Below are 70,159 nucleotides of genomic sequence, written 5' to 3' on the forward strand. Positions count from 1 at the left end.
CCAAAACCGAAACTGCTTGGTTATCAACATTTCTAAAAATACCTTTAATGTTCCACAGAAGGGAAAAAAAGTCATAAGGGTTTGGAATGAGTTAATTGTGATTGAATTTTCATTTTTGAGTAAAGTACGCTTTTAATGGAACATGCTCATATTTAATGTGATGAACAGAATAAATGTAGAAAATTTTTATATCTACAATAGTACATTAAAATTCAGACTTACATGTCCAAGAAGAAAACATGTCCAGGGCCACCATATATGTACATGAAGAAAATTCATTTATAAATGTCTTTTATAACAACAAACCCACTTAAGGTCTTTGAGATTTAATGAAAATAAGTCGATGCAAAATGCACATATATCAATGCAAATATATTTCACTTTTTCCCTCCATCTTCTAAAACTACCAACAATCACTTGTTTAAAATGATCACTTTAAATGTAAACTAAATTGTTGGTGCAGTAAGTAATTTTTAATGCATAATGATACCTGTCGAACTGGATACTGCATTAAGCTAAAGTCCTCAATTAATGATGCCACTTAAAAAATATTCATACCAGTTATTCTGCAACTATAAGTGTACTATAAAAGAGGGTTATGTGAGGGAAGACCTTGTCCACTGATTTGGTTGGGGTCTTCATGTCTGTGCACATCATTATAAAAATATTTGTGAAATTAACTATGAATTTCATAGAAAAAAAAAAAATTACTGCACCTTTAAAATGATTTTATACATGCTTGCCCTGTAAACGTGCTAAAAGTTAAAAACTATAATATTATTACAGCCTTTGCATTACAAAAATACAATATGTAAGACAGTACAGTTTAATTGCTGTTGATATAAATTAACTCAACATTAAATTAGAAAAAAAACAACAACGTATGGCCCTAAAATGAAACTGCACATAACTGTATACAAAACATAAAATGTTTCGGACATCATGAAAGCATGTGAACTAGATCACACTCACAAACACATCTTAAAACAGACATCGAAACTAAACACAAACACAAAAGTGTAACTTCAAAAGTGTTCTCTAAAAATTGGATATCTTTTTTACAACAATAAAAAATGACTAACATTTTAAATACTATTTTTAAAAACACGTCAGAGGCTAAGAATGTCCACTGATCAGAAAAAGTTTTGAAAAAAAGGAAACTGGTCCTCTGTTTGGTGCTTCTGGGAATGCGTCCAAATGTAACCCAGTCTCTCGTAAGTGCCTTTTAGGAGATTCATAGTCCAGGCATTATGTAAGCAATGTTGTCCAAAGTATTTGACTGCAAAAAAGTGGGTGAAGTGTTGAAATCATACACTTTGCATATCAACTGCAAATAGGAAACTTTTGTAAAGGTTTTGGATAAAAAACAGTTAATTTTTGGGGATTAAAAAAACTGTAGTGTGTGAATGTGTCTCACCAGGATGTTGCGTGGACAGCCGTTGAGCTGAGGAACTTGTGCCGTCAAGCAGGTTAATGGACCAAGAGCACACAAAATAGAGTCTAAAAGCACCGAAAGACTGCCAGACACCGCCACCATCCCCTACAGAATGAACAGAGAGGCTTAAGGACATGATCTATATGTGGACACTGACAGGACATGTCTGCAGCACAAACCTCAGTCTCCTGAAGTCGGTGTCCAATCAGAGACAGCGATTCGCCCAGCAGCTGCAGGTGAGCTGCTGCATCTATGGGATCCACATCAGGTACCCGCGCCGGAGACAACGACAAAGACGAGCGGCCCTGAGGGGCCAATCCCGCCCCTAAACTGACAGCTTTACTCGAGCCTGAGATACAAACATATTCAAGAAATGATTCAAGAAAAATGTTGATGCATGAGTAAAAATGAAATTTGTAAGATAGGTAGCTTGGAATTCTGTAATGACAACTGTTGGAGAGTTTAGCATGGTAATATACGTGACAATGTATATGAGTTTGGTCTTGGTGGAATAGATATTCTATGCTGCTGCTGCTGCCAGTACATCCACAACATGCTGCTGTGAGCATGTAGAAAACACTGCTGCTGCACACATAACATTTATGAATTAATCCCCATGTATAGCATACATGATCACCCCATAGCAGATCTAGACAGGTGGAGCTGGGGAAGGTGGAGGGTTTCTGAAGTGTGCTGCAACTGCTACAGCAAGAACTAGCGAAGTATCTGAATGTTGAGCAGCATCTTATTGGCTGCTGATATGAAAAGAACAAATCAGCTGCGCCACGTGAGTAATGATGTGATTATTTCAGATTGAGTTAGAACCTGCGCCATCTAGAGATTCATGACAGAACTTTGTATAAACTGATCAGCTTTGGTCTCACCTTTACTTTTACTGTCTGGGGTTGTTAAAGTTTTCCGCTTGACCGACATAGCTTCAGCTTTATTCTGCTTGTGCTGGAGATATTGAGCTTTCTGTCTCCAAACCTTTGGTGCGAGAAAGAGGACAAAGAGAGGATTTGCATCACTGTCCCACCACTGACTGAAATCACAAAACACTGCTCAAGCACATACACATGAAACAACCCATTTTACTTGTTATTTACAGCAATTGACAGAAAATTAAAAATTAAATAATTAGTCAAAAAACTTAAAGTTGAAAAATGTTAGATTAGAAAATTAGGGGGAAAAAGCGATTAAAAAAATTATAAAGGCAAAAGCACATTACAAAATTACTTAATCTTTAAAAACAAATGAAAACCAAAAAAATGAATTTTAATTCAAAATATAAAAAGATAATTCATATTATTAATAAATACTTCAGTAATAAATAACAGTAAAATAACACTAGCTACTTTATTAGCATTAACTAGCATTAAATTACTATTATTAAATGGATAGTTCACCCAGAAATCTAAATTCTGTTTTGATTTACTAAAAATTAAAATTAAAAATAATAATAATTATATATATATATATATATATATATTATGGAAGTCAGTGGCTACCAGCAACTGTTTGGTTACCAACATTCTTCAAAATATCATCTTTGTTTTCAAAAGAAGACAGAAATTCATCCAGGTTTGGAACAACTTGAGGGTGACTAAGTGAAAGTTAAATATTCATACCCTTCTCAACTACCCCTCTAAGTCACTGTTTATCTGAAATCTGAAAGCAACGGTAAAAGGTGTTTACCAGTTTGTCTTTTTCAGGCAGCTGTTTCCACACCTCTGCGAGTTTCTTACTCAGCTCCCCGAAGACTGAGGCGGAAAAAGAGCAACATTTCAACCAATCGTGAAGCAGCACAGATGATTGACAGGTGTGCACAGAACAACAGCACTCACCTAATCCAGGCTGCTCCGCGTTGATATTGACCCTGTACTCCTTACAGAACACCTGATAGGCTGTCGTGTTCTTCTTCTTCGGCTGAAGAGACGTACAGAACATTAATAAATAATAAATTCAAACCAGTCAAGGCATTTCCACTGGTGTAGGGAAGTGATTTAATTTACCTTGTCTTTGTCATGTCTGTCTCTGTCCTTTTCCTCCTTCTTTTTCTTCTTCTCGCCCACCAGTTCAATGCTTTGATGGTGATGGGATGAGGTGGGAGGAGCCATAGCGTACATGCCACCAGAAGAGCTGTGATTGGATGAGCTGTGAGAGTGGGAGTGGCTTCTAGGCTGGTCACCTGTTTTGCAAAGAAAGAGAAATTTAAATTCAGTTAAATTCAATTTTATGTAACAATGACAAAATGACAACACCAACCAATCAGTATTAGCTTTAAAGTAAGTGAAACATGTCTCACCTGGACAGCTTTTCTTCCCTCCACTTCCTCCTTTGCTGTGTTTCTTCTCCCTGGATCCTTTCTCTCTGTCTCGCTCTTTATCTTTTTTCTTTTTGCTCTTCTTGCTCTTTTTCTTCTTTTTAGACAGATGTGTGTAGGAGTCATCAATCACCAGCTCGCCGGCCTCTAGTTCTCCTCCTGAAGATGAGCTGTCTCCTCCCATGCCGCTGTAATGCCCTGATCAACACAAACACACACATTTAATGCTGCAATACATTCATGTTAGGGCTTAGATGATGATTTTAATACAGTGTGCCTCATTCGTGCAGAAAATCAACAACTTCAGTGCAAACAGAAGCAGAACGTGTACATTTAGTTGTCAATTAGTGGTGTCTGTGAGGGTTTTATTTGCTTTTTTAGACCGTTTGAACAAATGGTGTTGAATGTTTGTCATTATACAGACTCCATAAGTAAAGACTGGTCAATATTAATGTTTTATGACTGATACAGATAATGTTTGGTTCAGCTAAGCAAAAATAGATTTGGATTCTGATCGATTTTCTCTCAAAAACAGATTATTTTTGGGTAGGTTTTTATGCAGACACAATTTTTTTTTTTTTTTTTTTTGATCCATTTCTGCTTTTTAACAAAAATAATTAGAGTATCATTTAGACTACAAAAATAAAATAAAAAAACATTTTTTTTTAGTCAAATTATCACTTTATAAAAGGTATTACTTTTATTGATTTATGCCATTATATTTCTGCAGAGTTGTTGTTAATGTTCTAAACTGATGTATATTTAATGTATATTTTTATGTTTTTAAAGAAGCCTTTAATGTTCACCAAGGCTGCGTTTATACAATCAAAAATACAATAATAACAGTAATATAGTGAAATATTATTACAATTTTAAATAACTGTTTTCTATTTGAATATATTTTAAAATGTATTTTATTTCTTTGATGTAAAGCAGAATTTTCATCATCATTACTCCACGTCACATGATCCTTCAGAAATCATTCTGATATGCTGATTTGATGCTCAAGAAACATTATGATTAGTATCAACGCTAAAAACAGTTGTACTGATTAATATTTTTGTGGAAAGCAATACTTTTTTTCAGGATTCTTTGATCAAGTAAAAGTTTAAAAGAAAAACTTTTTAATGGAAATATTTCGCAAAATTTGACATCTCTTTGTTACATTTGATCAGTGTATCCTTGCTGAAAAAAAGCATTAAGTTCTTTAAAAAAGGTCTTACTGACCCCAGACTTTTGATCCGTACTGTACGCATTTTTTTAATTTGTTTTTTCCATTTAAAAACAAATTACTATTATTTAATTATTATTATTAAATAGTGTAATTTTACTACATTACATTTGAATACAGCTTTTCTTGAAAGATTTCACAGTAGACCTGATATTAAAGAACAGATTAAACCAAAACATAAAATATAGGTATATCTTTAATCATAAAAAGCACTTCAAGCATTAAACATGAAAAAAAAAACATTTTACATGTTATTTCCTTCAGATCGTGCCATGATTTTCCAAATTATTTGCTATGATTGCCTCTTTTGACTTTGTTATTGTGCACTTAAACTAAACCTAAAATTATTAAAAAGCATTTTCCTTAACCGAAATAAAGCTGAAAAAATATTAATATCAAAAAAAAAAAAACTTACGTAAATAATTTTTTAGTTGACACACTAGAATTACTAAAACCAAAATGAAAATAAATGAATGCTAAACATAAATCACAAAAATGGCAAACGCACATTACTAAAATTTAAAATAAAAAACAGATTAAATTCTGAAAATATAAAAATGTATTCCAAATATGAAATGATATGATATGAAATAGATAAATCATATGTAAGGCAATGGCTACCAACAATTGTTTGGTTATTAACATTCTTCAAAATATCTTCTTTGTGTTAAACAGAATTAAGAAACTCTTTAATTTTTCTTTTTTTTTAAGAGACTGATAAATCCAGTTCTTACTCACCCACAACCTCCACCTCTTTCCCCACAACAGGCAACGGCTCTCGGCTGTGCTGCTTTTTCTTTGGTGTCTTCGACACAATTTTATCTTTGTCTTTCTCCTTCTTTATCCCTCCTTTCTTGGAGCTGGAGGATGAATGATGGCCTACGACACCTGAAGAGGAAGAAGAATGTACCGGAAAGGAGAATCCCTCGTTCATCCCCACACCTTCATTCTTCTCTTTTGAGGAAAGGATGAGCTTCATCTTGAGGCCTTCTGCTTCACAGAGCGTCAGCGGCTCTCCTTTCCCAGCTCCTCCGTGGAACAGCAGTGACTTTGAGGAGGAGGAATGCTTTTTAGATGAAGATGAGCCAGGCGGACGAGAGTGCGAGTAGGAGTGGCTGCTCTTGGAGCTGCTGTCACGTTTGCGGTCTTTGGAGGAGTGTGAGGAGGCTTGGGGAGGGTAGGAGGGTTTTTTGTGGAGGTGAGGAGTGGGGTCGGAGCCCGTGGCCAGTGGGGAGGTGATGGCCTCTAGGAGGCCCATGGCCGTGTCTGTGGAGTGGGACGGGTGAGAGGAGGACGAGGAGGAGAGGGAAGGGGAGCGATCTGAAGACTTGCGCTTCTTCTTGTGGGGCGGCTGACCGGAGCTGTGATGGTCTGCGAGGAGAGTTTAGAAATCCAAAATCATATTTGATTCAGTGAAGGTTGCATTTTTTTAATTTTCAAAAAGAAAAAAAAGTGCAAAATGATACAACTTACATATATTAACTTAAAAAGCAGCTGTGCTAAATATAAATTACATAGATACAATAATATAGAAACTGAAATAGATAATGCAATGTGAAGATCTGCATTCACTGCAGACAGAGTGATTTATGTGTTGCATTTAATCACAAAATTGATTATAAAAATTATATGCTTACACATTAAAGGGTTAGTTCACCTAGAAATGAAAATTCTGTCATTAATTACTCACCCTCATGTCGTTCCAAACCCGTAAGTCCTTCTTTCATCTTCAGAACACAAATTAAGATATTTTTGATGAAATCCGAGAGATTTCTGACCCTTCATAGAAAGCAATGCAGCTGACACAATCAACGTCCAGAAAGGTAGTAAGGACATTGTTAAAATAGTCCATGTGACATCAGTGCTTCAACCATAATTTTATGAAGCTACGAGAATACTTTTTGTGTGCAAAGAAAACAAAAATAATGACATTATACAACAATTCTTCTCTTCTGTGTCACCATCCTCCGCCACTATTGAGAGTACCATGACATGAATACAGTCATTATTTTTGTTTTCTTTAAGCACAAAATCCATTCTCGTAGCTTCATAAGATTAAGGTTGAACCACTGATGTCACATGGACTATTTTAACAATGTCTTTACTACCTTTCTGGGTCTTGAACGTGTCAGTTGTGTTGCTGTCTATGGAGGGTCAGAAAGCTCTCGGATTTCATCAAAAATATCTTAATTTGTGTTCCTAATAGATCAGGAGATAAGGCAGCCCTAAAGCAGCCCTCAAAACAGCAAGAGCCAGTCTGTCCTGTGGCATCAAAAATGCAAAACGGTCATATGCTCAAAAAATCAACAATCACTTCACAGACAGCAGAGACACACGGAGCCTGTGGCAAGCCATTCAAACCATCACAGACTACAAGCCCCCGCCACAGGCCTGTGATGACAACACATCCCTCCCGGCTGCACTCAACCAGTTTTAGTCACGGTTTGAAATGCAGAATGACACACCTGCATAAAAACTGCCCATACCTCCCAACGACCATAAAAATCACCTGTGTCCTGTTTAAACCTCTTAAACAATGTGTGACTTTCTGTAAGGACAATACCAGGCAGACTAGGTCATCAGTTAAAGGTGGCTGTTCAACTAAATTTAAGAAAACTGTTTTTGGACAATCAGCTTTTTAAGTTAGATCAGCAGAAAGATGGAATTGAATACCTGGTTATATTAGAGAGTGTACAAAACTTTGTATTTTTAAAACTACGCTTAAAGTATGGCTTAAGGAAAATCAGATATTTGATCATTGACTTGGATTTGTAATTTAATGTAGTATGATGTGATATGATGTGTTATATGTATTGTATTGTTTGTCACTAAATATTGTAATTTTGTAACAACATCCTGCCCAGGGACTGCAGATGCAAATTAGCTGTTGTTGTGCGTTGTCCCTGTACAAATAAACTAAATAAATAAATATTTAATAAAAAATATAAATAAACGACTAGCGTTCCATAGCGCTGACTCCAATCATGATGAAGTGCTATGAGAGATTAGTTATGCACAACATCAAAACCAGCCTCCCCAACACACTCGATCTGCTCCAGTTTGCATACCGTCTAAACTGCTCTACAGACGATGCAATTTCCTCCACCCTCCACCTGACCCTTAACCACCTAGAAAATAAAGACTCCTATGTCAGAATGCTGTTCATCGACTTCAGCGCAGCATTCAGGGCAATAATCCCACAACAGCTCATTAAGAAACTAAATCTGCTGGGCCTTAACAATTCCCTCTGTAACTGGATCCTGGACTTTTTAACTGGAAGACCTCAGTCAGTCCATGTTGACCACAGCACCTCAAGCACTACCACACTGAGCACAGGTGCCCCACAAGGCTGTGTGCTCAGCCCGCTGCTCTTCACGCTGCTGACCCACGACTGCACTGCCAAGTTCAGCTCTAACCACATCATCAAGTTTGCGGATGACACAACGGTGGTAGGTCTCATCAGCAACAGCGATGAAACACACAACAGAGAGGAAGTGGCAAAGCTGGCTGAATGGTGTGGCACTAACAACCTGTCCCTCAATGTGAGTAAGACAAAGGAGGTTGTGATGGACTTCAGGAGAAACTCCATTGACCACCCCCCACTGACCATCGACAGTTCGACTGTGGAGAGAGTCAGCAGCACTAAATTCCTGGGGGTGCACATCACAGAGGATCTCACCTGGAGCACCAACACCATGTCACTCTCCAAGAAGGCACAATGTTTATGTGTAGCATTCGTATAGTCTGTATTTTTAAGCTTATGTATAGGTAAACATTTATAAATATTATATTTATAGTCAAAATCTGTCAGTAGGTCAGTTGTGTATATGCTTATACTGTTTTACTTCATTGTTGTATGTCTGTATTTATGTAGCACCGTGGTCCTGTGAGGCACGACATTTCGTTCCACTGTGTGTCCACACATTTAGCAGACTTGAACTTGAACTAAGATGAACGAAGGTATTGTTGTTTTGGAACGACATGAGGGTGAGTAATTAATGACTGAATTTCCATTTTTGGTTGAGCTATCAAATAAACTAATTCATATAATATCTAATAATGGACTACTGTGCCCAGTTTTTGAAGAAGAAAAACCTTCTCACCTCTGTGATAGTAGTCTTCACTTAAGTGCTTCTTTTTTTTCTTGTGAGAATCTCCTCCTAATAAGAAAAGGTCAGAATCCTAAAAAGACAACAGTGCATGTTGAAACAGGCATGTACCAGAAAGATAATGTTAGTGAGGAAACAATCCACATATGGTTATTGATCTAATGCTCTACAACTACATCTACAATGGGAAGAGTAGGGATGCTCTGATCAGGCTTTTTACAGACTAATAAAAGGCTTTTTACTTCATCTGAACAGAACATTTTAATAGGCCTTATAAAAACAAGCAGGCTTACACGAAAGTTTATCAGCACTAAAATGCATACACCTATAAAGAAAAGCCTTATTCTACAAGGCTAATAAAAATAATGTATGGGTATAATTAAACATAATGAGCTTTTGCATCTATTCAATATTTCATTTGTGAAATTATTTTTTACTCATTTATAATTTATTTACTAAATATATCATTATGACATTTACTGCATTATAATATCTAAATATTGCACACTGGGTTTATTTATAATTACACTACCATTTGGGTTCAGTATGATTTAGATTTTTTTTTTAAAGCAATTAATATTTCTGAAGGATCATGTGACCCTGAAGACTGTAGTAATGATGCCGAAAATTCAGCTTTGCATAACAGAAATACATTACATTTTTAAATATTAAAATAGAAAAGACTAATATTACATTCTAATAATATTTTTTTGCTATATATCAAATAAATGCAGCTATGGTGAACAAAAGAGAATACTTTCAAAAACACAAAAAATGTACTGACTCCAAACCTTTAAAAGGAAGTGTACTTTCCCCGCCTTTTCATTTTGTTGGATGCCAGTAATATTTGTTCAACAGCTGTTAATGCACTTTAATCTGGAGTTATTTTTAATACAGATGTCTAAAGTGTATTCCACTTTGTAACACACATTCATTTTGTACTTACACTTTACGGAGACTGAGAAGCACCATGCATTTTTTCATCTTTCCTCAACACTTATTACACTGGTGATGGCATGAAAGTAATGCTAAAGTCTTAAAGTAGATGACGTTTTGTTGATTTAGGTGACCGAGCAGTTCGGGGATTTCCAGTTGAGTCACAGGAAGTGATTATCAGCCCACTGATCGCAGCATCCCTAAGCACGAGTCAATGACAAGTGGCCTGAGAGGGAAAAACACAGGTCCAAACCCTTCTCAGACCAGAAGTCATATCTACCTAGGTAACAAAACATCAAGTTGCGTGTTTATTAATGTCATTAGAGTCTACGGACAGCTTTTGTGATTATTACTGGCATTATTTCTCACATAACACAGTTATGAAATATATATATGCATACTGATAAATCAATGGATTCTTGTCAGACACTTGTTGATATGATGCAACTTGATGTTAGATGTTACCGTAACTCCCTGCTGTTACCTTTCGGTGTTTCTTGGAGGTTTTGCGCACCTGCGCTGCGATTTCTTCTTCCTCTCTCAACAGATCTTTATACGAGCGCCTCTTCTCTCTTTGGCTGCGACCCGCAACAAGACCGACCTCTCCTTCCATCCCTGAAATATCTACAAGGAAAACCATGTTTCACTGTAGGTTTTGATTGGTTTGTCTGAGTGTGTCATGGTGCTTCAGTCTGACAATCATTACCCATCATTCCTTTCTTCTTTATCTCCTCAAAAGCCATGGCCAGTTCCAGTCCTTCAGGAGGGATTGGTCAGTCTTGGGACTCTAATGCACAAGAACACATTCAATTCAACAAGTTCAGTCTAAAAACACTTAATTTGAAACAAACTACCTACAATGACCTTTCCTGCTTAGATAACTGATAATTTGGTTTCAATTTAACTTGCACTTCTGTATGTACTACTTTGTTGCAGACTAAATGTCAGACTGTAAAATTGTGCTGCATTAAATATGATTATTTATCATTGTTTATATTGTAGTGTTTTCTCTTCCGGATTAGTTTAATACTTGTATTCTTTTCTACCTCAGAAAAATCTGCATCTTTTTATACATATATTTTTTTTATGCAATAAAAGTGTATATATACATAAAAGTTCACCCAAAAATTGAAAATGTACTCACTCTCAGGCCATCCAAAATGTAGATGAGTTTGTTTCTTTGTTGGAATAGAATTGTTGAAATGTAGCATTACATCACTTGCTCATCAATGGATCCTCTGCAATGAATGGGTGCCGTCAGAATGAGAGTTAAAAACATCACAATAATCCACACCACTCCATCATTTAACATTTTGTGAAGTGAGAAGTGTTTGTAAGAAACAAATCTATCATAAAGGCGTTTTAACTTGAAATTATAGGCCATGATCCATAATAATGCTTCATCCAGCAAAAAAGGCCATCAACATATTTGTTTAGCTCTGTTTTAGATTGTGATCGGTGCTTGATTTGTGTATATTTCTCTCATGACTCATGACTTTTTCACTGGAGAAAGCAATATTATTGACAGATGATTCATATTTTAATTGGAAGCTGGTTTAAAGTCAAAAACATCTTGATGAAGTTTGTTTTTTCATTTCACAAGACATCAGTTTATGGACTGGAGTGGTGTGTATTATTGTGATGTTTTTATCAGCTGTCTGGACTTTCATTCTGACGGCACCCATTCACTGCAGGGGATCCACTGATGAGCAAATGATGTAATGCTACATTTCATTTCATTTCATTTCATAACATTTCTCCAAACTCATCCACAGCTTGGGTGGCTTGACAGTGAGTACATTTTCATTTTTAGGTGAAGTCAAATTCTCATTCAAAAGTGCATTTTACTAGACAATCAAATGTAGATAGGCACCTGTATAAAAATGTATAAAATGTAATTTTCTCTGGAAGAGAATGAAATATGCAAATATTCTAAAAGGTATTTCGATCATGGACTAAAAGTGTCAAGTTTCCTTCAGAACGACGTTTTGTAAAAAACTGCTATACAAAATTTAAGTTTTCAACTGTATGCCATATAATATAATCATCAACAAAAAAAAAAAAAAAACAAAAAAATAAAAACAAAACTAAAAAAAAAAAACGTCTCACCCAGAAACCATAAAAAAAAACAAAATTAAGTCGCCTCATCTTCCAATTCTAATAAAAGCTTTCTTCTGTAATAACGTTGCACCCAGAAGCTCTGAACAACTCTGAAGATGTGCAACAGAATGCACACACACTCATTAGTCACAGATCAGGATCAGCAGCACACATCAGCTTTCCTCCAGCTGCAGCTTTAGTCAAGCTGCCAATGACATTTGCAGGAATCCCAACAACAAGATCAGCATCAACACTCATTATTGCACATTTCCCGCCTACTTTCGAAGAAATGCACACTCACACACCCACTTCCCCTCTCTTCATCAGGCTCCAGCGCGTCCCTGGTTCAGCTCAAGAGGATTTGAGAAGCCGCGGACGTGTCGCGCGTCTCTGCCGGATCGTCCAGCGCGCGCAGTCCCGCGGCTGCGGTGCACATAGGCCGGTATCGGGTTACAACTCGATTAACTGTGCGTTCCCACCATGCAATTTTATGGGTTTCTACAGTATTGCACATATGGCACGGAATGCATGCGATTTGTGTGGAGATATCAGAAGCATTGTGCAATAATGAGTGAAATATTACCTCGGGTTGGATGTGGGTTTAGTTGGCGCGCGACGCCATCTTTGATGGGAGTCAACAACAAAAGCAGCCAGAGATGAGGAGGAGGGACTTTGAGACCACAGAGTGTATCACAACAATGAAAGCCCCCATTTTTACAACCAAAACCTCACATTAAACATTAGCATTAGTGATATTTACCAAATAAAAGCGATTTGTAAACGCACAGCTTATACTTCAGTGTGAATTTTGCTACATCGTCGATTCAAAGACAGAGTCCACATATTGCACAGTTGGCATTGTGTAATTTATTTGGCTGTCTTTCAGTCACTTACAAAAATGTGACATAACAGGCTACAATAAAGGCATAACAGAAAGGAATGAGAATGGTTTCAGGAACAAAAACAAAACGAAGGCCATTTCTATTTTTTCTTAGTCAAAGTTGGATTTAAATAATTGTTATTACACAGTTGTATATGTAGGCATGTCATATATAAATAGTTAATCCTGTTCTCCCAATAAAACCCACAGCTGTCTCATCTTCTCACTTCTTTTCTTCAGTCCATCTCTACCTGTCTCCCATATTCTGCATCTGAATACTGAGAGACGTGAAGCTGGCCAGTAAATCCGTCACCTCGTCCACCTGTGGATCACATGAAAGAATTACTGTCCAAAAGCTACAGTGATATCAAACACACAAAACTGTAGAATTAACCCCATAAAGCCTACTGTATCATATCTGATAACAAATTTCTATAGGCTCTAAATCATCAACATGATCTTGATGAAAAACCTACTGTACACAGTTTACTACATTCCTTCTGTCATCTGAATGATAGTTAATACTTTTTTTTTAGCAAGAAAAGGACTTTTAGTTTCATTTTAAATGCCCCCTTCAGTGGTAGATTTTCCATTATACAGTATTTTGAAAATGAAAACGTACTGGACTGAAGCAACTCAGGTTTAATTGATTATCCATACATCATCTTTTAGAAAAATCATGTTAAAATGGGAGTATGAATATGCCACATCATACTTGAGGAATTTGTATTTGCATGTTCCTCATCATATTTTGCATCCACAATAAAAACTACAGAGCCTTAAACGTAAAACTAAGCATTTAAATATAATCTTACTAAGACACATTATTAGGAGATATAGTGACAACTAATATTTTTACGCATGTTATGTAGTCTGTTATACTGTTGTAAAGATCTCATTGATTTACATTACAAGCTATTAGAATTCCATCTTAATTTTGGCTGTATAAATATTAGCAACTGCACAGAATTACATATTTTTGCTCATTTTGGGCCTCTGAATGAGGTTTTTTTTTCCCCCCTCTGTGACTATATCATTCTATATGAGCCATAAAAGCCTGATGTATCCCATACGATGCTCAAAAATAAAATAAACACAAAAGCTTTTCTGTTTTTAGATTATTTTTTTAATGTCTAAAGGTATAATAAATGGTTCCATTTTTAAAAAATTAATTGTATATATTTTTACACCAGGCTTAACAGGGTGCATTTGCAAAATGAAACAGTCCTCTTTAAAATATCAAAGGGAAAGAGTACATGAACTCAGCAGCTGTTTTACCTGTTCTCTGGTGCAAGTGTTCTGCAGCTGGTTTGAGATGTGCTCCAGTTTCTCTCTCTCTTCACTCTGTCCCATTATATTCAGATACTCCCGCAGCATTTGAATGATCTACAGACATATTCAAAGATCAACGGTTCATTTTTGCATTACAGCACATGTACAACAGTAGCATAGGAAAAGTGTGGGCAGGGCACATTATATCAACCTTATCAACCTGTCTCATGTTTACCCAGTAGTCATTATGTTACAGTACATCATGCATTTGGCAGATGCTTTACCCCAAGTAAACTTCACAGTAGAAATATTCACAAGAAGCATGAACATTTGTTATGTGCATGAAGTTAATCACCTGTGTGACCTCTCCTCTGAGGGTTTCTAGGCTACGTGAGTCTCCCTCTTGTAAGATGTTGAGTTTTGAACGGGCAAGATGAAGAGGAGTCCTTCCAGCACGGTCCAGAGCGTCAACTCGGGCACCTGAGGGGACGTTTATAATGCATGAACTGGTACTAAATTACATTTGTGAATGGTGTTAGAAGTACTGCTTTTCTTAAGAAATAGCAGAAATATCTCGGATTAATAAGATTTAGATGAATAATCAATCATACCTCCCCGCAGTAAAGTTGTGATGACAGGCACGTGGTTGGTGCAGGCAGCTGCAGAAGGCAATTTAACTCACCATAAGCTTTGAACATAGATTTAATTTTACATAATTATGCTAATTATGCACATTCTCACCCAGATGCAGTGGAGTGTTTCCGAGGCTGTCTCTCTGGTTTGGGTCAGCACCATAACTTAGCAACAACTGAACTGCATTGTTTAAAGTAAAGATGGAAAGAGAAAGTGGAAAACGTTTAAATACAGCGGTGAAAGGTGAAATATAGTGGACTCAAAAAGTATTTGGATAATTAAGCCACACTTAAAGGAATAGTTCAACTGAAAATGGAAAATATTTAATGAAAAAGCCCCAAAATTAAAATTTGCTGAAAATGTACTCGCTCTCAGGCCATCCAAGACAGATTTGGAGAAATGTAGCATTTCATCACTTGCTCATCAATGGATCCTCTGCAGTGAATGGGTGCCATCAGAATGAGAGATTAAACAGCTGAAAAAACATCACAATAACCCACACCACTCCTGTCCATCAATTAACATCTTTAAACCATGGCTTCTGGTTCATAATTCATAATATCGCTTCCTCCAGTGAAAAAGTCCATCCCCTGTTGTCCTCTTACATCAAAATACACTGACATATTTGTTTTAAACTATTTATTTCTCTCCTGATTCAGACAACTTTTTCATTGGAGAAAGCAATATTATGGATAGAAAAAGTTAAAAACATCTTAGTGACGAACTTATCACAATTATTATTTATTATTGATGAACTGGAGTCATGTTGATTATTGTGATGTTTTTATCAGCTGTTTAGACTCTCATTCTGACGGCACCCATTCACTGAAAAGGATCCATTGTTGAGCAAGTGACGTAATGCTAAATTTCTCCAAATCTGTTCTGATGAAGAAACAAACTCATGCTTACATTATTACTATTGTAGTCACTTGAATTTTTTTTTATTATGCAATGCAATGATATTTATATATTTTTGGTGTGTCTTGGGTAGCTTAATACTTTTGGTACCAATAAATAAGCCAATAAAATGACCTCAACATGCATTGAATGCCACTATGAAAAGTTAATGCCAAACAGTATTGTCCGAGCTCACCAATAGTGTCGTTGCCATTGCAGGAAGAGAAGTGTAAGGCTGTCCTGCCCTTGTCATCAGCAGCACAAGGATCAGTATCCTCTTCCAGCAATCTACGAACTAGAAAACAAAAAAGTGAACCGACTAGAATCCAAATCTTAGCATCAAGTGTGACTACTACTGTAAACAAACACTAATCACACCCACCTCAATAAAAATCAATTTAGCAGCCACCCTCACCCACCCCACACACAGGAGAAGAAAACATGGAATTGATTTATATATGTATGTGTATATAGAGAGATAGAGAGAGAGAGAGAGATAAGAGAGAAAAGGAAGGAACTAAAACAATCTGCTGTTGCCACAACATTACCAATAGATCTTGTATATATAACACTGATATTTTCAGCAGCTAAAAAATGGTTTTAAGTCAGTTATTTCTATATTTATCTAAACATTAACAGCATACAAAATCATATAAAAATCCCAAACATTCATATATACATTAATTGTAATAATCCAGTGAGATGTTTGTCTGCACAAGGAGTCTGATAACAGGCAGTGCTCCACACAGAGATCTGATCTCTTCATCATCATCATCATCAGTGTGTGTGGAATGACATGAAGACACAGAACAAACTGAGACAGACTCGATCCAGAAGGACTGTGGCGACGTCTCCAAGACGCTTCAAGAGACCTACCTGAAAAACTACAGTACTGTGAAAGGTTTTAGACACTTGTGTAAATATACTGTAAAGTGAGGATGCTGTCAAAAATAATGTCATAAGTAGATTTTCTTTATCAATTAACTTCTATTAACTAAATTAAATCAACATTTGGTGTGACCATCCTTTGTGTTTAAAGCAGCTTTTGTCCTTTTGTCTTTGCACATAGGTTTTTAGGGAGCACTGCAGGTAGGTTTAATGGCAAAATTAATGTTTGGAAACGTAAACGGATAGTTCCTACTGACACACTAAAGCTAAAGATAGAAATAACTGACTTAAAACCATTTTTTAGCTGCTGAAAATACTAGTGTTCTAATAATTTTGGAATGTACACACGTACACAGTAGTGTCCAAAATACATGAGTATATGACATGTCTGTTCATGCACACACCATACAGGTCTTTTCCAATGGGCCCCATGTTCCTCCGGGCTCTTCCCAGCCGCCTCACCCTGCTCGATGTGATTTTGCCCGGCGAGCTCCGTCCCGCCTGCAGCAGTTCACCGGGCTGCCATAACAAGTGCAGGTACCGGAGCTCGGTGTCCGCCGCGGGTCGTGTCCGGTTGAGTCTCAGCGCGCTCAGCGTGTCCAGGCGCGAGATACTGAACCCGCCCGCACCTGCAGCCTCCATCGGCGCCTCCTCCTCCCGTCTCTCTCCGTCTCTCACAGCAGCTCCGTTCGCTACCGTGAGCTCCCCCTCCGAACCGGACCGGCCGCCATCCGACGCGGCTGCGACAGCTGGGCTCGCGCCCTCCATATTAATATAAGGCGTTTACTGAACTAATTTCAGTATGTAAATGTCAGTACCGCCAGAATGTAAATACTGTATCTATTGCACAGACCTAACGCGGCATTGTTACTCAAGCGGCATTCTTCAAGACTGCATTTCGAGACAGGTTTTTAAATAAAGATACGCTGCTTTTCTGCTCATGGCAATTTAATTTTGTAATCTTGAATACGAACCGTTCCGTGTTGTAACCATAACAAGCCCTGAACTCTGAGCCAAAATGGCGCTGTTTCAATGATCTGCGCTTGTTTTTAGTAAAACACGTCTGCATTGCTTAGTCTGAATCCATCGAGACCTGGGCAGCCAATCAACAGCGATGTTGTTAAGGCGCTCGTCCAATTGGAGAACGTATAGTAATAACGTATAGATACGTAATTTCTAGAAAATGTTATTTCGGACGTACATTTTTTTTTTGTATAAAAACAAAGATTAGAATATGAATGGATTGTTAATTATTTTATTTATATTTACACATGGAATCCCCACTAGGGGGTCCTCAGTAAACATACATAAAGGCCTCAAAATGTAAAAATATAAACAATTCACTTGCTAAATCTGATTTAAAAATGAGAGTATAATATTTCCTACTCTGGATTAAAATCAGAAACTCAGAACATGCTTAGCTCTCATCTTAACAGCATTATACACGACAAACAAAACTGAAATATTATGCTGTTGTCTCTGAGAACTAAATGTTTTAGAGTTCAACTCTTCCCAATATTTCAGTCTTTTCTATAATAAAACATATTTAATTTCGTAAATTACTCATATGCTACAATGCCATATATATATATAAACACAAACATACCTTTTTGAAATTAATTATTGAGATGGGATGTTTTTATTGTAGTTATAAATAAAAGTACATGCATGTCAAACCATGAAAAATACTTCTATATATCTTAAACAACTGTATAAAAAAATAAGTTATGCATCATATTGCAACACCACACCCAATACCATAAAACAGTATATAAAGCTATACTTTGGCTTATAAACACTATGGCAGGGTAATACTTATTATTTGACTTAACTGTATGTTTGATCGTAGTCTCAGGATGCTAGCTGTGGGATGTTTTCTGTGGAAATGCAGGTAAATTCCATGAGAAATGAGAGGTAGATGAACACGGTTTTAGCAGAAGAGATTTGGTCTTTGGTAGCGTTAGTGTTAATACCCCTCAAAGGTCAAAGTTCATAGTTGAAACGACTGCAGCGCCAGCATGTTTCAGGTATTCGGATACTGATGTATCATCGCCGGGCGTAATATCTCGCTGATGATCTGCCATGAGTCCTGCCTCACGGGCGTGTTGCCACAGGTGGCTGTTTCCCACAATGCCTTGCTTTCTCAAATAACCCTGGCGGCAGAAGAGGGGTGGAGTACGACTGGTGAGGGACAGAAGGAAACAGGATTCTGAAGAAAAAGAACACACAAAGGCACATAATAAATGATGAAGTCCTGCAAGAACAGTAGTAAAAAGTACTTCTCTGTGCGGTTTTTTAATGTTTTTGAAAGAAGTCTCTTTTGTGAACCAAGGCTGCATTTACTGTATGTAATCGTAAAAACAGTAATATTGTGAAATATTATTAACATTTAAAATAAGTGTAATAACAGTGTTGGATTTGCAGCATCATTACTCCAGTCTTCTGAGTGACATGATCCTTCAGAAATCATTCTAATATGCCGATCAAGAAAGACTTAATATTATTATTATTATTTTCAATGTTGAAAACAGTTTCATATTGTTGTAGAAACTGATACATTTCCCTGGAATCTTTGATGAATAGAAAGTTCTAAAAAACAGCATTTTTAGAATTTTTCTTTAATTATTGGCACTCAAAAAGTTCCCACAGAACATTTCTGTACTGACCAGCATAAAAGGCCCTGAGGTCAGTTTGGAGGCAGTGCTCGAGGAAGCGTCTGAGAGGTTGGCTGTGTGATATGGGCTGATCCCATTCAGTTAAGAAGTCCTCAACCATGTGATGAAGGGCCTCAGGTCGCGGTAGTGGCCAGCCAACTGGACGCTGCCTCATATCCTTCTCTACAGAAACACAGAGCACACTTATTTTAATATTCCAGTATGTGATTTTGATAGAATATCAACAGAAAAGTCCAAAATATTTTCTCAACAACATCCCCATGACTTTGTACCGTATACACTATTACAGTACTCAACAGAACACATTAGAGCAGCTCTTCACCTGTAGGTAGTGTGTTGTAGTAGTACAGGACCGGATGGAGGAAGTTGGACCTCCAGGCTTTGGTCCATTCTGACTCGGCTCGACCTGGTCCTAGCGTGTCAGTCCGGTTCAGTCCATACTGCATGACCAAGACCAGAAGACCTTGATCTGTAAGGGGCCGTCCAGATAGAGCAGAAAGCTGGGGCAGGGCCTGCAGAGGAAACTCCTCCAGATATTCACAGTAAGACCTGTGAGAGATTTGTGTAGGTAAAACAGACATTCATCATAGTTGCCTTTGGATTTGCATGAAAACAAGGCTGTAAGGGATAGAATTATAATCCGTTTAATGTGTGGTCAAGGTCGTAAGTTAGGTACAATTTTGACAACTCATGAGTTTAGTGTTCACTGGACATTCAAAAAGACTGTTCAGTATGATTTTTTTGTTTTATTTTTTTTTTTTGTTTAAGAAATTAACTTTTTTTCAGTAAGGACGCATTAAATTGATCAAAAGTGACAGTAGAGAGATTTACAAAAATAAAAAAAATACAATAAAAAAAAAAAAAAAAACAGTTTCTATGAAAATTTGAAACAGGACAACTGTTTTTAACATAGATAATGATAAATGTTTCTTGAAGGATCATGTGACACTGAAGACTGGAGTAATGATGCTAAAAATTCAGCTTTGCATCACAGGAAAAAAATAAATTTCAGAATATATTAAAATAGAAAAAAGTTATTTATAATACTTCAGAATAAGACTATTTTTACTGTATTTTGATCAGATAAATCATGAGCATCTTATGAGCATTATGAGCATCTTGCATGTTAAAAGTTACATGTAAAAAAAAAAAAAAAAACCTTAACAACAAATACATATATGTGACCCTGGACCAAAAACCCAGTCATAATGGTCAATTTTTCAAAATTGAGATTTATAAAATCACCTTTAAAGTTGTCCAAATGAAGTTCTTTGCATGCATATTACTAATCAGAAATTAAGTTTTGATATATTTACAGTAGGAAATTTACTAAATATCTTCAAGGAACATGATCTTTACTTAATATCCTAATGATTTTTGGCATAAAACAAAAATCAATCATTTTGACCAATACAATATATTTTTGGCTATTGCTACAAATATAGCTTAGCTATTGCTATATATAGACTTAAGAATGGTTTTGTGGTCCAGAGTCACATATTGTACATGCATCCTTTGAAACATCCCTTACCCTCGCAGTAGAATAATGTCTCCAAGAACCCCAAACATCTGGTACGGTCCAGAGGCTTCATTCACTCTCCTAAGAATCCAGGACTGCAGCTGACTGATGGGTAATTTTGTAGCAGGCCAGGCAATGTTATGGTAGCGCTGCTCCAGGATTTTATGAACAGCACGCACTGTAACAGCAAAACAGAGGACCTTTATTATGGCCTCCTACGTTCTTACGACAAACCTAAAATATGTCATGTTATGTTTAAGTGAGGTGAATGCTTACCAGTGTAGCGGAATCCGTGAACAAACCCACCAGCAGACATCCGATAATCTCTGGAGTGGGCTGCTGTACCCAGGACAAACATGTTGGGCGTCCCTCTGCCCTCGTACCAGGCTGTTATTCCTGGCAGCCGGCCTCGGGCACCACTGCTTTGGGGCGGCCGTGCAGATCTGGAAAAATAATAACACATTTTTGTCAATGTGAAAGTAATTTCATTACCAGTCAAAAGGCTCAGCAAAGCTATATTTAACGATTAAATAATACAGCAAAGCAGTAATATTGTGAAATAAAAATCTTTTCTATTTTGATATTTTAAAGTGCCACATGACCCTTTAGATATCATCAATATGCTGATTTGCTGCTCAGTTGTTATCAGTTATTACTGGTGCTGAATTATTAATAATGGTTCTTTTTATTAGCAATGTTGAAATGTTGTTGTTTTTTGGAACCCATGATAAATTGCTTTCAGGATTCTTTAATGCATAGAAAGTGAAAAAAAGATCAGCATTTGTTTGAAATAGAAATATTTGTAATGTTATGTCTTTATTGTTTTACCAATTTAATGCCTCCTTGTTGAATAAAAGTATTATTATTATTATTATTATTATTATTAAATCCTACCCCAACTTTTGAATGGTACTGTAGCATATCACAGTTATCACAAAAATATTAATTAGCACTACTATTTTCAACATTCATGATAAAAAATGTTTCTTGCAAACAAATCAGTATATTAGAATGACTTCTGAAAAATCATGTGACTGAAGACTGGAGTAATGATGCTGAAAATTCAGTATTGAAAATAGAATAGAAAACGGTTATTTTAAATTGTAACAATTCTTCATAATATTACTGTTTCAATTGTATTTTTTTGATTAAATTAAACATTAAAAAAAATGACTGATCCAAACTTTCTACCAGGTGTGTGTATATAATAAGCTGTTAGGCATATTCATAATTTCAACTATTGATCTTACCCATCAAAAATGGAGAAGTTGAAACGAAAGCCCAGGCATCGGATGACCCGATCATACGGCTGTCTGAGTGAGAAGTTATCGGTGTGGAAACCAGGCAGATTTTGCCCAGTGATCTTTGAAATGTTGTTGCCATTCTGGTCAAGAAGTTCAGTAAGAGTTAAATACAACTGCTCCTTTCCCTCCGTTGATTTTTGACTTCTTTTCTTTGCCATTCTTCTCCTCAGTCCATCTTTTTCTCTACGGACAATGGCAATATCCTCCAGTCTTCCCTCTACAAGACCGTCTAGAGATTTCAGTTGGTACGTGTCTAATAGCTCATTGTTTATTGCCCTAAAAAACAGAAATGTTCATTTCAACTTAAGGTGCGCTCACATTAGTGAAGTTCCACGGCCAAAAAAGTTCCATTGTCTGTTGACAATAGTGTAAAGATTTATAAAGCACAGCTCATGAAACCTAGATAGATGCATCACTTGTGCATTTTGGTTAAAGCTATAAGCAGGCTTGAAAACATTAATTTTATGCATTATGCAATAAGTTGGACAGGGTAGAATAAATACCTGAGGTCCCCAACATAGTGTGTCTGCCATGCGAGTCGCACAGGGCTGGGACTATACAAGTGAATCCGGCTCGCTCTACCCAAGATGCTCTGTGCCGTCTCAAAGGCGGAGTTTCCCTTGCCGAGGATTAACACAGCCTGGTCTTTAAACTCCTCGGGATCAGTGGGAATAGACTCGTAACCCTCCACCAGGTCAGAGCCGAGAAAATCCACCTGCTGAGGAACCCAAAGCCCAGTGGACACCAACAGGACACTTCAAAGACAAAAAAGATTAGAAATGATTTAAAACATCATGAAATAATTAAACAGCGCAATCCGAAAGGAGTCAAACCTGCACTGATAACTGACACCATTCTGATCGGTCAGAATGTAGCCTTGGTTTCCATTAAAATCTGAAGCTTTGATTGTCCCTATATCAGCTCCATATTTAACCTTCAGCCCCAGCTCCTTCACAAATGTGGAGAGGTAACGTGGGAAGTCATCGGCATTGGGGTAGAGCTCCCGGCTTATCCGCTGAAACAGCAGACTGGGCCTGTCACTCAACAGGGAGTTCCAATCATGACGCAAGTTGAATTCCTTGTTCCTCCTCCCTGTGTATATTTTGTTAATGCTGATGAGCTTTCTGTGGCGAGGATATCTGAAAAGAACACAGTAAATAAGACACGATTAAACTTCAAGAAACAAAGAAAGAAAAAAAAGTGACTTTAACAACTTGTTTCAATTTTTCTCTCAGCCAACAGCATTTGGAAACAATTTTATTTTAAACAGGATATTTTTACTTGGGATTAATATGCAAAATGCCTTAAATACATGTTATATTAAATTGTTGACTTGTTTGATTTAATTAAAACAGGAAATGAATTAGTATTACATGATTACGCTTTACTAAATTGAGGGAACAAATTAAGGAACAGATTCTTGATTTGTGACAATGATTTACCTAAAATGAAAAGTCAGATGAATATTGCAAACAAATTCTTAATTTGTGGTAATTTTTACTGTAGTAGCTTGCAATTATTTAATTTAAAATCCTAGTAAAATCATTCTCGCTCAGTTTGAGAAATGTCCTTTTTCATTCAGAGGTCACGTACATTTGAAAGAAGCTGCCTGGTCCTGCGTTTCGCTCTAGAATGATGTAATCTCTCTGGCTCCTGGACAGAAAGTAGCCCATCTGGAGCCCTGCAGGTCCAGCTCCCAGCACACAGTACTCATGGCTCACGCTGGCATCACGGCCAGAACCAGAACCAGAACCAGAACCAGAACCGGCCAGGACCAGGGACAGGACACACAGGAGCCTGAAGAGAGGCTGAATCACACTCATGAGGCCTGGGGACGGAAATAAAAACAAACGATTAAAGCCAGAAGCTTTACCTTAAGATCATTAAAGGTAATTAATCAAGCACTCTCTTCTATTTCGTAGAAACTACTTGCAGATGGTTACATGCATGATTAAACTTTTAAACTATAACTACCTCATATAATAAATGTGCATACAATAAACACACAACTAAGCATAAAGGCAAACACAGTAATTAAGAATACAAACTTTAAAATAATAAACAATATATAATACATTTGCTTATTTACTGATACAGTCAATTATGGCTGCCAATACTGAAGATGCGGCGGCTACATCCAAAACATGCGAGAAAGACAGCGAAAAAACACTGTTTAGTGTAAATACACTGGCATTAAATCAACATACCGTCAACTACAGCTGCTCCTGCGAACCTTCAGAAACAGAAAATAGGGAAATAAACAGCAGGCATTCCTTAAACTACATCGCTGGGATTGCACGGTTTTCATAACATCTTCCACAAGCAGAAGACAGGGCGTGCCTTTGACGTCACGACGTCGAAAGCGGACCAATGAGAGAGTAGAGAGGCGTGGCTAAATCCAACATGGTTCACGCCCACTCTGTCTTTTCCATGTTGATTCTTATGCCAAGACTTTTTGTTCTTATGGCATCAGCGCATTGTTTTTATTTTCTATAAACACTGAAAATAAAAAGAATGTTTAGTTTAGTTACTACCCCCTTTTTTAAGTTACATTAAAACTATTTAATCATGCCCTTATCATTAACTTCTGCTACTTATTAAACACCTACAAATGTTTTCATTTTTTATTATTATAATTTTTTAATTGTGTGCATTGTGGACATTGTAGACAAATTAAAACAGCGAGACTATAAAAGAGAGAAAATAATAAATAAAATAAAAAACAATTTATTTGTATAGTGTTAATTTTCTTTTTATATAAAGTTTTTAATTTAACTTTTCTTTTTTTATTTAATCGATTTAAAGTTCTTAGTCTTTACTCAGGCAGTAACTAACTGTGTGCACTGTCATGGTTTTGAGGTTTTGAGGCAGTAACTCTTCACTGTCTGCTGTGTCATGTTTAGAAACACCAATAGAGAAAAACAGCGCAGTCATGAAATCACAGTTCACACTCAGGACACCCACAACACAGGAACATTTCAACTTTATAAGACATACGACAACATACGTTTCAACACACTTTCTAACTTTACAACCCTATAAACAAACTGATTCAAGCAACTTGTGTCATGCTGGTCACAATGTGGATTTGGTTTATCATTGCTTAGTCATGCGAAACTGCTGAGATTTCTCAGTGTGGGGAAAACCGCCCAGTCACGGTTAGTGTAAGCATGTGGAACTGCCTCATCATTTTCACTTCCCTTCTCGCTACATCTAGTGACTGACACAGAGGAAGGGGAGCGTATAAAAATGAAGTGAGGCGGTCAGGGAAATCACAGCCACAGCGAGCACTGAGAAGGCGACACAGCACCATAGATCTACTGCAAGAAACACAGCACAAGTAAGACCATGTCAAAACTTCTTTAATATCCAGTACAGGGCACATGCTGACATTTGACAACAAATATCTGTCGTTTTAGGAATGCAATCCACGAAAAGCAACCCAAGAGATGCCACTGGCAGGTAAAATGCTTTTTATTTTCATAAACCACATCATAGCAATTATGAATGCGAAGCAGATGTAAAGTTAGTGGATGTTGAAGTGCTAGATCTACTTCTTAGCAGAAGCTTATTTGTTCGGTTGACTGCTGATGAGGGATTGACTGTGGCATGTTTTCTCCACAGTGATCTGTCTGACCAAATAAAAGCAGCCACCAAAGACAGTCATGTCAGAGCTGAGAACACACAACTGATGCTCAACTACCAGAAAGGACAGATCACGCAAACACAGTATAAGGTAAACCTACAGAAAATCAATTAATGGTACTGCAGCTGTTAGATGAACTACATATCAAACTACTCAAGTAATGTTTTTAAGAAATGTTTTAGAACATATAAATATGAACTAACAAAAAGATCATGGCAGTACTTTGTAAGTACCTAAGGGTCCTAAATATACCATGGTAATATAGTAACTAATATAGTGTTCAGCGCTATGGCTTATATATCAAACTAACTGCCATAGTAATACCATCTAAGGGCTAATAACTGATTATTATGATTGATTATTAATCAATTTACTGGATAAAAATAGAACACATTATATTTATAATTAGCCTATATTGTAAAAAAACATTTTAGTGAGTTAAGAATGATGCTGAAAATTCAGCTTTGAGCAGAGGGATAAATTACATTTTTAAACATATTATTTTAAATTGTAAGAATGTAATCTTGTGGTTTTTTACTGTATTTTCGCTCAAATATATGCAGCCTTGGTGAACTTGACTTGTCAAAAACATAATTTTTTTTTTAATAAATCTTACCAAGTCCGAACTTGGTACTTTTTATATTGAGGGGGAAAATACTTTGTACTATTACATAATATTATTATTATTATTATTATTATTATTATTATTGAGTTTCTTCTGTTGATCAAAAAAGATATTTTTAATATTGTTGGTAACCAAACAGTTTCTGGTAGCCATTGACTTCCATGCTACAGATTTTTCAGTAAATGATGATACATTTTTCTCTTTTTTGTTTTTATTAACTATCCCTGAAGACGTCTGAAGTACAGCCACAGTATATTTTTGAGTACTAAAAGCTAACTCTAAGTATGTAAATGTATGTGTTTCCAGCTCCTGCTGTGTTCTCTTTATGAGATCTACAGAGCGCTGGAGGAAGAGCTGGACAGGAACGCCGCTCATCCTGCGGTTCAGCCCATCTACTTCCCTCAGGAGCTGGCCAGACTGGAGTCTCTGGAGCTGGACCTGGAGCACTTCTTCGGACCCCACTGGAGGAAGAGAGTAACAGTGCCTGCCGCCACTCACAGATACACCCAGAGACTGAGAGAGGCGAGTCTGGGAACGATCTCTTTAAGGAAATGAAATTGCATTTACATTCCATTCTGATTCTAACTCGGTGCTCTCTGTTCCCCTTTAGATTGGCAAGAACAGCCCGGATCTCCTGGTGGCTCATGCATATACGCGCTATCTTGGTGATTTGTCAGGAGGACAAGTGCTGGGCAAAATTACCCAGAAATCTTTGGGACTGAGTGGCAACAAGGGAATTCTGTTCTTCTCGTTTCCTGGAGTGTCGAGCCCCAACAGATTCAAGCAGCTGTACAGGAGCAGAATGAACAGCATTGAGTTAACAGAGCAGCAGAGACAGGAAGTGCTGGACGAGGCCACTAGAGCTTTTGAGTTCAACATCGAGGTGAGCAATGACATATTACACTTACTTAGAAGAAATTAATACTTTTATGTAGCAAGGATGCATTAGTTTGATCAGAAATCACAGTTACATTGCAAAAGATATACATTTCAAATAAATGCTGTTGTTTTGAACTTTCTATTCATCAGATAATTCAGAAAAACAGAATACCAGTTTCCAAAAAAATATGAAGCAGCACAACTGTTTTCAACATTAATAATAATCATGCAAAATGTTTCTTGAGCAGCAAATCATCATATTAGAATGATTTCATGTGACTCTGAAGACTGGAGTAATGATGATGAAAACTCAGCTTTGAAATCACTTGAATAAATTAAGTTTTAAAATATATTCAAATAGAAACGTTATTTTAAATTGTAAGAATATGCACAGTATTACTGTATTTTTTGATCAAATAAATAGTCTTGGTAAACTTGACTTGTCAAAAACTTTTTTTTTTTTCTTTTTTAAATCTTACACATAAAAAACAAAAGAGATGTATAGAAAAAGAAGAGGTGAGACTTTAAAGGTTGACGTAATATTTGTATTCGTCATTTCAAACAGGTTTTTGATGATCTTCAGAAAATGCTGAGCATCACAGGGGAAGCTTCAAGTGAGTTTCTAGACATACAAATCATTTAATGCTTTGAAACAGTAAATATACATGATAGTAATGCTATTTTGTTTTTGTTTAGGTGACAAAGGAAATAATGCCGCAACCAAAACCTTCTCCAGCTCTCCAGTGCTGCAGTTCGCATTGGGTGTGGGAATCACTTTGGCAACTGTTGGAATGGGAGTTTATGCTTTTTAATCACATTTTTCGACCACTTTTTAACATCTTAATACTATGACGAGGTCAAATCTACAGGCTAATCTTTTAAAAACACTAATCATGGATATTATAAAACATGCACCCAGTAATAAATCAGATGCATCAAGTAATTTTAAAAAAGTGAATTCTCAAATAGATTTAGAAAACAAGTATCATGTTAACACTCTCAGATTTTTAAAAAGCACCTTTGCCTTTGTAACTGCTTTCGATGTATTTCTGTGAAATGCAATAAAGCTATTTTTTACATTCAACACTGATTTGTCTTTTTTTGTTAAGAGACACACAAAGATAATTTCTTAAATGCTTTATTATGTTTCCATACAAAACATGAGCATCTCTTTACTTTGACACAGACCTGACAATTAAATGAGATTTTCCACTGAAAAACCACATCAAGACAGTAAAGCATACTGTCACAATGGTAACACACTCGATTCATACCAAGCTTTGACAGAGCAAGATGAGAATCATTTCTCTATGTACAATAAATCTGAATTGTATATCATTTTTCATCTGCCCATCAGATCTCAGGTTCTGCTGACAGAACAATGTGACAAACACAATCACACAACATGTGTCTACTTGACCCTGTAGAGAACCTTCCTCTGCATGCGGTGCTGCACTTCACCCCTCCTCATCATCAGATGAAGGACTTTGTGAATGGCGTGTTCTGGATATTTCTGTTCAGAGAAGAGGAGAAAAGCATTTTATTGATGATGTAATCACACATATACACAACGTATCAACTAAAAGAGTGATTTGAGGAGTTCGCCAGGCTGTGACCAGCTCTGTGAGCTCTAACTGACCTGTTTGGTGAAGTCCTGTATGATGCTGTGTTCGGACACCTGGGAGCCGATGGCGAAGCGTCTCTTCAGCTGCTTTTCTATGCGAGAGATCAGCTCCTGATCCGCCTGAGTGGTAAACCCTTCAACACCTACAATCATACAGCACTGCTACATCAGACTCTCCACAGACTTTTACACAGGCTAGAAAGTGCAGGGCTGGTTTTCTATGATGTACTGAACATTGTTGCTACAAATGTCAGAGTTTTAAATGTGACTTGTATTCATTTTGCTGGCTAACATAATTAAGGATTTGTCAACTTGGGAGAATGATTCGAGATAAGCTAGAAATAAAGAAAAAAATAAATAAATAAAATAAACATCTATTCATGAACTTAGAGTCAACATGCAGTTATATTACCCTAATATGATTATTTGCATCTTGTAAATAAAATTATGAATACTCTGACCCACTACCTTTTAGATATTATATATATATATATATATATATGAAAACTGTTGAAAAACAAAGAAAAATACTTGGTAATTAATTTTTAACAGTAACATTTTAATGTCTATTTCTGGCTATATATATATATATATATATATATATATATATATATACAGTGATGGGCAGTAGCGTCGCTACAAGTAGTGTAGTTTAACTACATTTCTTAGTAGCGTGGTGGTAGCGTCGCTGCTTTCTTAATCAAATAGCTTTTCAGTAGCTAAGCTCTTTTTTTGATCAAGTAGCGTGGTAGCGTCAACAAAAGCTGACATTACATTATCCAAAGCATTTCTGAAACTCAAGCTCAAATCGGAAATATAACTGCTAATGAACACTGATCCTGGACCAGTAAAAGTGACGCCACCACCACTAAACCCTCGTAACGTCATTGGCTCCTCAAACTGTCAGTCAAACCTCATTATTCTTCCCGCCTCTCTCGTGAAATGTGCGGCGCGCAGTTTGGAGGATCTTAGTTTGTTTGCAGTATGAAGGTAAATAAAATAACTGTTGATTGAATAAGTACAGCGTTCTCTTTACTCAAGAAACACTATATTTATAAAGGCTAATGTTTTTTGTATTTGAGGAGCGGAGAAGAGTGTCTTAGCATTTGTTGTGAAGTCACAGTCAGATAGCTTGTGAGAAGCGCTGAATCTTTTATAATATGATACTTTGGCCAAATAACAGAAGAAAACTGAGCGCCCACATAGCGACAGAAAACTGTACAACCTGCAAGTTCATGATGCCCGTAGATGCCTTCGAATGTGGCGTTAATGACTAAAAACTTAGTATTTAAACTTGATTTTGGTGAAACGTTAATAATATAATGAATGACACATGCAACGATGCAAATAAACGTGCCTAAGTTATTTGTAGGCCTATACATCTGTACAGTAAGATTTCATTAATGTTAGCTAATGTAACTAACATGAACGTACGATGAACAATACATTTATTACAGTTTTTATTCATCTTTGTTAATGAAAATAGAGTCGTTCATTTGTAGTTCATGTTAGTTCACAGTGCATTAATTAATGACAACACAGTTTGATTTTAATAATGCATTAGTAAATGTTGAAAGTATTGTTCATTCTTAGTTCGCGTTACCTACACTAGTTAACTAATGTTAACTAATGAACCTTATTGTGAAGGGTTACCATTTACATTTAGTCATTTAGCAGACACTTTTATCCAAAGCAACTTACACATGAGCACAAAGGAAGAAATCAAAATCAACAAAAGAGCAATGATATATAAGTGCTATAAAAAGTCTCAGTTAGCTTAAAGCAGTACACGTAGCAAGGTTTTTTTTTTTTTTAATTTAGAGGCCTTTTTTGCTTTTGTTAATTGTATAATAAATAAAAAGAAAAAGATAGAATACAAAAAGATTAGACAAGCAAGTGTTTTTTTTTTTTTTTTTTTTTTTTTTTAAGAAAACAAGCAGTTAGGTAAATAAATAGTTTTTTAGAGTGCAAGTCTTTTATTTCTTGATTCTCGAAGATGGTTAAGACTGATTTTTGCTGCCAAACTGATTTGGAACAGCTGTTGAATAAACAACTTAGCTGAACTATTACGCCTGTCTATCTGCTTGACTGACAGTTGTATTGATCACTGAGAGAGCATTGACTTGGTATGATGTTGGTTCAATATAAAATCTTTTTTTTAAAAATAGCTTAGATGTAGTAAACTACTTTTGCCGTGTTGTTGTAGCTTAGTTTGCTACATTTCACAGGACTGTAGCTTTAGTGTAGTGAAGCTTCATTTAATGAAGAGTAACTGTTACTGAATCAAAATAAAACACACAATAAAAAACAAAAACACACTACATATGTATGTATGTGTATATATATATATATATATATATATATATATATATATATATATATATATATATATATATATATATATATATATATATATATATATATATATATCTATAACAGTTTATTGCTTTAACTACAATGAACTAGTTTTATACTATCCAAAAAAAAAATTAACCCATATTAAAAATGACCAATAAACACTTATTATCAATACACATTACACGTATGATAATTTTTTTTTTTTATATTTACATTTTTGGCAATATATTTGTAAAAAATTTACATTGATACGTTAAACTTTTTTTTAATTAAATGATTTATACATACACACATATACATATATTAGTGCTGTCAAACAATTAATCATGATTAATCACATACAAAATAAAGGTTTTTTGTTACATATTATATGTTCGTGTACTGTGTTTATTTATTATGTATTTATAATATACACACACATACAGTATATATTTGAAAATATTTACATGTATATACATTTATATATTTATTTATTACATTTTATATTATAAATAATATATAATATAAGTAAACATAGCATATTTTTCTTAAATATATACATGCATGTGTTTGTATTTATATATGCATAATAAATATACACACTACAAACTCATATATTATATAAACAAAACTTTTATTTTGGATGTGATTAATCGTGATTAATTATTTGACAGCACTAATATACACACATACATACATATATATATACACATATACACACATATACATATATACACACACACACTTTCTTTTTTTTCAAAATAAATTATATTGTTTTTGATTTAATAAATTGAGTTGGCAATCAATCAAACTGATTAAGATTACTTCAAGCGGCACTTCTAGTCCTCCATTAGGAATCTACTGTGATTAGAAACACTGCATTTATTCCCGGCCTGAAAGACCAACACACTCACCGGAGAGACTGCCGGACAGAGCTGCGTCCAGCGTGGACACCTGGAAGAGTCGCAGAGCCTCGTCCACCTCTTCCTCTCCAGCGATGGGCTGCAGCTTCATCTTAGCCAGAGACTCTGCAATGCGCACCACGGCCTCAAGCTGCCTGCAGGACAACAGACCACCAGCTAGTTAACATCAAGTATACACTCTAAATAAATACATAACTACATGCAGGATGTAGTATGAGTAAAGGCAGGTGTCATAACAGTGAATAGAGTGCTCACCTGACAGTGATGGGGATGGACACACGTCTGTCAGTCTCTCGCTCGTGTTCCTTCGCTCCGCTCCTCATCACCACGTATCTGTTCTTCAGTTTCTCTGCGGCCGCCGCAGACAGACGCGGTCCACATTTCCTGTGTGAGTCAATGCATTATTATTTTGAGATACAAATTCACACAGTGTTTATAGACTATGATCCAGACTTACGCTCTGCAGTAGGCCACGTATTTCTTCAGCGTGGCCAGAGGAATCTCTCCCTCGACACCCTCTGTCTGCGTCTGAGCGCTCAGGTGAACGTTCATCACGTGCCGGGCCAACGTCTAAAGAAAAACACACGGGCTTGTGCATTAGTTCATGTAAAATCTAACTCTTCAATGGAATGTGTAAGCAGTGGTTGTTTTGTGCACCCACCATGTCTCGCTGTTGGTCATGATGGTCTTTGATGATGAAGATCATGTCAAATCGAGACAGAATAGTGGGCATGAAGTCGATATTGTCCTCTCCTTTTGTATCATCCCAGCGGCCAAACACAGAGTTAGCAGCGGCCAATACAGAGCAGCGGGAGTTCAGAGTGGTGGTGATGCCAGCTTGAGGTGAACACACAAGCGTTAATCAAAGAACTTAATCAGTCTAATGAGAACATAAGCTGAAGAAATTGTGGATTTCTATTGGTTAATGCAATAAAGTGGAAATGCCTGGTACCTTTGCAATAGAAATGGTCTGCTGCTCCATGGCCTCATGGATGGCGACCCTGTCATCTTCTCTCATCTATCAAAAAAAATAAATAAAGAAAGCAATAGTTTAGCGCAAAGCCCAAAGCATTTCATAAGACTGCAAGAATGCGACACGTATGTTCTGGAAACCAGATTGCTTAGAAATCCCACCTTGTCAAACTCATCAATGCAGACCACTCCTCCATCAGCCAGCACCATGGCACCACCCTCCATGACGAAACCACGTGTGTTGGGGTCTCGCAGCACTGAGGCTGTCAAACCAGCTGCACTGCTGCCCTTACCAGACGTGTAGACCTAACAGAGACAATCACTTTAATGCAGACTCTCCATCACAGGAAACATTTATGTAAGTTGAAGAAAAAGCACATACACAATTGATCATTATATGATAACATAAAATTATAATCTTCCAAAACATACTGAATGTCAAACTAAATATTTAAATACACACACACAGACACAATTTAATACTATATTATATAAATATATAAAATTATGAGAAAAAATATATAGCATCCCCTATATTAAATATTCATAATACAATTTATGACATTTAATAATGATAAAATATTAAAAAATATAACCTATGCCACATTAAATGTAATCAACATTCTTATGCTACTTTGCCATAAATATATATTAGACATAAGTTTGTTTACATTTAATGTATCATGCATTATTTTTTAATATAATGCATGCCATTTTTTGAATGTCAAATTATATTACATAAATATGTAATAACATATGACATGCAATATTATCTCTCTATATACTGTATATATGTATGTGTGTATATTTATACACACACACACACTAAAAAAAAAAAATTATATACAACATTTTACAAAACATCTCTTTTTGTATTGCACGTATGAAGAAATTCATTCGAAAGGCATGAAGGCAAGAATATGACAGTCTTTGTCAGTTTTACCCCGATCGGAGAACATCTCTCCACAAACTTCAGCAACTGTGACTTGGCTGTGCCTGGATCTCCCAACATCAACAAGTTTATATCACCCCTGCGTGTCAAACCATCTGGCAACCTAACAAAAACAGTTCCACGCCGATTAGAAAGATGCCAAAAACACACAAGCTGGAAAGAGGAGGCAGTTTCTATGTTTACCTCTTTCTGGAGCCCCCAAACAGAAGGCACGCTATGGCTTTCTTCAGGTCGTCGCTACCGTAGATGGACGGGGCCAGAGAGCGAGCGAGGGAGTCATAGACGGAGGGAGAGGAAGCCAGAGCCCTCAACTCCTCTTCCTCCTGAGGAGACACTGAACCAGAGGCTCCACGGCCTGAAAGACGGTGAGAAGGACATGAGAATGGCTGAAGAGAGATGCTGTTTTCAACCAAAAAACACAAGTTTTGCCCCATGCTCACCTGCTCCTTCAGTATCCACTTCAATGCCGACAACACGCAGGTACGCTGATCGGATGCCCACACCTGCTCCCTTATCACGACCTTTGGCCTTGGTCTGCGCCACCTTCTTGATGGAGTAGATGCCCATGACAGTTACTCTGTTTCCTGGTACTACACGGTCGCATAAGTACCTGGGAATGGAAAAATGGCAAAAAATTAGGAGCTTGAAATCTCATGAATTGATTTTATTATTGGTGTCATGATTTAAAACGGATTTTTAATTTAGAATTAGATTTCAATTCAATATACAAAAACTACTGCTACAAAAAAAAACATTTCTGCAGGTTTTTGTTTTGAGCTTTTCATTTCTGGATTACAGTGTTCAATGTACACTGTGTCAAAATCAAATTTAATCATTACACTAAATTAGAAAAACAAGACATTATAGGCTATTACCAATCAAATGAAACCAGTATCGACAAAAGTCATCTTTGCAATGTCTACATCTGAAGTGGCGTTTAAGTAGATTTACTGTTTAATTCAGTCCAAAACTGGCATAAATGCATTTACAATATTACACTTAAATTAATAAATAAAATTGTTGTTTTTTTTTAAAATGAAAATCTATAATTTAACCAAATGAAATGACACATTAAATATACAACTAAAACGTCCACTAGGTGGCAGGAAAGATCCCTGTCTTAATGAATGATTCATTGAGGTTCACAAAGGTCAAATATGCATCTTAAAGTTCACGGAGTTCTTCAAAGAATATTTCACCTAAAATGAAACATGGGTCATCATTGACCCTCACGTCGTTCCAAACCTGTATGCATTTCTTTCTTTCTGCAGAACGCAACAGTTTTGTTTCCCATTGATTTCCACTGGATTGTTTGACCATACTGAACTGAAACTGTCTGGTTACTAACATTCTTCAAAATCACTTGCTTTGCAGTCCACAGAAGACAGACATACCAGCTTGGAATGACATGAGGCAAGTAATCATCTCTTTAGTCAAACCATTCATTCAAAACAGCTGATTCATTCAGAAAATAAGCAAGTAACTTGCTGAATTCGGAACCACATACTAACATGCTATTATTACTATTTCTGTCATAAAAAGACACAGTATAAATAGTTAGAACAGCATGCAGTTTCAAATTCAGCAAGTGTCTTTATGAATGTGAACAATCAAATGATTAGTTCAGATACGCTTGGAGATGCGCAATGGTTCTGCTCCAGCTTTGCTCAGAAACATTTTTAGTTGACATTGTAACTGCTGAATTCTATTCATAATGCAGTGAATGCATGCACTCAAGCCATAACATATACAAAACAGTTTACAGACCAAAAAAAAACACCTTTCTGCATCATGTGACAACTTGTACCTGTCGCAGTAGAGCTGCATGTGTCGTGGCATCTCTCCGTGTGGAACGGCATCAGGAGCTTCCTGCAGACGTAGAGTCTGGAAATCCACACACACGCATTTGTCCGGAATAATGAAATACGGATCCACGGGGCACTTGACACGGCCCGCCTGCTCACTGCGGGACAAAAGAACAACAACAACAACAACAACACATTTTTGGTATAAAAACATGCTTATACTCTGTATCAAGACTATATATGTTTGTTGTCATACTAGCATATACTGAATTAGTGCAACAGTATTTCTAAGCTGAATGAAGCAAGTATTTAGCAAAACACTAACGTGTTGCACTTGCGGGGCAGAGCGTAACCCTGCAGTCCCGGTGGCAGAGGAATGTTGCTGATAACTGCTCTGCATCCGCGGCACTGAAGACACACTTTGGTGGCTTTGGCCCTCACAGCCGTAGAGGATATGATAATACCGGGAATCTTCACGAGACGCGACACCTGCTCCGACTGCAAAAGATGATGGAGACAGGCAGAAAACACACTTATGAACTTAAATGTAGAAGTATGAACGTGGCGCAGCAAGGCACAAAAACACTTCAAGTTAGAAGTAGAGTAAAAACTATGGTGCTTTGCACCGTTTTAATTTCGAATGGTCTTGTTAATAGTTTATTTCCTCACCTTCAGGTTACGGATGGAGGCCGGGTGGGCGTCGCTCTTCAGCATGACCTGTATGTCCTGCACAGTCTCTTCTCCTAACGGCCGCGGACGTGTGACCTCATCAGCCACTTCCTGCGCTGCCTCCTCCAACTGTCAATCAATACAGGTATAATGTAACAAACAGCTGATGTTCAAGAGGCACTTATACATTTCATAAATATAATACAGCATGCTGGAATAAACCATAAATTATAATTGTTAATTGTATGCTGTAGACAAATCCAACACAGCTTCAGTAAGATTTCCAATATTTATATGGAAAGTTACTTTTGCAAGTCTGTCCTTACCAAAGGCAAGTTCTCAGTAGGCAGTTTGTACAGACAGTCTGACAGATCTTCATCAAAACTGGCCAAATCCTCCATCTCCACCTCAATCCAGTACTCTCCCAAAGTATAGTGCCTCTTGAGTTCATCTCTGGAGACCAAAAACACAATTAACAGTGTCCTAAAGTATTAAAACAATATAAACACAAAGATGTGAAACTACGTTAGGGAAAATCAACTCTTTAAAAAAAATCAATCACTTCCTCGCACAAACAAATCCTTTTATTTAAACAATTCAAAAACGATTTCTCGATTCGCTACTGCCATCTCTCACTTGCTCGCAGAATTCAATTCTTGTAGTTTAATATTTTCAGGGTTATGATGCACACCAGCAATTACGTGGGATAAACGTGTTGCGAAGACAACCCAACATGCTATGAATCGATTCAACCGAATCATTCAAAAGAACAGTGCGTTCGCGAATCGGACAGACGTTAAAGGCGAATCTGCGACAAATTTAACACAGGACAATGAAAAACAGTCTTGATCGGATATAATAATATCATAAACAATAGTCAATAGATTAACACAGACAAATTTTAGTGTACTAGTTATGCAAAACGTATTTCGTCACTGTGAAAAGAGAACCACCAGGACGCAAGAAAAACCTCTGATATGGCAATACCTGTATTTGTAGGTGAACCCAGTGCGATCGGTTCCGACTCTGAATTGTCTCAAAAACTCACGGAACTTCTTTTTGATCTGGCTGCGTTTCACGACCCCCTCATCGCCGATGCCTTCACCTCCTCCGAAACTGTCACTGTAATAAACTCCTGGATCATCAAACCCCGACATTCTGCTAATAATCTGACTCCTTGCAATAAACGATCCACAAAATATTACTTAAATACGAGCTGTCAATGCGAAGTTAAATATTGTTATAACGCTGTGTAGATCAGAAACAACAATGTGCCTCCCCACAACACGCGCGCTGGATTTCGCGGCAAAACCTCTAGACCTGCCTCGCGCTGAACTCAGACCCCACCCACATTCAATATTCCGACCCGCTTATTGGTCCACAAGGCGTTCTAACGAGGTACGTCACGAAAAAGGTGGCGCCAAAGTGGCGTACTGGCGGGAAACGCACCAAGCAAAGCGCAGCGACCGGAACTAGCTGTTCTGTTTGGCGCGGAATTTCAGCTTTTGTTGAACGGAGACTAGCAAGCTAACAGTTCTATCAACAAAATCTATTTTATATAAAAATAAATGTGAATAATTATAAACAGTTTCGTAAACAAGTGAACCCAAAACCAAGCTGACAAAAATAAAACTAAAATCAGATAAACAAGTGAACCCAAAACCAAGCTGACACACAGACTGCTAAAGTCAGATATGAAATAAAAGTAGCTTAAAACTTGAACTGTGTTGTCAGGAAAAGAGTTTTACTTGTAAATTTCAATACCTAAATTACATAACTTAATTACATTATATAACTTTTAGACATTTAGATTACTTTCACATTTTAGCGGTTGCATGAATTGTTTCTTGATTGCTTGACTTTTTGTCATTAAAAAGGTCTGTAATAGGCTGTTGTGACATATAATGTCAGTTTTCAATTGTGAAAATATGCCCCCTGTTGGCATGTTGTTGGATAAATTGTTTGTATGGACATTGCACTGCACAGATGGACTTTTTGTTTATTCAACTTCAAGATTAAGGTCTGATTTTATACAGCTGTATGAGAGACAGAGAATATTTCAGGACTTGTATTCTGTGGGTTATGAAAGGAGCACATTTAAGTAGTCAGCTACCCTCATGTAAATAATCCAGGAGACATTAAATGGCATAACCTTTTTATTTTTACCCAGTTTTAGCATATCATCAGCCATAAGCGAAGCCAGACGAGCGTCTCCCAGCATCACAGGACAGATAGGATGAGCTGTGCCAGAAATGGTGAACCCTTCCTGGGTCATGTAAATAATCCAGGAGACATTAAATGGCATAACCTTTTTATTTTTACCCACCTATGGACAGCTGCAGCATGAGCATGTGTTGTACAAACGTGCTAATAATGCTAATGTGACATGTCTTAGCTGAAAAAAGTCAAGACACATTTGGTATATAGCTGGTGTAGAAGACTGCTGTAAACAAGCAACTATTAATCATAGAGAAAGTCATTTATTCTTTCAATACCGAAAAAATACACATATTCTTTGACTTTCGCTGATCGCAGTAGCATTTTTTTTGCTATGATATGTAACTTGAACCTCACTCTAATAGTCCACAACATTGTCAGTTCTGTTGCTGACATTAGGAAATGACACCATGCTTCCTGCCGGTCTGTATGAAGGCATCTACGGCACGATCAATGTCCTCGTCAGTGTGAGCCGCAGAGATCTGGACTCGAATGCGGGCTTTTCCTTTGGGAACGACTGGGTAGGAGAAACCGATCACATACACTCCTGATGACAAAGTGAGAAAACCATTGTTTTAAACAGGCTGCCGGGCTTGCATAATTTGTTTTGTAGAAATTTTTTTAAATTGACTATATATGCCTGATTTCTTACCCAGTTTTAGCATATCATCAGCCATAAGCGAAGCCAGACGAGCGTCTCCCAGCATCACAGGACAGATAGGATGAGCTGTGCCAGAAATGGTGAACCCTGCCTGGGTCATGTTGTTTCTGAACCTTTTGGAAAGAAGAAAAGGCACACAATAGACCATTGTTATCATTAGCTGAATGAACTCCAAAAATCCTTTATTCTTAAAAGCATTCATACTTTCATACTGAACCAGCTAAAGTCAGCTCTTTTTGTTTTGACTGCAGACAGACTGCTGCTTTTAACAGCACACTCTGTTTGTTTTAACTCTGCTGCTTATTTACTTTCCACAGAAAGAGAGCAGTAACGCAATTAAGCTAAAGGGTATAATCCAATCTACAAATATCACAGAGCGCCCACTCCAGTCCAACCTCATGGTTTTAGCTGCCATGGACTGAGCGATTTCATTGGATGCCAGCAGCAGTTCCACAGCACGGGTGGCACAGCCCACTACAGGAGGAGGGAGGGAGTTTGAGAAGAGGTACGGACGAGACCGCTGTCTCAGAAGCTCAATCAAAGCCTTGGGTCCGACGGTGTAACCACCTGACACAGAGTTAGAAAAATACACGTTTGAAAGGACTGAAATTGCTTCAGCCTTCTTAGCAAAGAAATGTTGCGATTTAATGTGTTATTTTTCCTGACATATAAGCTTGACTATGTAAAGATGATGTCTGATATTTATACGCACCAGCAGCTCCTCCTAGTGCTTTTCCCAGAGTGGAATTCACAATGTGAACCCTGTCCATCACTCCCAGCAACTCATCTGTTCCTCTGTGGGAAATAAATGCATGAACATTCACTTGTAGTATAATATAATATGATATGATATAATATTTCGGCATAGAGTGCGTCGATGCCTGTTCATTTTTCTGTTGCTTTCATTCTGGAAAAAAAAATAATTCCCCATAGGGCTTTTTAGAAAGCGTATTCATTAAAGATAATAAAGCCATGAACCAAATCAACCAGCTACAAGACGAATCACTACATTAAAAACTTTGATTTGAACAAAAATATATAAAAAATTTGAAATTCGGAAAAAAGGCAAAAGTACAAGACTGTGTACTTAGTTAGTGAGGGATAGAACTACTTTCATAAAGTGTTGGTAATGATAATCTATTAAAACGATGGATAAATATAAAACTATTGATTTAAAGCTGTTAATTGTACATAAAGAAGCAATGCATTTTATGTTTATTACAAAATATTAAAATACATACATACATATATACATTTACACAAATGCGCCTGAATTACCTGGAAGAAAAGCTGAAAGAATATCTCTCTCTCTCTCTCTCTCTATATATATATATATATAAATATATTAACACAGTTATTTAAACCATTTGATTCATTTTGTAGTGCTTCATTGTCACTACAGAGCTCTTTTGTAGCAATTTGTTTGTTTTGATTGTCTTATTGGTGGGGCTTTTTCAACAGAATCATGGTAAATGTAGTTTTTCACCATACATTTTACTGTTAAACATGATTATTTAATTAAGACGTTCAAATAAAGTGAGCTGATGACTTCCAAAAAAGCATATATGATCAATTTGACAACCTTGTAGTTCACAGTGGGTCTGTCTTTAACAGTTTTTATGTTATTAAAAATCAAACCCCTGATGGAGAACATGAATTGCATTTTTATTTTTCCGAACCTGATTGTTTTGCTAACATTTTTTTTCTTTCTGTATACTCACCGACCACGGGGACCCAAGAATCCCGTGGCATGACATTCATCAATGAAGACCAAGGCACCGTACTGCTCAGCCAGATCACAGATACCCTGCAGAGGAGCCACGTCACCATCCATGGAGAACACGCCGTCTGTGACCACCAACCTCAGACGAGAGGACTGTAAATAAACAAATACAGTGCATGAACCCAGAAACTCAATCATTTTCTAAAAATATTTGTAATTACTTGGAGACATTTCTAAATGGAGACATTTCAAGCCAAAACACAGTCATATTATTTAAATATCACCATGTGCATAAACCACTTGAAGCTTGCAGTGCTTAGATTATATTATGCTCTCTGCAGATGTTTTTGTGCCTCTCCTGCAATCCCTCCTCCCTTCTTACTCCTTTTCTTCTGTCTTGCTCCCCTCCTCCCTTCTGTGTTCTCTTTCTATACCTCAATGTATGTACACACATGCATATTTCCTCATGAGTTCAGATGTTCAGACCAGGACGGGGGCTATAGGCCCGAAGGTTATTGAGTTTGGTCTGTCCTTCTGCTCAGAGTTGAAGTATCCTTTGGCCAAGGAGTATGCCTAATATGTCCAGAACTTCCTGGGCCATACTTCCATTCTATATAACATACAGATGTACGGGCTCTAGAGGCAGCAGGAGGGAAAACCCCTTGTTTTCTAGACATTCCTATATGGTGTAGTGTACAATGCTTATTGGATAAACCACTACACCACCCTTTGCAATGCAACTATATAATGTGTGAATGTAATAATAAACGGGAAAGAAGTTTGTGAGCAGACTAAAAGGCTTCATGTTCATTTACTTCTTTCCATGAGCTCATGCAAGGACTGAGAATGGTCGGACGGCATCGAAAAGATAAAGACAGAATTATGTGTTATTTAACAGTGGGGGCTCGTCCGGGATTTCTGCAGACAGGTGAGGAATAATCTTTAATTATTCTTACTGTCTGTTAAGAAATTGAACATATTTTTCGTGCCGTGAATTTGGACTCTGTCATATTTGGCAGAGTGGGTTATCCTCGTACTGTGTAAGACATACGGGAAGAACAGTATCGGGTCGCGACCGACTGTTATTAGAATAGAAGTTTCGCAATAGATAACTTTTTTTCATTACTCATTCTTAAAAAGCGAATGGACGCTTCGTGAAAGGCTATCTTTGTTACCTATTCTCACATTGACATTCTCAGTCCTTCCTAGATTTAGGATTTTTAAATGATTTGAGAGTTTTGTGAAGTCCTTGCAAGGCACTAAAACCAATAAACTGATAAATCGCAATTCTTTTAATTGTCTATGTATGTCCCTTGATCTATACAGGATGGGTGAAACAGCAGAGTAGTGTTCCATCAAATTGTTTAGTGCACATTCATCTAATGGCTATTTGCCATTCTAAGTTCACTTGGATTTAGTGAAGTTTTGAAACGAATCTACTCTTGCTTTGTTCTCTCTCAGCTGTGTTTGATCAGTGAGTTGCTATTTTAGGAGGCACTAGGTGGGTTTCCATTACAGATTTGCGCAAAACTTTGTTGATATTTTATAAATGTCGATAAAAAAAAATAAAAAAAAAAAATAAAATTAAATTAAAAAAAAGCATTGTGAAATGACAGTGTTTCCATTAACCAAGGTTATGCTTCTAAAACGTAATATTTTACCACTTCGCGATAAGTCATGGCAACTGATTTTGGCTATATTTATTCAAAGGAGGCGTATGCATGTATCTTTACAGCTGAGAGCTGCTTCAGAGACATCCGTGTCGCGGCTTGAGCAAACACAAGCATTGACTAGAGTGGCTGCGATCAGCTTCAGTGGCTGTATCAGAGCCAAATTGCATCGCAGATGTGTGCAGTGTAAAATTGTCTAAGCATTATGGTAGGGGAAAACCCTTATACCGGAACGTATGAAATGTTTTTTGGAGGTTATAGTACATTGAAAAATTATCATATGACTTTTTACATAAGGCATGTAACATGTAAATGCGAAAACCCTGTTTCCACAGCAGGTTTGCGAATTATTAATTTTTTAATAATAAAATATAAAATATGAGTAAAAACAGCAAGTTTTTTTTTTTAAATTGGTGTTTCCATTAGGCGTATTTTCAATTCGCAATGTCATTTTGCGCAATATGAAGGGAAATGGAAGCACGCCTATATGTCAGTAACCAACAAAGCCAAAATTAGGACAGGATTGTTGATCAGAGGGATGGCAATGTGTAGAGGAGAAAATGAAAACTATATTTAGATGATTTGGCAGATTTTTTTTAGGATATTTGAGTTAAGTATTGGCTCTGAAATGTTAAAGGCTAGTTTATATGAAAAGTGGGAGCCACAAGGGAATTATATCGATGAATAAACAAGTAATATAATGATAAATAGATGTTTTCAAAGAGATAGCTTGCATTACATTTTATCTTTACAAGAGTGAAGTTTGTGTGTCCGTTATCTCTGGGGGACAGCCTGAAATGTGATACATTGTGGAGATTGAGACTATAGTTTTTGTGTTAACTAAAATAACTTGTGCATTGTGATCAATGGGAACAAGATTGAGTGACTATTTTAAACGGCCGTATTAAGCTAATAATTTAGATTAAGAAAAAAGATTTCAGTCTGAAGTTATAATACAATGCATCATGCTGATGTATTCATAAGAATTATAGAAGTATAATGCTCATAAATGCTCATATCAGAGATAGAATAGGTTACTGCTCTTTTCTGCATTCTGCAAACAAGGAATTGCTTGCACTTTTCCAGCAAAGAAGAACTTGCTTATTAAAATAAACCAAAGAACTGCTATATATATATATATATATTGTTAACTGGATGAGATTCCTTAAATTTTGGACAGTTGCACAAGATGACTGACCATACCAGAGATTGCTTATATGCAATTGTGGTCAAAGTTTATAATGCGGTTCTTTGAGTGTTCATTTTATAGAAGCAACAAGACGACATCTTGGGCAGCTGCCAAAGGGCGATACAACATGAAGAAAGAAAGAGGCATTATGGCTGTGAAGAACAGGAAAAGCTGAGGAGCGATCGGCTAAACCCCCTGTAAGAGGAATCTGACACTTCTGGGAGGGGGCTGGAATGGAGAAAGACTGAAAACATTGCAGACATCTGCCATGAGAGGCAGAGCGGAAGATAACTGCATCCCGAGTCAAAAAAACGTCCGATGCCCCATCATATCCTCATCACCAAGTGACAGACTGGAAGACACTGCAGAAGGAAAAGACACTAAAACAGCCAAGACCTGTTCAAATGACTTTCAGAGACTTTCATCTTTTCCCTCGTGGGCAGGTACTGCATATACAGTGACCACTACAGAGACCGCCTCAGATTTTGATTTGTCATATTAATTTGCAACTTGATAATTCAATGGTCTAATAGCAGTTCTTTGTAAGCTGTTTAACTAACAACAAACTGCTTTCTTTTAATAGGCACCAATCCAGCCCTATGAAAGAAGTTAACTGTTTGCTTGATTTCTCAATCAGCTAAAAACTTGGACTGGATTTAGCATAGAGAGGACTTACTGTGAAATACAGGGAGAGTTTAGACTCTGATGTAAAGACGGAGCTTCTTGTAAAGCTGATAAACAGAGATGTTCCAAGATTCCTTAAAACATAGGGGAGTAGAGGGCACAAAGTGTCCAAGATCAAAATATTAATTGTAAAACAATGATACTAGTCACTCCATCTTGGTAAATATAGATTTCTTAGGGCTGAATTTAAGTTTTAAAATTCCAAACTTGTCAAAATACAAAATGCTGTCATACCCAGAGAAAGCGGTCACATGATGTAAGTGTTTTTTTGGCCATGAATCCAAGATTATGTGGAGATCTCCGATCTTTAAGAGCAGCTCATGAGCAATAGAAAAAAACTAGTAAAGACAAAACTAAAATACACAGATAATTTATTAGAAAATTAAGAAAATTAAGAAATTAAAAAGAAAATTAAATTAAAATTAAAATTGGTTCTTTCAATAATGGCATGCCTAGGCCTAAAAGATTATTTTGACAAAACAATGTAAAATTTTGGGGGTATGAACGCGATGAGGAATTCAACCCCATTGTGATGGACATCATCCAACGGTTTATAGTCCAACGTTTAGACACTGTTGCAAGGGGAATGCCACAGTGCCTACGTTGAGTAGCTTCTGTCGGTACCGAAATTGTTTTATTCGAGAAGAGACTTGGTGGTATTCCACCCTAGAAACTGACATTCCCCATTCAATTCACTGTCTGTGGAGACAGTGACGAAAAGAGATGCTCTGGCCAGAGTGGGGTGTGAGAGTGTGTGAAAGTGTGTGAGTGATGGTGCACCAAGGCAGACAAACTGCCATGAACAGCTGTTTCAAAATTTTATAAGTGGGCACACAAGGTAGATTATGCCCAAGAAAATAATGGCTATGGATTAATTTGGCTAATTATCCTGGCTTGGGATATTAAGTGGCAGGTAAAGAAAAAGTGCCACACCTGCGCAGGGTTAAAACATGGGAAGGCAGAGCAAGAAGGTTTGCTCTGTCCACCCCAAACTTAACTTTTTATTTTTTCCCTTTTCAGGATGTCATGACGGACTTCATCAAACTGATTATGTGTCAGATGTATGAAATATATTGTGCTTGTTAACATGTTACATGTGGGCTGAGTGTTTCAAAGAAAAACTGATATTAATAGCTTAAAAGCCTGAATAAAAAGGTCATGTTTCAGAAAGTATTTGATGATAGTGAGATACCTTGAAACAAACACAGAAATAATTGAGTTGAGTTGAATTGAACTTTAGTGTATACCACTTAGACGTGGTATACAGGGGGAAGAGGAAAGAAATCAGATGGAAAAAAAAGAAAAAGAAATAAATGATATTGATTGAAATTGGAATGATATGGGTTCTAGTCCTCTCACTTTACTGGTGTTATTGGGAAAATAGACAGCCCTCAGTCCACACGATTTTTTTCCTCACAGGTCACTACATAAAGGATCGACTGGGTGATGAGTAAATGTGTTGTTTCTAACAAAAGCATTTTAAGATCTCCTATCACAGGTATAGGTAGTTCTTCTGATATCAAGGATGGTTTACTCTGCTAATCTGGAATGTCTGATGAGACAGCGATATACATGGCTTTGGTGTTCCTTGTCATTGAAAGGAGGAACATCCTGAGTTCACACCAGGTGTGCCTCTAACCCAGGCAGGGGCAGAAGAGTCCCCTTAGGGGGACCAGCGAGGAGAATGAGCAAACTCAACTGGTGGCTTAAAAGCCCGCTGTTTGCTCCAACTGATTAAGATCCTGCCGGAATCAAGGGAAGATTGAGGAGCAACTCTTAGCAGGGAAAAGAGACTGATTAAATCATCCTGATCCTGACCTCATTCTGATACAGCATGGAACGAAGAGATTATGATGTGGTTTACATTTATCAGAAGATTTATTTTTTGTGTATTTGATTGACATTACTGATAATGTTGTTGTTCTAGTAGTTGACTTGAGTTACTGCATAGGTCTATAGCACTGATATAGACTTTAATAGAGTTAATTTGTTAGATTAACTTGATTTTTTACATTAGAATTATTAATAACACAAGCTAAAATTAAAAGTGCAGCACAAAATGAGACTAGATGAAAAATTGGACCACCTCTAGAAGTCCACCTGACATTATAAACCTGAGAGCTATAGTAAGTCAGCAACCCAGCAGACATCCAGGTGACATTAGGGGTTAGTTATATTGGCCCGAATCTGACTGTCCTGGTTAAGGTCTCATACATTAAGCATATCCAGTTGGGGATAAAGAGGTATTTTTAGAAACCAAAGATGTGAACAATGTAATGAAAAGCATTTAAATTTTTGCAGTCTAATATATTATGTTTTGATAGAGAATTATGTGTAGGAAACCAGAATTTGTAAGAATAATACTAAAAGTATTAGGCCATGGCTGCTTAACTGGTAATATGCCTGGCTGTACAGAAAGCTTGCTCACCTGTACATGTTCCCTTGTAAATATGGGTGAGGAAAATTGGCTAGATAATGCAGATACACCACACATTTGCTAAGAACATACATGTAGTAGTGACTAGCCAATCATATTGTTAAGATTGAGGCCAAGGGAAAGCTACAAGGCTTACAGTTACCTGCACTGCAAAATGAACAGATTATGTTTAAAGGAAAAAATGTGTTATAGTGGGAATATTTTGTTCCACAATAACCCTCATAATGAGGCGGATGGTAAATGTTTGATCAAGGTTGATTGATGCTGATTGATAAAGGTTTACTGAATATGTCTAGGAATGCTTAGGAATTATAAGGCAAGGGAAGTAGCGAACACTCAGAATGATTTTTGCCTTGGTTCGCAAGTTGGTAAAGGATGCTCGTGAGTGTGTTGATGAATAGAACTGTTGAATGTGCTGATCTTAAGTGGAATGAGAAAAATGCTGAGCTAATGTTAAGAGAAGGGGAATTGGGCAGAGAGCCTATGTTGTTTATTATATAAACAAATGGGGGAACTGTTAGATTATATTATGCTCTCTGCCAGATGTTTTTGTGCCTCTCTGCAATCCCTCCTCCCTTCTTACTCCTTTTTGTCTGTCTTGCTCCCTCCTCCCTTCTGTGTTCTCTTTCTATACCTCAATGTATGTACACACATGCATATTTCCTCATGAGTTCAGATGTTCAGACCAGGACGGGGGCTATAGGCCCGAAGGTTACCAACATCGGTCTGTCCTTCTGCTCAGAGTTGAAGTATCCTTGGCCAAGTGTATGCCTAATATGTCCAGAACTTCCTGGCCATACTTCCATTCTATATAACATACAGATGTACGGGCTCTAGAGGCAGCAGGAGGGAAACCCCCTTGTTTTCTAGACATTCCTATATGGTGTAGTGTACAATGCTTATTGGATAAACCACTACACCACCCTTTGCAATGCAACTATATAATGTGTGAATGTAATAATAAACGAAGAGAAGAAGTTTGTGAGCAGACTAAAAGGCTTATGTTCATTACTTCTTTCCATGAGCTCATGCAAGGACTGAGGCTTGAAGCTTGCAGTGCAACCTCTGATTTGCATGAAAACCAGTAATCTACACACAGTCATAACATAAATATCACCATGTGCATAAACCACTTGAAGCTTGCAGTGCAACCTCTGATTTGCATGAAAACCAGTAATCTACCTGTGATTCTTTCAGCTTTTCTTCCAGGTCATTCAGATCCATGTGTTTGTAGCGGAACCTCTTGGCACGGCACAATCGAAAGACAGCGGCGAATATAGAGGCGTGGTTTAGTTCATCAGACAATACTGCATCATCAGGACCCAACAGGACCTAAAGCAATAATCTCACAGTGTAATCTTAAATTGTACACTCTAGCTTCACAATTTACTTCAGTATAACATAAAAACATACCTCAAAAACAAACATCAAAGCACACCAAAGCAGCCATCGAAGCAGCTCGCATACAGAATGCAGTCTTCTCTTTCATGAAACTGGGCTAGTTTCTCTTCCAAGTTCTTGTGGATGCTCTAGAGAACAGACAGTTAACAGATATATCTGAAGGCATCAATAAGCACTGCTATCAGTGTGTTCAAATACAGTATTTTTTCTCACCTGTGTGCCACAGATGAAGCGAACTGAACTAAGGCCAGCGCCATACTTCTGCAGGGCTTCTATTCCTGCCTTCACCACCTCCGGATGACTGGATAAACCCAGGTAGTTATTTGCACAGAAATTCAATATGTCTGAAACAAAAAGAGAGAAATATGGGATCAGAAGATGAAGAGAAACAAAAAATAAAATCTTTTATTTGAGCTATTCAGCTCTGCTAGTTGTGCATTGCACATTTGGACATTACACACTTACAAAAAGTAATTTAATAAATAATATAAAACGTTAGTAAATAGAGAACTACTCATAGAACTTTAAGAAGATTTGTAAGATGATAATAAACATAAATTCAGTCATATGAGTCCAAACTTTTAACTTCAATTGTATTAAAATATATATAATAATATGAAATATATAATAAATATATTTATAATTTTGCATACAATAAATATACATTTTTATATTAATACTGCTGTTAGTGTATATAACATTAGTAAATATAATGTTTTTGTCTACTCTGCGCCACTAATTTCAGGCACCAAAACATAAGCCTTTAGAAGAGTTTAAAAAAATTGAGAATCATAAATTCAGTAAGTTTCTTTTTTGCTATAAAATAGAATAGGGCATTTACATAAACACAAAAACCTTTACAATCTTAAAATAACAATAAATTCAGTAAAAAAAAAAAAAAAGGCAATATTTTTTGTCTGCACTACGCATTTCAAGTATCTAAACATAAACCTTTAGAAAAGTTTTCGAATAATATAAAGCATAAATTCAGCCAACAATTTACTTCACATAATTTTATTGTTTGTTGAATTTTATTGGGGAAACCGCTGTTGTCATAATTAGGTTTTTTTTGTTTATGCAGCAAAGTAGAAACATAAAACAGCATCATGCTATTGACTGACTGCCTCCAGTAATGCACAGGCAGCCTAATCATACCATTCTGTTGTATTAATCACAGATTATGTTGTGTTATAATTGTTTCTTTGGCTCTGCTGTGCTGCTCACCGCCTCTGCTGCCGTCCACGGAGATCCGCGGACCCTGCCTGGAGGTGATCACCCGCTCCCCCTTCCATGTGCCCGCTGTCCGGATCGCGTCCAGCTCGCTCTCCAGCACCGACAGCGCCGCTTGAGCCGCGGCCGCGTACGCTCTGCTCGCACCAGCAGCGCGGGGCTGTGCGACCCTCCTGAGGGGAGCGCTGAGGAGACGAGCCGCGGTGCGAAGGGACATTTCTCCAGCACTATCTGTCACAGTCCGTACAGTAGAAGTATTGGGACTGGGAAAGTGACGTTGTGGCGGATATATGTAATTTACATGGGCGTCGACATATCAGCCACTCAGACGTGTTTACGCGAGCGGGCGGTGCACTCTCTGTCCAATGAGAGCGCAGCTGAGGTTTCCGTGATTTAAAGACACAGGCTGCTGAATATGACTTACAGACAGCTTGTGTAACTCTTCAGCAGCGAAATATGATGCCTCACCAGCAGCTTACACACGCTTTAGCTTTCTAGATAGATAGATAGATAGATAGATAGATAGATATATAGATAGAATATTCTCAGCTTGCAAAAATATGTAATTGTCAGCAACTACTAATGAAAGCTCTTTTGTGCATCTGATGTGGTTGGAAAAGGTCATAAAAATGAATGGGCGAATGTAGAACCAGATAAAAGGAAATGTTCGACAGGATCAGTTCGCGGGAAACTTCCGGTTGACCAGTGTGTGTGTGTGTGTGTGTGTGTGTGTGTGTGTGCAACGTGTGCAGCTTGAACTGGTGGGTGCACAAGAGCACGTCATTTTCGCGGTAATATCTTGCAACTGGCAATGCAACAACAACAGCGCTCTGCAGAAGAGTCGGATTATGAAAATGTTTGTAAAAACATGGCAACGTAGTTTTTTAACCTTTTTAGCACTGTGTTGGACCTCCTTTAAGGCGATGGTTTGCAGTAAAGTGAGAGGGGGAAACTTTAAAAGGTAAGTAGCTTTTATGAAACTATAGCGTTTCCCTCCATTTTTATCTTTATAACAAAAAATAATATTGTACTTGCAGCCATTACGAACATACAGCAGTTCGGGTTATTTATAGTACTTTATTGGTTATTATAATCTAGTTTTATATTAGACTAATTACAAGTATTTAATTTATGTGCACCTCGTGTTTCTGCCAAATCGACGTTAGGTAGCATATAAATTACAATTATATATTGTTTAATACATCAGAAATTCGGTCAGAACAAATGTTAGTTTTTAGTATAATTACACTCAAACAACTAACGTTAAATTAATTTTGTTAACGATTTATTGTGTGAGGCGATCTGGTACAGACTCCTCCTCCTGACGGTACAGACACGTCAGAGGGGGGCGTTCGTTCGCTGTTCGCGGGAAATCCAAATGCGTTCGTGTTGTGATTCTAGACAAAACGAAACACCGAACTTTAAACAACAAATAGGAATGAAATTAATAAGGAAAGAAACAACAAACACAAGACATATTCTTTCTTATCCATCCATGCAAAAACATTCAAACTATGTCTTGCTCACACGTACTGTATATTTGCTTCTTCCTGTACTGTTTTTAACAAGATGGACGACATTATTAATAGAAACTTATAATAATCGCCATTCCAAGCGAATTTATGCAATTAAAAAATGCTTAAATGGATAAGCAATGACATTAAAGCATCATCAGACACTGGCCAAGAAACTTTTAAGCACTCTATATGACAATAAATGAAATTTTTGACAACTATTAATTGAAGCGAGTATTACCATGTAAAATGGGAAATCAAGATCAGATTTATATTTGATTGACTTTCTATGAATTGTCCTAATTTAAGTATTTCTCACCACAGCTATAATATTTGGATTTTTATGGTGGCTTCTAAGAATAGCCGGGAGATTCCTGTGCTGCTGTGGACATGACAACTCTGGTGTGTACCAATAATATTCTTTAAGAAATTAAAAATAATAGTTTATTACTAACACATTTTAAACATCCTGACCGAAGCTAATGTGATTATGTAATGCGTTAACAGAAGTTCAGCTCTCAGTTGAAGAAACGGCGCCATTTCTTGATGTAAGCACTGTACGACCATGGGATTATGGTAAAGGTGGAGGTATTATCAGGACGGTTTAGACAGGTGAGACACATGATGACATTGTGTTGAAGTATTAAATTGTACAATGCTAATGGCCTTTCCATTCTTTTTCTATCCAGAACACTTGGATCAAGATTAAGAAAAGGCTTTAAGTTTAGCATTTATACGATGGAGGATTGGCACCCTTGAAATCATTGTTTCCCCAGCCAGATCTGTTGCTAATTCCCGAGATGAGCTGATGTCAAGGTGGGGCAGAGTTACTGACACTCTCACCCCAGTTTTAAATAAGGAGCTCTGGACCTACATTTGGTTTGGTCCATGCAAAGCAGCATTAGCATAATCTTACCTGTTTAATGGTAATAGGGAGCCCTGCCACATGTTGTCGCTAAGATTTAATTTGACCCACAGTGTTGAGATTTTTAATGTCAAATGAATTCAGTCACTCATTCATTTCTTCTTCATCATAAGCAAGAATATCAGGGCTGGCATACAGCACACAATTGCGAGTGTGATATTCCTTTAATACCAAAGTTCAATAACAGTATTTTAAAGACCAGTACGTAAGAATATTTCTTCTTTCAAAGAAAATAGTTCCAAAAGAATCAAAAGCATCAAGCTTCCAAATTATGCAGACAGAAAAAGTTGTTGATCAGCGTCATGGTACCATCAAAGCAGGATTGGATTGGTTTGGTTTTGTCAACTCAAAAATAATTCTGTAACCCTGAGTTTGTTCAGCCACCATCCTGGTACAAGCCCCTGGCGTCCCCCACCTTGAGTTTGTGGAGGATTTGTGTAAAGGTGTGAAACGTTACTAATGTCAAATGTTATTGTTTTTTAAAATAAAAGTCATATTTATGTTACATGTATGTAAGTTGTTTTTTAACTATGTCTGCTGTAAAAGGGTGGTCTGTTCAGACTTGGTATGAAATGCTTGAATGTATACATAAATCTGGCATATTAGGTAATCATTGAAAACAATGTTAAAATAATGTAAATCAATGTCTAATGTATCTTCCTCGCTGCCTTAGCAGTCTGATATAATAAATGCATAATTCAAAAACACCATGTTTGTTGAGTTTGCCTCATGTGAGATCATTCTGCTTAAAACCTGCTAATTCAGCATAAGATGGATGGCTGGTCTCAGATGGTTTAAGATTGTGTCTTGTCTAACTAATCTCAGTTGAAGAGCTCAAGGTGTTCGCATGATAAAACATACTAACAACAATAAAAAAAAACAGCTAGATTCTATTTATATTATGTTAAAATAGCAGGATATTCTGCTAATTACTTATTGCAAATAGTAGCAATTATCTGCACCTCAGCATTGTAATACATTATAAAACAGTATGCAATAATAACTTCAAATTATTAAATAGATGCCACCTAATTGGGACAAAAGCCCTAGACCTATACCTGATACTTTATTTTTAACTTTTTGATTATTTCCTGAATTTTTATTAAAAATAAATGTTTTTCTGATGTGATTTATAATTTGAAAAACGGGCCTCAAACATACCCCAAAACAGCCCATACTACCACACATCACCGGCCTGAGTCCGACAGATCATCAGAATTCTTTGCCCGAGTTCGACTCGAGCCAGTCTTTTTTCCCCCACCTTCTCCCAAAGTAGCTTATTCTACTGTTTTAGCTAAAATAGCTCAGTTTTGTATGTAATGTCAAAGTGATTATTTCAGTTCTTTTTTTTTTTATTAAGGTAATTTAGAAAAACGTTTGGAGCACTTATTTGTTCGTTAAATGTAAGTTGTTTTTTTTTTTTTAAGTAACGACCAAGCGGCCAGCGGCAGACAGTGAGTTGATCATATGTTTGACCAGTTTAGCTTTCTCAAATCATTACAACTTGCCTAGAATAAAATCTATAGATATAAGACAGTTCAAGCATATCACAATGTTAGTTTAAATGTTTAACCTATAACCTATAAATGTGCGCTATTAGACTCATAGTCTCGCGTAGCCAGACCTTCAGAATCTATGGCAGCTTTCACTGGCCAAGCCCCGCCCATGAGGCCGTTTGACCGACATGTCAAGCAACCAATCACAGATCGTTTAGTTCATCGTCACGTTACGAGGCGTGGAAATGTCGCCACAATAACAGACCGGTTGTATAAAACTCTCGGACATATTTTCAATATTCTATGTTGCGAACTTTAAATATTTCACATACTTTTGAAAATCCAGCATTTAGTTGATCCTGATAAGCGCTCGTGGTCACAGTTGTAAATAGCAGTGTTTTTAGTGATATGCTATTTACACTAAGTGCAAATAGCTAGATTCTATTTATATCTGATTCTTATGACGCACTTTGTCTTTATAGCACATTCTAGCATACTCCGTAATTCCTCAAGGGGGCAGTAACAGTCCACAGTCATTGAATAGTCCAACACATATTATTATAGCTCTATTACCTAAGAGTGTCTGAATACAGAGCCCATTGCAACACAAAAACACTTTTCATGGATTTTATAAAATCCGTAAATATGCATTTCCCTCTAAAGGCGCGTCCAATGAGGAGATGGCGGGTCATGATCATCATCTTTGCACATGGACTCAGAAAACACTAATTTATTAATTATTATTTCAGTATCTCCTTACTATTTCCCCCTGACACATTCATGGTAATTACTTTTGCTGGGGCTTTGCGCCAAGCTTTAGCCTGTTGCGTGCGTTTTTTGCACTGCACATGATCAATTGATTCACTGTTTGTCGTGGTAATCAAATCAAAACTCTTCCAAAATGCAGCTTTTCCCGAAGCATTGGTAACTTGGTAAGCCCGCACTGGGGCGAGCTCCGCAGCACACTTCTGAAGGCCCTTTCACACAGGAAGCGGAAAGCGCGCTGCGCTATGAAACCCATTCATTAAATGGCTTGCGCTCCCCAAGCTGCACCGAACAAAGCCGCGTCCTGTTTGAAAGGACTGTCTGTATTTCGCAACAGACCGCAGGCGAGAAAATCGTCGACTAAGGCAGCCTCCTGCCCCAAAATAACCCCTTCAAAACAGACAGCTCTCCAACCATTGGTTCACATAACATTACACCCCACCAATAGCTGAACTTTTCACACGCGAACTTCCTTCCCACAAATCTCTCAATGACTTTCACGCCTTCTTCTAAAAACCTCACAACATCGATCTCTTATTTCACGAGCTGTAGTGCATATGGCACTATCCGGGGAAATTTGCAGCATCCTGTCGCTTATTTAAAGATCGTAAGAAATTACTAAAGTAATAATTCTGTGACCGACATGGAAATCAATCACGAGGGTGAGAACTGTACTTTTAATTACATTATCTTATTAAACGCTTGTCATATATAAGCTGGCACTTTTTATTTCTGTTCTGCTTTCTGTCCGCTATAACTTATTTATATATAAATATAACTATTTTGAAGTTAATTGTTAATTCATATGCATATCAATGAAATAAATAGATCGTTTTGATTAGATCTTAAGTTTGCTTTAAAGTGTTTAAGTGTAGGCTACTTGTTTTAGCTACAGGCTTGTACGAGGGACGAATGTCTTAACTTGGGCTACATAGTGAAATATCACGACAAGTGAGGACATTTTACGTGTCCTCCTCACTAGTAAAAAATAAAATAAAATAAACCCTCATAAACCGTCCAAATTAGGTTTCTGTTTAAATAGTGATTTTTATAGTTTTCGTGAGGGTTGGGTTAGAGGTAAGTTCTCGGAGATAAACAAATATCATTATCATTAACCTGATAGAAAACACTACGAAACCCTGCGAAACAACCTGTCGTGCGCTGTCAGGGCTCCTTCTCTCTCTCTCTCTCTCTCTCTCTCTCTCTCTCTCTCTCTCTCTCTCTCTCTCTCTCTCCCTCTCCAGCCCCCCCTCCCCCTAAGCCCTCTCTCTCCCCTCCCCCCCCCCCCCCACGCCCATCCTAAGCCCCCCCCACCGCCCCCTACCCACCCCCCCCCCCCCCCTCCCCCATCCAGCCCCCCTCTCTCCCCCTCTCTCCTCTCTCTCTCTCTCTCTACCCACCCTCCCCCCGTAGCCCCCCCCCCCCCCCTCCTCTAACTTATACCTAAATCACCCTAACTCCCACTCTATCCTCTCTCTCTCTGCTGGGCAACTCATATAGCCCAACTCATAAAGTCTCTAACTTATACTGAAATGACCGTAATCGCTATTTTATCGCGTCTGGCTTGGGCTTGTGTTTTGTATTTTCTTGTCATTTAAATGGAAAAATAAATAAGTGGAGCGACAAGATTTTAAACAGGATGCAATGGTGCCTCGGCGTGTGGACACTCATGTAGCTTCAGTAGTCAACATTTGAAATGGATTAAAAAAGTTAATCAAAGTTGTCCTAACACAAGAAGATTTTAGAACAACTTTGATGAAAGGTTTTGATCCGCTTCAAATGTTGACTACTATATTTGAATTTTAAAGGCGTGGCGCACTGAGAAAAAAATAATAATAAAACCATCACAGAAAATTCTAACGGTTACCACTTCAAATACCATTACAAACAATCAACTTTTAACCATTAAAAATGGTTTTCTGTAGTGTGTTTTGGGACATATTCCATTAATATTTATTGGTTTTAACAAGCCACCAATAGAAGGTGACCAGTTACCAGTAAAAACCCACAGGGACCATTACAGTTTCCAGTAAAACCAATACGAGTCTCATTATAACCAGTAAAATCATTACAAATTTTGTAATGGTGTCTATTGTTTTTTGTTTGTTTTTTCAGTAGGGGTCCATTGTGCAAACCTCTTTAAGCTTTGCTTTGCTTTTGTTAGAGGCACCTATATTAAAATAAATTGTACTGCAGGTACCATGTTTGAATGTCTTTGGAGGCCACTAGTAGGAGTCTGGAGACTCCTGTGCAGCCATGTGACTGATGACTCTGGTATGTAGCTAATGGATTTCCAAAATATTATTTCAATGTATAAGGCTAACATAAAATGTTTCACAGACCATTTAACTTGCAGTGTTTGTTATTGTTATTCAAAAGTGTAAGAAACACAATGAAAACATGTAGGCAAAGTAAATTCTATATAAATGTCTTACCAGAAATAAAACTTTCACAAGAGGAAACAGATCCAGTGTCCGCCATCACCAGTGCCCCCTATAGCTCTGTCCATCCATGGTTTGAGAGTTATGGAGAAGACGTTGGAGTTTAGTGTGGAGGAGTGAATACATGAATATTGCCTCGTGTGTTATTAGTGATTCTTTGGTTTGATGCTCATGGGCTCCCCGCCTCTTTCCCCACCTGTGCATATATTAGGAGCACATGCCTCCACTTTGTGGAACAGCTCTCCAGGAGTCTGGAGGACAAGACTTTCCCAAAAGGGCCAGACTGTAAAAACTGCAGTGGGCATTTACCTCCAGTTCATTTGTTACACTGGAAATGGAAAATTGAGTCAAGCACATGGTACTGTTATTCTGACAATAGTCGACTGTAACTTTGAGTATTCAAACTTGATGAGAATTTTTTTTATTGGAAATGAGTGTCTAAAACCTTTTACAATTTTAAATTACAGATTGTCACTTTTAGCCCAGCTGTACAGTTATAGAAAACAAAAACAACATTGAGCCTCAGCAATGTGCATAAAATCTGGGCAAAGGTGATGTATTTTTGTAGTCCACCCCAGAAGTTAAAATCACCCCCATAACCTAAAAAAAACCTGCATCAAATGTTTAAATTTACTTCAGGTTTTTTCCAAAAAATTATGCTTTATAACAAAAAAAACCTTAAGCCTAAAAACAAAAGTTTAAGATTCTTACATGTTTTGTTCACCACGATAATCTTCACAAATGAAGCCTTCTGAAGCCTAAATGCAATGAGCAGAAGTAAAAAGCTAAACAGGCTATTTATGAACTAAACTGTGGTCGCATGCCTTCAACACCACCATCATGAATCTCCTGACAACTCCTTTAGTGTTTATTTTAAACCTGTCTGCTGTAGATGGTTTGGTGACAACCAATGTAGTCTCATTTATCCACTTGTTAGCAAGTCATTTTTTCCAAGACACATTAAAGCATAAAAAACACACAAGGAATCTTACTGATGTATTTTATGTCACAGAATAAAACGTAAATATCAGCTTTAGAATTGGAAATGGAAGTGCTAAAATGCAAACTTGTTTCCAGCCTTTGGCTTATAACCACAGCTTCCTTGCAGCACTTTACACATGGCATAGCTTAGATATTCTTGTGTCTTGTCAGTTTCCATTTCAGCCAAAGATCTTTTTGTTGTTAAAAACCTGCCTTAAGACTGAAGTCTTTATAAATTTTATTTTGTTTTCCTTTGTTTTCTTTTGTTTTATGCTTTAATGTAAGTTTGTATCTGTCTAATTAAAGCACTTTGGTCAAAACTCTTTTTGGGTTCTGATATTTATGTTTTTTGGAATACAATTTTTTGCCACTTTTTTTTCAGCAGATTTTTATGTAAATTGTTTTTTGGACAATTTTTTCCTTTGTTAAATGAATGTATTAAGAATGTATTTTTTCCACAAATTTAATAAAAATGTAAGTGGCATTTGTAATATGTTTATTTTATGTATTCATAACAGCTACTAATTTAACTCTAATAAAGTCATCTTAACTCTCAGCAGTCAATCAGAAATAATGCTGAAATCATTATATAAAGAAATCTGCCATTGATGCTCAATGGATTTCATTGATGATTAAAGAAAAATTCCACTAACATGTCAACACTGACATTTAGTACTCGAAAATCTGTCACATGGTGTGTTATCCTGCATTATGACAGCATCAGTCTGATGTGGTTTTTTTGAAGGGTCTTGTCTGTTGGACCACAGTAGCAAAGGCATATGCAACCCAAAAGTATGTTAGAATTTTTAATGGTGGTGCATGTGGATCAAATGGGTTTTCTATGACACTGCTGTGAAAATCCCCTTATGAAACCTTTATTTGTAAGAGTGCATTATTAAAATGTAGTAGTAATAATAATAGGTCATTTTATTTAATGGTGCCTTTCTAAACACCCACGATCACCTTACAGCAACCAAATTGGTAAAAACAGTAACAACAAATAAACAAGTCCTGCCAGCATTACAAAATTCAAAAGCACAACTGCATACAGTAGATGCATCATAAATACAATAAAAGCTTAGAGGGATAGTTCACCCAAAAATGAAAATTTGATGTTTATCTGCTTACCCTCAGGGCATCCAAGATGTAGGTGACTTTGTTTCTTCAGAAGAACACAAACATAGATATTTAACTCAAACCATTGCAGTCTGTCAGTCATATAATGGAAGTGAATGGGAACTAAACCAAATTAAACCCTGCGGCTTGTGACAACAAATTGATGTGTAAAGACATGAAACGATTGGTCTGTGCAAGAAACTGAACAGTATTTATAGATTTTTACCTCTGATTCACCGCAATGACTGAACTGTCCTGAGCACATTCTTGACAGCTGGCGTGTGATGCGTCTTCTTGTTTTATGGCAGATCGCAAACTTATAAGTGCATTATCGATGTTACCAATTTGGTTTTGTTTGTGTATGTTTTTTTGACTCTCGAAGCGGTGATTCCCATTCACTTCCATTAACAGACTGGAATGGTTTGAGTTAAAAATCTTTGTTTGTGTTTTACTGAAAAAACAAAGTCATCTACATCTTGGATGCCCTGGGGGTTAGCAGATAAACATTAAATTTTCATTTTTGGGTGAACTATCCCTTTAATAAGAGCAAGTCATGAGAAAGCCTGGGTAAAAAGATAAGTCTTAAGACAAGATTTAAAAGTATGAAGGCGGTCACTGTTCTGTATATTGGAAGATTCCCCCATATATTGTTCCATAGCCGAGGGGCCACAAAACGAATAGTTCTTGCTCCCATGGTGCTTAAACGTATACGCGGCAACTCAAGAGAGATCGAGTGTGAAGAGCTGAGAGTGCAAGAAGGAGTATAGATGTGGAGAAGGTCAGTAAGATACAGTAAAGAAGGGTTGTGAAGTGTCCTAAATTCGAGAACCAAAAGTTTAAAATCAATGCATTATTTTACTGGGAACCTGAACAAGAACTGCAGTATTATTTGTTGTGAGAGAGGGATAGAGGCAATTAATATTACGCAGGTAAAAATACTCAGTACCCATAATATTATTGACATGAGCTTCAAAAGAAAGTGTGCTATCCAGAATTACACCCAAACTCCTAACCAGCTGAGAAGGATAAATTGCATTATTATTGATATCCACAGTAAAAAAAAAAAAATCTAATTTAGTCAAATTACTGTAGATTTTGTACCAATAAGTAAGACCTCAGTTTCATCACTGTTAAGTTTTAGAAAGTTGACTGAAAGCCAGTCTTAAATTTCAGCTTAACACCTGGTCAAGGAAGGTGGAGGAAAAGAACTAGATCAGTGGTTCTCAACCACATTCCTGGAGGACCCCCAACACTGCACTTTTTGCATGTCTAGTTTGTCTGACACACCCATTTCAAGTCTGTGAGTCTCTACTAATGAGCAGGTGACCTGAATCAGGTATGTTTGATTAAGGATACATGCAAAATGTGCAGTGATGGGGGTCCTCCAAGAATGTGGTTGGGAACCACTGAACTAGATGGTTTGGAAGACAATTAGAGCTGGGTGTTGTTTGGCATAGCAGTGAAAATGGATAGCATATTTCCTGAAAATATGGGCAAGAGGAAGTAAATAGATTGTAAATAAGAGTTTTTCACAAAAAAACAACACTTAATCAAACATTTACATTTTCTAAATAATTACATTTTTAAAAAAAGTACATTTTTTTGTTCTTAAATTTTTATTGAATCAAACATTTACATTTTCTAAATAAGTGCTGTTGTTGTTTCTTTTCTTTTTGTTGTATTGAAACATTCAGAATACTGAAACCCACAAACCACATCCTCTTCCAACTTGATTCAACAAACTAATTTTTATAGTGTGCACTGTGGTAGCAGTATCAGAAAACCAATACAATCTTTTATGGTAATTCTCAATTTACAAAAAAAATTAAATAAAATAGTGAATAGTAAAATAATGTAGACTGACAAAACCATGTGATAATTTCTATTCTAAACATTATACTTGAATAACATTTACAGGTATGAAATTTTCTCTCAGGAACTCACAGGATGTCAGGCTGTAGATACAGTTCATTCAGCTTAGTGTGGGGGGCGGGGTTGTTGTTGCTTTTGTCAATATAGTCTGCAGTGATGAGTCATCATCCAACACTTACACCCACATATTTGATGTAAAGTTCATAACAAGACTGGAAAAAAAAAGATGATTTTTATAGTAGTCTTATTCACTGGAATCACACTTTAATATGTGTTTTATTTTTCATATGTACAACAATACAACATGCCACAGTAACTGTCCATTCAAATATAGATATATTACACTTTATGGCATTTCTGATGTACGTTTATGTTGTGTGTAGTGTTATATGATGTCATTATTCTTATTAAATGTTATTAATTAAAAAAAATTGTATAAAATTGCTGTTTAAATGTTGAGGTTTGCTCAGTTTGCTGCAGTAGTTCTGTTATTTGGACACAACCATTAGATTTCAACAGTCCCTATCATTCACTCTCAGTTTTCACCCACTATTCTTATGCGCTCTTTAAACAACAAAGACTAGCCTATTGTTCTTAAAACACCAAATAATTAGGCTGTTAACCCTTTCACTGGTAAATTTGAAATATTCTTGCTGTCCCCCCAGAGTGAGTCAGAGGGTCCTGTCAGTTGGATTTACCCAAAATACATGTAAGTGGCCGGTGAACTGGGAGAAGAATAGAGTAACTTTAAAGTTACTTACACTATGTGTATCTGATATGAATAAAACACATTAGCAAATTATATTTGAATGGATTGTTATTATTGCTTCCATAAACATCCGTGTATTTTAAAAACTCTTAATGTATTATTTTAAAAGTACTTATGTGTATTTAAATGTCTGAAACCTAAAATAAACATTATGTGATTCACTTCATAGTCGTGATTATGTCACAAGTGCAGAGTGTGTCAAAGCACGAAACCACAGTTTCAATGGACTACTTGCACTAAGCCTTGTGACACACTTCCGTTTTGAAATAACACTGCTCAGTTATTTCCGGTTATGTATATTTTCAGTGTGCTGTAATCATCTAGTTGAATTAAATGCTTATTAAAATGAGAGTCCTTGGGATGATTTTAAAATCCGGACATTGCAGAGACAGGAAAAAAAAGAGATATTCTGATGTTCTGATATTCTGATCTTTTTTGTTGTAGATCATTAAACTGTTATGCTGCCACAGAAGCCTGTATTCATTGCATCATAAGGCAGCGAGGCAGCAAGTCAGCTGCCTAGGTTTTTGGTCCAGCCATAGGGAGATGAGAGGGTCTGAAACCGCTTTAGGGCCTTACGGGGATCTGGACTTGGCCAATCTATCAAAGCCTTAACCTTGTCAGGATCCATACGTATTCCCTCAGACGAGACGATGTAACCTAGGAAGGAAACAGACTGTGCATGAAATACACATTTCTCCGCCTTGACAAAAAGCCCATTCTCTAGTAACCTCTGGAGCACTCATCTGACGTGTTGCGTGTGTTCCTGGAGAGACGAGGAAAAAATCAGTATGTCATCCAGGTAAACATATATGAACTGATCTACGATGTCTCTCAACACTTCATTAACGAGTGATTGGAAAACCGCAGGCGCATTGGAGAGCCCGAACGGCATCACCAAATACTCAAAGTGCCCTCTGGGAGTGTTAAAAGCGGTTTTCCACTCATCCCCCTTCATGATGCGGACCAAATGATAAGCATTACGTAAATCCAATTTTGTGAAGACAGATGCTCCCTGTAACCTCTCGAAGGCTGAAGACATCAACGGCAAAGGATACGTATTCTTTACAGTGATGTTGTTCAGCTCTCGGAAATCAATACAAGGTCGCAGAGAACAATCCTTCTTCCCCACAAAAAAGAATCCCACCCCCGTTGGAGAAGAGGAAGGGCGGATGAACCTCGATGCTAGAGAATCAAAAATATATTTCTCCATGGCCTCCCTCTCAGGAACTGAAAGAGAGTAAAACTTGCCTTTAGGCGGAGACTTACCTGGAACTAACTCTATAGCACAGTCATATGGACGATGCAGAGGGAGAGAAGCAGCGCGGGACTTACTGAACACTTCCTTCAGGTCCAGGTACTCCGCGGGCATATTTGACAAAACCGTTGCCTCCTAGTGAAACACAGAAACAGACACAGCAGGACAAGCAGAAACCAGACAAGACTCATGACAACATTCACTCCACGAGGTGATGGTGTTGGAACCCCAATCCACTCGTGGGTTGTGTTTGACAAGCCAGGGGTGACCAAGGACGATGGGTGCCACAGGGGAGTCCAAGAGGAGGAAAGGGATGTTCTTGGTGTGGTTGCCGGAGGTGAGAAGGGTTATAGGTCCAGTGGTATGGGTAATGTAGGGCAGTTCCTGGCCATTGAGTGCGTTGACAGTGATCTGGTGAGAGAGAGGAGTGATCAGGAGTTTCAGGTGTTGTGCCAGAGTGGGGTCCATAAAGTTACCTTCGGCTCCCGAGTCCAGAAGGGCGTGACAGGTGTGCGTGTTGTTGGCCCATCTCAGTTTCACTGGAAGGAGAGTGGATGATGTTGAGGACTTCCCGGCATGCGCCCCCAGGCGATCGATGCGAGTATCCATGCGGAGCGCCAAGTCGATGAGTCCATTGAGGCTGGTTGGCAACTCGAGGAGGTAGATCTCCTTGTGAACACGGTCGGCCAACAAATGCAGGAACATATCCCACTGCGCCTGCTCGTTCCACTTGCATGCGGCCATCAAGGTGCGAAATCTGATGGAGTAATCTGCCACGGAGTGATTCCCCTGCTTGAGCTCCGCCAGCTCGCGGGCCGCCTCCTTGCCGGCCACGGCACGGTCGAATACCCTCTTCATTTCATAGGAGAGGGAGTGGAACGAGGCGCAGCATGGATCTCGGTTCTCCCACACCGCCGTTCCCCACAGGGCGGCCTTCCCGAAAAGCAGAGTAAGCACGAACGCCACCTTGGACTCCTCTGTCTCAAAGGTGCGAGGCTGCAGGGAAAAATGCATGGAACACATCGTGCAAACCCGAGACCACGGTTTACCAACCGTGACAAATTGTCTTTGATCTTTCAAGCTGTTTCATGGCACTCCATGGGTGTTGCATTCCTTCAGTCCAAAAGATGTTCCATAAAAAAAGTGTCTCACACAGCTCCGGAGGATGAACAAAGTCCTCATGTAGCGAATTGATGTGCTTTTGTAAGAAAAATATCCATATTCAAAATGTAATAATCACTTTAATCTAGCTTGCACCAGCAGTTGTACACGGAGGCAGCTCAGCTCCGGGCTGATGACGTATGAGGTTAGCGTTGCGCATGCAACGGTAAGTCTCATGAAAAACAACGTTTGTTTACAGGATCAAAAGAAGCAAAGTTTTCTTACTTTAGCAAAGGAAAACCAGTCTCCTCTTGGCTCATATACTTCTAATTAGTGACCGTTGTTTTGTTTTGATCTCTCTGCTGTGTTTCCGCATTCGTCACTTCTGAGCGCCGCATGCGCAACACTGACCTCATACTTAATTCCCCCGGAACTGCTTAGTTTACAATAGTGAGCGCAAGCTAGATTCAAGTGATTATTACATTTTGAATATTATAACCCTTCCCCTTTTTGGACTTATATTGTATATCAGAGTAGAGATGGCAAGGCTTGATATTAACTTAGGTAAAGATAAAAAAGACTAGTTTGCTTTGGTTTACCCAGCTATATTTCTGAAAATCAGACACAAGCTTTATGCTTGTAATGTATTCACCAACCCAAAATCTCAAACGTTTACATTATACAAAAAAAAAATAAACAAAACAAAATAATAAACAAGGTAGAAAACAGGAAAACATCAGTTACATCAGTCGTCAAACAAGAAATGGTAAGCGTTTGGGGATCTGGACTGGAAAAGTGATAAACTTAGCTGATGGTGAATCTGACAAAGCTTGGTAATGGATGAAATGTCCTTGCAAAAGTCCACCCTTTTAATTTGATAGTCCCAATGTTGCAGATAGGAAAAAGTGTCCTCCTGTCTTCCACAAGTGCAATCCAAACCCTCTAGTGCTCACATTAAACGTCCAGGTGTCATAATCCCAACTCCCAACCATAAAGCAGAAAGTTAGTTGAAGCAAGTACTTTCACCCATGTAAGAAAGCACAGGAATAAAAAGGTCCATCTAAACAGACGACACATTCACAATTAGCATGGATAGCCCAATGCTCAACGCACTCCACATCATAGTTATACATCACATACATGTACACTCTGGTTTTGATAATATTTGTAAAAAAAAACATACTACTTACTGATTGACCAAAAAGGAAGCACATTCCTCAATCATAGGACCTTATAAAGTCAAACGGAATAGCCCAAGAAAGCCATTGCTTCCTCTATTCACATGCTTGCCTACTTCCTCAGGTATAGTACCTGGCTAAATACTCATCCATAAAGATGATTAGCCCCCCCTAATGGTGTGGAAAAATATAACCGCCAAGGTAACAGAGTTAAAGCTGTTACAATATGGATATATATATATTTTTTTTTTAACAAAAACGCTTCAATTCGCTACAGGAGGCCTTTGTTCACCCCCGGAGCTGTGTGAGACACTTTTTTTTTATAATGGAAGAGCACTTTTTATTTCAGGTCTTTTGGACTAAAGCAATGCAACACCTGTTAAGTGCCATGAAACAACTTGAAAGATCTTTTCAATTTTTCATATAACTCCGACTGGATTCATCTGAAACGAAGACATATAAACCTACAGGATGCCTCGGGATGAGTAAAACACAGCCTAATTTTCGTTTATGGGTGAACTAACCCTTTAAAAAACAATCACATTACAGCCTTGACGTCACTTAATTTCAGTCAGGGTTGTGCAACACTCAGTCGCCATTTACAAGAATAAATGAGAAGTGCTGTAAGCTGAATCCCACCTGTCGCAAAAAGTCAGTGACTTATAAAACATCTCGGTAACGTATGTAACCACAGTTCCCTGAATAGGGAACGAGATGCTGCAGTGACATCACCGTATGGGAACACCCCTTGGTGTGACGAATGTCTGAAGCCCTGTACCATCCCGCCAATTTTATTGGCCAAATAGCGATTGGCACCGCCCTACGTATGCTTACACATAGTATACCTGTGTGCCGCACACTATTTCACTCAGATTTCATGATCTTAGGAAACGCTATCAAGGTACGGAACGGCCTGAACCGCAGCATCTCGTTCCCTATTCAGGAAACTGTGGTTACATACATAACTGAGATATTCCCTTTCATAGGTCACTTCGATGCTGCGGTAACATCACTGTATGGGAACCCTATACCATCACGCCTGACATACCTGAGATAGCTGGGAACCGAGAAAAGCATCTGCTCAAGCAGAGATAACCCATGAGCCAGGAGCCGTCCTCACTTCCAGTCTGTAAAACTTGACAAAAGTGCTCGGTGAGGACCGTCCTGCCGCAGCACATATATCGTCCATCAAAGATCCACTGAGGAAGGCTTGCGAGGAAGCCACTGCCCTCGTGGAATGAGCTCGAATTCCTAAGAGTGAACCGAGTCCGCGCGCCTCATAGGCTAAGGATATAGCCTCCACCAGCCAATGGGACATGCGTTGCTTTGTGACAGCACAGCCTTTATTTTATGCACAAAACAGATGAACAGCTGGTCGGACTCACGCCATGGGGCTGTGCGATCAGCATAGACCCTCAGCGCTCTCACAGGACAAAGGCTTAGATCTCCTAACCCCACCTCCGTGAGGAAGAAAGCCTCCAAGACCACCTGCTGGAAGCAAAAAGGGTTCGAAGTGACCTTAGGGACATAATCAGGCATTGGTCGCAGCAAAACTTTCACAAATCCTGGTGCAAAATCCATGCACGAAGGTGAAACCGAAAGAGCTTGTAAATCCCCAACTCTCGAGGGAGGATACAGCTAAAAGAAAGAAAAAGTCAGGATTTTTTTTTTTTGAGAGTTTCCAAGGGCTCAAACGGATGTCCTGATAATCCTATAATAAAAAGGATAGATCCCATGATGGAACTTGCGCAGGGTGGAAAGGCCGCAGCTGTCGCAAACCCTGCATAAATTGAGAGACCAGGGGATAACAGCCCACTGAGACGCCATCTACTTATGCGTGATTAGCTGATATGGCTGCCAGGTACACTTTAAGAGTGGCTGGTGTTACTCCCTTTGAAAAACGGTCTTGAAGAAACTCCAGTACTGAAGCAACAGGGCAGTAAGCTGGATCCATATTACGAAGTCTACACCAGGTAGTAAACAGTTTCCATTTGAAGGCATATAAATGTCTTGTAGAAACTGCCTTAGAATAATTATAGTCTCGGTGGTCTCTTCTGAAAGACCAGCACATATTAACTCACTCCGCTCAAAGGTCACACCCACAGCTTCCATAGATCTAGCCTTGGGTACCAGATCATTCCCCGTGCTTGCGACAGCAAGTCCTGTCTGAGGGGAATCTCCCACGGAGAACCCGCTAACAGACTGAACAGTTCCACAAACCACGGCTGAGTGGGCCACCACAGAGCTAGCAACAATAGTTGTTCCACTCTGTCAAACTGTATTCTGAAAAACACAGCTGGAATTAGCTGAATCGGAGGAAAAAGCATACAAAGTGGTTCTGGGCCATTTGTTGGCTAGAGCGTTCATTCCCAGGGGCAATGGGGGGATAGGGAGAAACATAGCGGGCAATGCGCAGTCGTGCTCGACGCAAATAAGTCCACTTCCGCCTCTGCAAATGCTCGCCATATATAGCTCACCGTTTGGGTATGCAACCTCCGTTCTCCTTCCTCCAGGCTCTGTCTCGAGAGCAAATCCGCTCCGAAGTTCAAGTGTCCGGGAATGTGAACCGTTTGGATAGACAGAAATCTGTTCTGAGACCATAGCAGGATGTTCCTCGCCAGTCTGCATATGGGGCGAGGGCATAATTCTCCTTGGTGATTCAAATATGACACAACTGTGTTGTCCGTCCTGATTAACACATGACAGCCATTCAGCAGTCTTGAAAAATATCGGAGAGCTAGAAGACAGCCAGCAGCTCCAATCTGTTTATGTGCCACCCTCACTGTGCCTCCGTCCAAGTCCCATGGGCTGGGTGTCATTGACAAACAGCCCACAAACCTGTCAATGACGCGTCTGTCGTGACAGTCTCGTGGCAAAAACAGACCCCTAATCAAACTCCTTTCCGAAGAAATTTGGCCGACATCCAAGTCTTTATCGTCAGTACACACCTCTGTGTCACCGAAATTGTTTGATGCGGATAACAATGGGATGAAATCCTTTGGCTTTTTGTCCACCACTGAAATGGATGCATGTGAAGTAAGCCTAAACGGATTACAGGGGACGCTGCTGCCATTAGACCCAAAAGTCTGAGGCACAAACTCACCATCACTGTGCAGCCTGCTTTGAAATGGCAAAGGCATGACATTACATGAAAGACTGAACACGTTGTTGGAGACAATTGTGTCCTCATCGTGCGAGAGTCCAGATCTATCCCCAAAAAGGTTATCCGCTTGGAGGGGATTAAAACACTCTTTGGAGATTCGTTAAAAAGCTTGAAAGTGTATTAATAAAAGACACACTGGTTAAGTGGAGCCCAAGGAACCAAGGTCTAACCAACTCGAAAAAATGGAACGAAGCTGAGCGTGTAACCCTTACCATACAGGATTTCAGAAAGTACACAGAGTCTTGCATGCACACTTACCACTTACGTGGATTTTAGAAAGTACACAGAGCTTAGCGTGTGCACTTTAATGCGTAAACCCAGGCTGCTTAGATGATTCAGCATGAGATCTCGATGAGAGCGTGCTTGAGTCTGTGATTGTGCTAATATCAGCCAATCGTCTAGGCAATTTAGCACACGAACGCCCTGGAGCCCCAATGGGCCCAGAACTGCATCCATGCATTTCATGAAAGTCCGTGGAGCCAGGGCTAAACTGAAGGGAAGAACACGGAATTGATAAGCTTTGCCCTCCAAAGTCTCTTGATGATCTGAATATGAAAGTATGCATCCTTCAGATCGATCGTGACAAACCAATCGTTTGGTTGAATCTGAGACAGAATAGATTTTACCGTCAACATCTTGAATTTGCTCATCCCAAGTGCAAGATTCAAATGGAGTAAATCCAATATTGGTCGTAAGCCGCCATGTTTTTTTTTTTTTTTTTTGCACAAAATATCGGCTGTAAAAACCTGACTCCATCTGAGAGGGGTGTACTTCTTCTATAGACCCTTTTCTCAGTAGAGATGACATCTCTTGTCGCAGCACTGCAGCTAAACCCAAAATCACAATAATAATAACAAAAACACAAAGAGGACCCTTTCCAAACCGAAACCGAATGGTGTACCCGTAACAAACTGCGCGTAACACCCATTGCGGAATGTAGGGCAAGCGTTCCCACGAGGCCCGAAAAAGCTTTAATGGTCTCAAGACCTCCGTCTGCAGCTGTGGTGTCTCCACATGCGTTAGAATTTCCGAGCACGGAAAGCTTGAGGCGTCCGTAAGCACAGGAAATGCATGTGTCAAGGTCGCTGCGTTTCATTGTAAATAATCCTGAAGCGTGTTTACAGCAGGATTTATTCCAACAGGATGCACATTGGGCCCCACTGCTAGCGAGAAAGCGACAGCTTTGTGGGCCGTCATAAAACGGGCCATCTTTGCCAGACCCTTGGGCCGTCCCTTGAACTTTGAAGGCTGAAGTGCACAGAGTGTCTGAGGGGGGAAGAAGGGCAGTGGCATACGGGGCTGGGCAGGTTCACGAATAGTTAAAAAACGGTCGTCCAATTTAGATAGGGATTGGGCCGCGTCCACTTCCCAATCCAACCTCAGTTTAGCCACTGCGCGGGCAACCACATCCAACAGCTCACTGTAGGAAGGGGAGGATCTCCTGTCCGCTCTGAGGGAGAAAACCGCATGTGTCGGCCAGAACATCTTCTGAGTCCAAGCCGCGGTGGGCAAAACATCGTTTGTTAAAAGCAATTCCGCTGATTTATCACACTCGAGTGGGGGAGAGCGAGCGAAGTGGAAAAAACTCCAGCGCAGCACTGTCCTCATAGTCCAAGCCGCACAAATCACCCCAAGCCACCACCCTGTGCGGCGCCTCGGCAACCGCAGAAGCGTTACGGCGGGGGTTAGATGCAAGGGCGACCTAGAGAAAATTTCTACTCCCGAGCGCAGAAC

At 38.0% G+C, this 70,159-nt stretch overlaps 6 protein-coding genes and 2 long non-coding RNA genes across 20 annotated transcripts; 3 read left to right on the plus strand and 5 right to left on the minus strand.

Annotated features, from left to right (window-relative positions):
• Positions 1-310: 310 nt before the first annotated feature.
• On the minus strand, positions 311-12,834 carry hmgxb4a (HMG box domain containing 4a). Of its 13 annotated transcripts, none has more exons than XM_042720784.1 (14): positions 12,718-12,834; positions 12,440-12,557; positions 10,741-10,821; positions 10,519-10,658; positions 9,094-9,171; positions 5,728-6,364; positions 3,741-3,956; positions 3,448-3,623; positions 3,280-3,361; positions 3,131-3,195; positions 2,320-2,422; positions 1,615-1,784; positions 1,418-1,540; positions 311-1,279 (listed from the first exon to the last, which is right to left on the minus strand). In XM_042720784.1, exons 3-14 carry the CDS (start codon positions 10,775-10,777, stop codon positions 1,235-1,237), a joined length of 1,872 nt encoding a protein of 623 aa, XP_042576718.1. In that variant the 5' UTR covers positions 10,778-10,821; positions 12,440-12,557; positions 12,718-12,834; the 3' UTR covers positions 311-1,234. The 13 variants fall into 13 exon arrangements, with proteins under 13 accessions (XP_042576718.1, XP_042576716.1, XP_042576719.1 ...); XM_042720782.1 differs by having other exon boundaries at positions 12,436-12,557; XM_042720785.1 differs by lacking the exon at positions 12,440-12,557 and having other exon boundaries at positions 10,549-10,658.
• A 144-nt stretch (positions 12,835-12,978) lies between these two features.
• LOC109053279 (ankyrin repeat domain-containing protein 54-like) lies at positions 12,979-17,749 on the minus strand. Its single transcript, XM_042720793.1, has 7 exons — positions 17,049-17,749; positions 16,013-16,111; positions 15,028-15,099; positions 14,898-14,945; positions 14,642-14,766; positions 14,293-14,400; positions 12,979-13,336 (listed from the first exon to the last, which is right to left on the minus strand). Exons 1-7 carry the CDS (start codon positions 17,470-17,472, stop codon positions 13,262-13,264), a joined length of 951 nt encoding a protein of 316 aa, XP_042576727.1. The 5' UTR covers positions 17,473-17,749; the 3' UTR covers positions 12,979-13,261.
• Positions 17,750-17,943: 194 nt separating this feature from the next.
• Positions 17,944-24,546, minus strand: foxred2 (FAD-dependent oxidoreductase domain containing 2). The gene is made up of 10 exons (XM_042720779.1): positions 24,410-24,546; positions 23,796-24,030; positions 23,036-23,341; positions 22,706-22,957; positions 22,149-22,478; positions 21,175-21,341; positions 20,911-21,076; positions 19,702-19,928; positions 19,371-19,541; positions 17,944-18,913 (listed from the first exon to the last, which is right to left on the minus strand). The coding sequence occupies exons 2-10, from the start codon at positions 24,023-24,025 to the stop codon at positions 18,681-18,683; spliced, it is 2,082 nt and encodes a 693-aa protein (XP_042576713.1). The 5' UTR covers positions 24,026-24,030; positions 24,410-24,546; the 3' UTR covers positions 17,944-18,680.
• An 853-nt stretch (positions 24,547-25,399) lies between these two features.
• On the plus strand, positions 25,400-28,436 carry hmox1a (heme oxygenase 1a). The gene is made up of 7 exons (XM_042720795.1): positions 25,400-25,542; positions 25,622-25,664; positions 25,827-25,938; positions 26,780-26,995; positions 27,084-27,356; positions 27,918-27,966; positions 28,049-28,436. Exons 2-7 carry the CDS (start codon positions 25,624-25,626, stop codon positions 28,162-28,164), a joined length of 807 nt encoding a protein of 268 aa, XP_042576729.1. The 5' UTR covers positions 25,400-25,542; positions 25,622-25,623; the 3' UTR covers positions 28,165-28,436.
• Positions 28,437-28,474: 38 nt separating this feature from the next.
• mcm5 (minichromosome maintenance complex component 5) lies at positions 28,475-37,953 on the minus strand. Its single transcript, XM_042720794.1, has 16 exons — positions 37,622-37,953; positions 36,961-37,087; positions 36,635-36,763; positions 36,291-36,463; positions 35,968-36,123; positions 34,601-34,770; positions 34,344-34,515; positions 34,152-34,263; positions 33,371-33,514; positions 33,189-33,254; positions 32,898-33,074; positions 32,694-32,806; positions 32,492-32,620; positions 32,228-32,370; positions 28,992-29,119; positions 28,475-28,865 (listed from the first exon to the last, which is right to left on the minus strand). The coding sequence occupies exons 1-16, from the start codon at positions 37,789-37,791 to the stop codon at positions 28,764-28,766; spliced, it is 2,211 nt and encodes a 736-aa protein (XP_042576728.1). The 5' UTR covers positions 37,792-37,953; the 3' UTR covers positions 28,475-28,763.
• Positions 37,954-38,933: 980 nt separating this feature from the next.
• Positions 38,934-50,144, minus strand: LOC122134015 (2-amino-3-ketobutyrate coenzyme A ligase, mitochondrial-like). Its single transcript, XM_042720796.1, has 9 exons — positions 49,841-50,144; positions 48,830-48,960; positions 48,652-48,744; positions 48,398-48,547; positions 41,234-41,388; positions 40,225-40,307; positions 39,908-40,079; positions 39,504-39,625; positions 38,934-39,398 (listed from the first exon to the last, which is right to left on the minus strand). The coding sequence occupies exons 1-9, from the start codon at positions 50,061-50,063 to the stop codon at positions 39,247-39,249; spliced, it is 1,281 nt and encodes a 426-aa protein (XP_042576730.1). The 5' UTR covers positions 50,064-50,144; the 3' UTR covers positions 38,934-39,246.
• A 137-nt stretch (positions 50,145-50,281) lies between these two features.
• LOC109059828 lies at positions 50,282-52,992 on the plus strand. Its single transcript, XR_002012641.2, has 4 exons — positions 50,282-50,807; positions 51,685-51,762; positions 51,868-51,972; positions 52,050-52,992. It is a non-coding gene; the product is annotated as an uncharacterized LOC109059828 (long non-coding RNA).
• Positions 52,993-54,173: 1,181 nt separating this feature from the next.
• Positions 54,174-57,574, plus strand: LOC122136891. The gene is made up of 3 exons (XR_006154380.1): positions 54,174-55,208; positions 56,743-56,820; positions 56,985-57,574. It is a non-coding gene; the product is annotated as an uncharacterized LOC122136891 (long non-coding RNA).
• The last annotated feature ends 12,585 nt before the right edge of the window (positions 57,575-70,159 follow it).

Source organism: Cyprinus carpio, chromosome B3, assembly GCF_018340385.1.
Source record: "Cyprinus carpio isolate SPL01 chromosome B3, ASM1834038v1, whole genome shotgun sequence".
NCBI lineage: Eukaryota > Metazoa > Chordata > Actinopteri > Cypriniformes > Cyprinidae > Cyprinus > Cyprinus carpio.

What these genes read in the sequence shown, in the direction of transcription:
- hmgxb4a (XM_042720780.1), bottom strand. Translation starts at nt 10,777, where the DNA reads ATGGCTTTTGAGGAGATAAAGAAGAAAGGAATGATGG. An exon ending in ACCGACTTCAGGAGACTGAG is followed by an intron (nt 1,541 to 1,614) that starts GTTTGTGCTGCA and finishes TTCATTCTGTAG; the next exon opens with GGGATGGTGGCGGTGTCTGG. An exon ending in GCTGTCCACGCAACATCCTG is followed by an intron (nt 1,280 to 1,417) that starts GTGAGACACATT and finishes ACTTTTTTGCAG; the next exon opens with TCAAATACTTTGGACAACAT.
- LOC109053279 (XM_042720793.1), bottom strand. Translation starts at nt 17,472, where the DNA reads ATGGAGGGCGCGAGCCCAGCTGTCGCAGCCGCGTCGGATGGCGGCCGG. An exon ending in GGACACTACTGTGTACGTGT is followed by an intron (nt 16,112 to 17,048) that starts GTACATTCCAAA and finishes TTTGTTTTCTAG; the next exon opens with TTCGTAGATTGCTGGAAGAG. An exon ending in CAATGGCAACGACACTATTG is followed by an intron (nt 15,100 to 16,012) that starts GTGAGCTCGGAC and finishes TAAACAATGCAG; the next exon opens with TTCAGTTGTTGCTAAGTTAT.
- foxred2 (XM_042720779.1), bottom strand. Translation starts at nt 24,025, where the DNA reads ATGAGTGTGATTCAGCCTCTCTTCAGGCTCCTGTGTGTCCTGTCCCTG. An exon ending in TCACGGATTCCGCTACACTG is followed by an intron (nt 21,077 to 21,174) that starts GTAAGCATTCAC and finishes TTGCTGTTACAG; the next exon opens with TGCGTGCTGTTCATAAAATC. An exon ending in CCTCAGGGCCTTTTATGCTG is followed by an intron (nt 18,914 to 19,370) that starts GTCAGTACAGAA and finishes CTTTTTCTTCAG; the next exon opens with AATCCTGTTTCCTTCTGTCC.
- hmox1a (XM_042720795.1), top strand. Translation starts at nt 25,624, where the DNA reads ATGCAATCCACGAAAAGCAACCCAAGAGATGCCACTGGCAG. An exon ending in CCAAGAGATGCCACTGGCAG is followed by an intron (nt 25,665 to 25,826) that starts GTAAAATGCTTT and finishes TTTTCTCCACAG; the next exon opens with TGATCTGTCTGACCAAATAA. An exon ending in TCACGCAAACACAGTATAAG is followed by an intron (nt 25,939 to 26,779) that starts GTAAACCTACAG and finishes ATGTGTTTCCAG; the next exon opens with CTCCTGCTGTGTTCTCTTTA.
- mcm5 (XM_042720794.1), bottom strand. Translation starts at nt 37,791, where the DNA reads ATGTCGGGGTTTGATGATCCAGGAGTTTATTACAGTGACAGTTTCGGA. An exon ending in GGGTTCACCTACAAATACAG is followed by an intron (nt 37,088 to 37,621) that starts GTATTGCCATAT and finishes TTTGGTCTCCAG; the next exon opens with AGATGAACTCAAGAGGCACT. An exon ending in TCCATCCCCATCACTGTCAG is followed by an intron (nt 32,371 to 32,491) that starts GTGAGCACTCTA and finishes GTTGTCCTGCAG; the next exon opens with GCAGCTTGAGGCCGTGGTGC.
- LOC122134015 (XM_042720796.1), bottom strand. Translation starts at nt 50,063, where the DNA reads ATGTCCCTTCGCACCGCGGCTCGTCTCCTCAGCGCTCCCCTCAGGAGG. An exon ending in GCTTCATCTGTGGCACACAG is followed by an intron (nt 48,745 to 48,829) that starts GTGAGAAAAAAT and finishes TCTGTTCTCTAG; the next exon opens with AGCATCCACAAGAACTTGGA. An exon ending in AGCACTAGGAGGAGCTGCTG is followed by an intron (nt 40,080 to 40,224) that starts GTGCGTATAAAT and finishes ACTCTGTGTCAG; the next exon opens with GTGGTTACACCGTCGGACCC.